At 41.5% G+C, this 72089-nt stretch overlaps 1 protein-coding gene across 4 annotated transcripts; it reads right to left on the bottom strand.

Annotated features, from left to right (window-relative positions):
• Positions 1-27012: 27012 nt before the first annotated feature.
• On the bottom strand, positions 27013-60975 carry AMD1 (adenosylmethionine decarboxylase 1). Of its 4 annotated transcripts, XR_012883193.1 has the most exons (10): positions 60508-60975; positions 46255-46341; positions 43099-43225; positions 40876-40978; positions 38100-38142; positions 33056-33200; positions 31813-31905; positions 31584-31739; positions 30072-30215; positions 29608-29694 (listed from the first exon to the last, which is right to left on the bottom strand). XR_012883193.1 is itself a non-coding variant. In XM_075862275.1 (9 exons), exons 1-9 carry the CDS (start codon positions 60615-60617, stop codon positions 29557-29559), a joined length of 1002 nt encoding a protein of 333 aa, XP_075718390.1. In that variant the 5' UTR covers positions 60618-60974; the 3' UTR covers positions 27013-29556. The 4 variants fall into 4 exon arrangements, 3 of the variants coding, with proteins under 3 accessions (XP_075718390.1, XP_075718391.1, XP_075718392.1); XM_075862275.1 differs by lacking the exon at positions 30072-30215 and having other exon boundaries at positions 27013-29694; positions 60508-60974; XM_075862276.1 differs by lacking the exons at positions 30072-30215; positions 60508-60975 and adding an exon at positions 59546-59649 and having other exon boundaries at positions 27013-29694.
• Positions 60976-72089: the final 11114 nt, after the last annotated feature.

Below are 72089 nucleotides of genomic sequence, written 5' to 3'. Positions count from 1 at the left end.
TCACCTAGTGAGGTGGCAGTGATGCCACCTCTAGGAGCGATCTGATTGGTCGGTCTGTAATGACCGACCAATCAGTGCACCAGGCAGTGTTGTAAACATCGACACTGCTCTGCACGCCGCCATTCCAGTTTGAGGCAGCGTGCAGAGCGGTTGAGAGAGTGTCTGCTGCGGATTTTCTGGTATTTGTAGTGCGTCCTGCACTACTGTGTAAAAAATAAGAAAGCCCTTTTGCTGCTTCTGTCTGATCACCTTTTTTTTTAATTTTTTTGTGATCAGACAGATTTTTTGGCCCTGTCCCTGTCCTTGGGCCTGTCCCTGCCCTTGGGCCTGTCCCTATCCACCCCCTCCCTGTCCCAATCTACCCCACCCCCTCCCTGTCCGAGTCCTGTGCCCACTGAGCGCTGATCAGTGACAACCATCACTGATCAGCATCTGTGCTAAATTTTTGGCGCAGGATTTTTTATTTTTTTTACATTTGCACCATCTCTGTGTGCACCCTGCGGCCACGAAGTGCTGGTTAGTGCTGGTTAGTGACCGCAATCACTGATCAGCATCCGTGGTTCTTTTTTTTCCCGCAGGTTCTTTCTTTGTGCCTTTTTTTCACCCACACCAATTACCTGTGTGGGTCCTGTGACCGCTGAGCGCTGATCAGTGACCGCCATCACTGATCGGCATTTGTGCTCAACTTTTGTTTTTTTTTAGTAATAGATAGCGTCAGTTACTGACGGACGTTCAGTTGTTTTTTTACTGACGTTCGTCCAGTAAATTTTTAGAACCTAGTTTTACTGTAGCACGTTAGATAGACTACAGTTTTTTTTTTTGTAATAGATAGCGTCAGTTACTGACGGACGTTCAGTTGTTTTTTTACTGACGTTCGTCCAGTAAATTTTTAGAACCTAGTTTTACTGTATCACGTTAGATAGACTACAGTTTTTTTTTAGTAATAGATAGCGTCAGTTACTGACGGACATTCAGTTGTTTTTTTACTGACGTTCGTCCAGTAAATTTTTAGAACCTAGTTTTACTGTAGCACGTTAGATAGACTACAGTTTTTTTTTTTGTAATAGATAGCGTCAGTTACTGACGGACGTTCAGTTGTTTTTTTACTGACGTTCGTCCAGTAAATTTTTAGAACCTAGTTTTACTGTATCACGTTAGATAGACTAGTTTTTTTTTAGTAATAGATAGCGTCAGTTACTGACGGACGTTCAGTTGTTTTTTTACTGACGTTCGTCCAGTAAATTTTTAGAATCTACTTTTACTGTAGCACGTTAGATAGACTACAGGTTTCTTTTAGTAATAGATAGCGTCAGTTACTGACGGACGTTCAGTTGCTTTTTTACTGACGTTCGTCCAGTAAATTTTTAGAACCTAGTTTTACTGTAGCACGTTAGTTAGACTACAGTTTTTTTTTAGTAATAGATAGCGTCAGTTACTGACGGACGTTCAGTTGTTTTTTTACTGACGTTCGTCCAGTAAATTTTTAGAGCCTAGTTTTACTGTTAGATACTACAGATACAGTTAGATAGCACGTTAGATAGACTACAGTTTTTTTTTTGTAATAGATAGCGTCAGTTACTGACGGACGTTCAGTTGTTTTTTTCTAACTGACGATCGTACAGTAAATTCTATTCTTTTTTTTTTTCCTTTTCTTCTCTTCTTTCTTATCTTCTAATTTCTGTTCACTATACACGTGTAAAAACACCACACATACACACACACACCCCTGTGTAAAAATAAAAGTTGATTACACGTGTAAAAACACCACACAACCCGCTGTAATAAATCAAAATGTCTCAATCGTCCAGAAGGATGTATTCAGTCGAGGAGGCATACGCCATCATTGCCTCTGACACTGAGTCGGCCAGCGAGGGAGAGGAGGAATATGCCCCACTCCTTTTAGTTTCCTCCTCCAGTGATGAGGAACCCCCCCAAAGGCGACCCAGGAGAGCAGCTGAGCCAACCCCAATGATTGATCCCGTGTGGACTCCACTCCCTGAAAATTATGAGCCTCAAATTCCTGATTTTATAGGCAGCTCAGGAATTCAGTTTGAGACTGAAGGCCTCACAGAAATTGACTTTTTCAAGGTCTTTTTCTCTGAGGAGTTTGTTCATTTAATGGTGCCCCAGACGAATCTGTACGCCCAACAATTTTTAACGCAAAACTCCCCTTCATCATTTGTTAGGTGGACCCCAGTAGATGCAGCGGAGATGATGACATTTTGGGGCCTTGTGCTGCATATGGGACTAGTGAGGCAGCCAGAGGTTAGGCAATACTGGAGTGCGAATATTTTGTACATCACCCCAATTTACCGCATGACCATGACCCGGACTCGCTTTGAAGCCATTTTAAAATTCTTGCATTATAATGATAATGCACAGTTCAGGCCCCAGAACGACCCCACATTTGACCGTGTTTTTAAAATCAGGCCACTCATTGATCATTTCTCCACCAAATTTTCACAAGTGTACATCCCCGATAAATATATTTCCATAGTCCCTTGTTCATTTTAAGGGGAGGCTTAAATTCCGCCAATACCTGCCCAATAAGAGGGCAAGGTATGGAATTAAATTGTACAAAATGTGTGAGAGTACATCTGGGTATACACACAGGTTTAGGGTTTACGAAGGGAAGGACTCTATTATTGAACCCCCAGAATGCCCCCCGTCCTGGGAGTTAGTGGGAAAATAGTGTGGGATTTGATGCACCCATTGCTGGACAAGGGTTATCACCTTTACGTCGATAACTTCTATACCAGCATCCCACTATTTAAGTGCCTTTCTGCCAGAAGTACTGTAGCATGCGGTACTGTGCGCAAAAATCAGAGAGGCCTCCCTAAAACACTGCTTAGCCAAAGCCTCAGAAGGGGTGAGAGCAGGGAACTATGCAGCGAGAACATGCTGTTCGTCAAATATAAGGACAAGAGGGATGTCCTAATATTGACCACAATTTATGGCAGCGGCAGCACCCCTGTCCCTGAACGAGGTACCACCACAGTGACCCAGAAGCCAAATTGCATCCTGGGCTACAATAAGTACATGGGTGGGGTTGATCTCTCTGATCAAGTACTGAAGCCTTATAGTGTCCTACGGAAAACAAAGACATGGTACAAAAAGCTGGCCGTGCACATTGTACAGATGGCAATGTATAATGCTTACGTACTATCCCGATGTGCAGGCCGGACAGGGACATTCCTTAACTTCCAAGAGGTGGTGATCAAGGCACTTCTATTTGGGAACCAGGCAGGGGAGGGCCCAAGCACATCTGCTGGTAGCGATACTCCACGCATTGTACCAGGGCAACATTTCCCCAATGAAGTGCCACAATTTCGAAAAAGAGAAGGACACAAAAAAGGTGCAGAGTGTGTTCCAAAAGGGGAATAAGAAAAGACACTATTTACAACTGTGAAACCTGCCCCGAAAAACAAGGCCTGTGTATCAAGGATTGCTTCAAAGAGTATCATACATCCATAAATTTGTAATTTCATGATTCATTAACCCCTTTATTATGCCAAAAGCAACATTGTGTCCACACACATATACAGCTAAATCCTAGTTCCAAAAGTCAAATGGCGCTTCTGAGCCCTGCAGTGTGTCCAAACAGCCGTTTATGACCACATGTGGGGTATTGTTTTTCTTTGAAAAAATGTAGATTTTCATTTTCACTGCCTACTTCCAGAAATTTCTGCAAAAAAACTGTGGGGTCAAAATGCTCACTATACCCCTAGATAATTTCCTCAAGGGGTGCAGTTTCCAAAATGGGGTCACTTGTGGGGGGTTTCCACTGTTTTGGCCCCTCAGGTTCTTTGCACATGTGACATGGCCTCCCAAAACCATCCCTGTCAAATTTGAGCTCCAAATGGCGCTCTTTCTCTTCTGAGCCCTGCCGTGTGTCCAAACAGCCGTTTATGACCACATGTGGGGTAGTGTTTTACTCTGGAGAAATTGCTTTACAAATGTTGTGGAGCTTTTTCTCCTTTAGTCCTCGTGGAAATGCGAAAAAATTAGCTAAACCTACATTTTCTTTGAAAAAATGTAGATTTTCATTTTCACTGCCTACTTCCAGAAATTTCTGCAAAAAAACTGTGGGGTCAAAATGCTCACTATACCCCTAGATAATTTCCTCAAGGGGTGCAGTTTCCAAAATGGGGTCACTTGTGGAGGGTTTCCACTGTTTTGGCCCCTAAGGTTCTTTGCACATGTGACATGGCCTCCCAAAACCATCCCTGTCAAATTTGAGCTCCAAATGGCGCTCTTTCTCTTCTGAGCCCTGCCGTGTGTCCAAACAGCCGTTTATTACCACATGTGGGGTACTGTTTTACTCTGGAGAAATTGCTTTACAAATATTGTGGAGCTTTTTCTCCTTTAGTCCCTCGTGGAAATGTGAAAAAATTAGCTAAACCTACATTTTCTTTGAAAAAATGTAGATTTTCATTTTCACTGCCTACTTCCAGAAATGTCTGCAAAAAAACTGTGGGGTCAAAATGCTCACTATACCCCTAAATAATTTCCTCAAGGGGTGTCGTTTCCAAACTGGGGTCACTTGTGGGGGGTTTCCACTGTTTTGGCCCCTCAGGGGCTTTGCATATGCGACATGGCCTCTGCTAACTATTCCTGCTAAATTTGAGCTCCAAAAGCCAAATGGTGCTCTTTCCCTTCTGAGCCATGCAGTGTGTCCAAACAGCCGTTTATGACCACATGTGGGGTATTGTTTTACTCGGGAGAAATTGCTTTACAAATGTTGTGGAGCTTTTTCTCCTTTAGTCCTCGTGGAAATGCGAAAAAATTAGCTAAACCTACATTTTCTTTGAAAAAATGTAGATTTTCAGTTTCACTGCCTACTTCCAGAAATTTCTGCAAAAAAACTGTGGGGTCAAAATGCTCACTATACCCCTAGATAATTTCCTCAAGGGGTGCAGTTTCCAAAATGGGGTCACTTGTGGAGGGTTTCCACTGTTTTGGCCCCTAAGGTTCTTTGCACATGTGACATGGCCTCCCAAAACCATCCCTGTCAAATTTGAGCTCCAAATGGCGCTCTTTCTCTTCTGAGCCCTGCCGTGTGTCCAAACAGCCGTTTATTACCACATGTGGGGTACTGTTTTACTCTGGAGAAATTGCTTTACAAATATTGTGGAGCTTTTTCTCCTTTAGTCCCTCGTGGAAATGTGAAAAAATTAGCTAAACCTACATTTTCTTTGAAAAAATGTAGATTTTCATTTTCACTGCCTACTTCCAGAAATGTCTGCAAAAAAACTGTGGGGTCAAAATGCTCACTATACCCCTAAATAATTTCCTCAAGGGGTGTCGTTTCCAAACTGGGGTCACTTGTGGGGGGTTTCCACTGTTTTGGCCCCTCAGGGGCTTTGCATATGCGACATGGCCTCTGCTAACTATTCCTGCTAAATTTGAGCTCCAAAAGCCAAATGGCGCTCTTTCCCTTCTGAGCCATGCAGTGTGTCCAAACAGCCGTTTATGACCACATGTGGGGTATTGTTTTACTCTGGAGAAATTGCTTTACAAATGTTGTGGAGCTTTTTCTCCTTTAGTCCTCGTGGAAATGCGAAAAAATTAGCTAAACCTACATTTTCTTTGAAAAAATGTAGATTTTCATTTTCACTGCCTACTTCCAGAAATGTCTGCAAAAAAACTGTGGGGTCAAAATGCTCACTATACTCCTAGATAATTTCCTCAAGGGGTGTAGTTTCCAAAATGGGGTCACTTGTGGGGGTTTCCACTGTTTTGGCCCCTCAGGGGCTTTGCAAATGCGACATGGCCTCTGCTAACTATTCCTGCTAAATTTGAGCTCCAAAAGGCAAATGGCGCTCTTTCCCTTTTGAGCCCTGCTGTGTGTCCAAACAGCCGTTTATGACCACATGTGGGGTATTGTTTTACTCTGGAGAAATTGCTTTACAAATTTGGTGGAGCTTTTTCTCTTTTAGTCATCGTGGAATTGAGCAAAAATTAGCTAAACCTGCATTTTCTTTGAAAAAATTTAGATTTTCATGGCCTACTTCCAAAAATTTCTGCAAATAACCTGTGGGGTCAAAATGCTCACTATACCCCTAGATAATTTCCTCAAGGGGTGTAGTTTCCAAAATGGGGTCACTTGTGGGGGGTTTCCACTGTTTTGGCCCCTCAGGGGCTTTGCATATGCGACATGGCCTCTGCAAACCATTTTTGCTAAATATGAGCTCCAAAAGCCAAATGGCGCTATTTCCCTTCTGAGGCCTGCCGTGTGTCCAAACAGCCGTTTATGACCACATGTGGGGTACTGTTTTACTCGGGAGAAATTGCTTTACAAATATTGTGGAGCTTTTTCTCTTTTAGTCATCGTGGAATTGAGAAAAAATTAGCTAAACCTACATTTTCTTTGAAAAAAATGTAGATTTTCATTTTCACTGCCTACTTCCAAAAATTTCTGCAAATAACCTGTGGGGTCAAAATACTCACAATACCCCTAGATAAGTTTCCAAAATAGTGCGACTTGTGGGGGGTTTCCACTGTTTTGGCACCGCAAGAGCCCTGCAAACTTGACATGGTGCCTAAAATATATTCTAATAAAAAGGAGGCCCCAAAATCCACTAGGTGCTTCTTTACTTCTGAGGCCTGTGCTTCAGTCCATAAGCACACCAGGGCCACATGTGGGATATTTCCTAAATCTGCAGAACCTGGGCAACAAATATTGAGTTGTGTTTCTCTGGTAAAATCTTCTGTGTTACAAAAAAAAAAGGGATTAAAAATGAATTTCTGCAACAAAAAAAATGAAATTTGTAAATATCACCTCTACTTTGCTTTAATTCCTGCGCAATGTCTAAAGGGTTAAGAAACTTTCTAAATGCTGTTTTGAATACTTTGAGGGGTGCAGTTTTTAAAATGGGGTGACTTATTGTGGGTTTCTAATATCTAAGGACCTCAAAGCCACTTCACAACTGAACTGGCCCCTGTAAAAATAGCATTTTGAAATTTTCTTGAAAATGTGAGAAAATGCTGCTAAAGTTCTAAGCCTTGTAACGTCCTAGAAAAATAAAATGATGTTCAAAAAACGCTGCTAAACTAAAGTAGACATATGGGGGATGTTAATTAGCATCATTTTTGTGTGGTATAACTGCCTGTCTTACAAGCAGATACATTTAAATTGAGAAAAATGCAAATTTTTGCAATTTTTCGCTAAATTTTGGTGTTTTTCACAATTAAATACTGAATGTATCGGGCAAATTTTGCCAGTAACATAAAGTCCAATGTGTCACGAGAAAACAATCTCAGAATCGCTTGGATAGGTAAAAGCATTGCGGAGTTATTACCACATAAAGTGAAATATGTCAGATTTGAAAAATGAGCAGATGTAGATGTAGCTGCAGATGTAGCTGCAATGTAGATTACAGTAACGTTTTTATTTTTAAAAAACGAGCATTTTTGGCCAAGTTATGACCATTTTTGTATTTATGCAAATGAGGCTTGCAAAAGTACAACTGGGCGTGTTGAAAAGTAAAAGTACAACTGGGCGTGTATTATGTGCGTACATCGGGGCGTGTTTACTACTTTTACTAGCTGGGCTTTCTGACGAGAAGTATCATCCACTTCTCTTCAGAACGCCCAGCTTCTGGCAGTGCAGACACAGCCGTGTTCTCGAGAGATCACACTGTGACGTCACTTCCCCAGGTCCTGCATCGTGTCGGACGAGCGAGGACACATCGGCACCAGAGGCTACAGATGATTCTGCAGCAGCATCAGCATTTGCAGGTAAATCGATGTAGCTACTTACCTGCAAATGCTGATGCTGCTGCAGAATCAACTGTAGCCTCTGGTGCCGATGTGGTCGACACGATGCAGGACCTGTGACTGAGGTCACAGATCTGCACTGCCAGAAGCTGGGCGTTCTGAAGAGAAGTGGATGATACTTCTCATCAGAACGCCCAGCTAGTAAAAGTAGTAAACACGCCCCGATGTACGCACATAATACACGCCCAGTTGTACTTTTACTTTTCAACACGCCCAGTTGTACTTTTGCAAGCCTCATTTGCATAAATACAAAAATGGTCATAACTTGGCCAAAAATGCTCGTTTTTTAAAAATAAAAACGTTACTGTAATCTACATTGCAGCGCCTATCTGCTGCAATAGCAGATAGGGTCAAACATATGTCTCATGGGACTATACAGTCTATGGGTTAAGTCGCCAGCAAGTGCGGTTATATTTATTCGACTCCCCAGTAATGATAGAAACTCCAAATATCAAATTAAACACAAGAGAAAGAAAGAGTCAGAAACTATCAATAAATATAAATGCCAGATGGCATAGAAAAATATAAATTTTATTTAGACAATACAAGTAACACGATTAAAAATAGACTACAAATCAAAAAAGACTGTATATCTCCAAAAGTATGGGAGAGGAACATGGGTCAAAAAGGTAAAACAATACAAACAGCAGTTAGTTTATATCTGTAGTTGTTAATTTGTAGCAGTGGTTCTAAACGATTTGCAAACGACAGATACAGAGAAAGCAAAGGTTAATTATAACCATACACAGTAACGATACATATCAGCAAAAAGCGATTGGTCTAGTAACAGGCATGAAAAAGATAAGAAACCTAATAGTTAGGCTTAGAGAAACTCAGTACAACCAAACCTGCTGTCTAAATAGACATAAGTGTTTAGCAGCTAAACCTATCGCAAGTTTAGAATAGTAAATGTATCAATCAATGATCATATATTTAAAGATTGCAAAGGAAGCACCGCTAGTACTGACCCATATCGTTCCAGGAATATGGTGACTCCCAGAAGTGGAGAAACCCCAACGCGCGTTTCGCGTGGATGGCTTTTTCAAGGGGTATGTTCCTAATCATTTAGATTACGCCTCTTATGCTGTAACTCACAAGATCAGCTGAGCTCATCAACCAATAGAGGAGTGACTTCCGCCGTGCGCGTCCAAAGAAGAGGCATCGCGATACTTAAGCTCCGGGCCGTCAAGACACGACCACGCATGCGCGGCTCCGGAAACCGCGCACGCGCAGACGCGTACAATGAGCAATCCAGGCAAGTCCCGGCGATGACAGAACTGACACACACGGATGAAGAACAGAGTAAGGTAGGGAAAAGGGGACTCAATCTGGCACTAAAAAGATAATTAGGCCACTCTAAGTGCCGTTTATCTTATACGCGGACAAGTTTAATGGGACTGTCACACTAACTCAAATATCGGAAAAGATCCATCAAATGAATAGATCGTTCAGACATACGAGAAGCAGATATCATAATTAAGTCAATCCTTGTCACGATAATGTAATCAGTACTAGAGTAAATGAACATTCCTGCAAAAAATTAAATAATAAAATAATACTAAAGAAAAACATGAAAATATGATTAAATATAAAAATAAAAATAAATATAAAAATAATAAATATAAGATAAAAATAATAATAAAATATTACAAATTATAAACTAAACATGTGAAAAGATCTCATAATAAATGAGATAAAAAATATATATATAAAAGTGATTATTAATATAAGTGACAGTTACAGAAAAAAATAAATAAAATATATAATCATGGGTATCAAAACCAAACAAAAATAAGATGCTTGCTAACAGAATTTATTTATAGCAGCAATTAATGAGATACCAAAGTTATATACAAATAAATATAAAGAGTGAATTACAGGGAATATAATAGTAATAATAATAAATAAACAGGAAAAATTTGTTTTTTTTTTTTCTTTTTTTTTTTTTTTTTTTTTTTTTTTTTTTTTTTTTCCCCTTCCTACTTCAGAAAAATAATTCGTACATAATACAATACAGGAGATGTCACATAACACAATATGTTATCAAAAGGCGGATATACATTACTAACATATCAACACCGTATAGATTAAATATAAAATATAAAATATTGGAGAGTCTCTTAAGCCCAAATTCAATCCCTCAGAATCCCGGAAGGCACACTCGCAGATGGTCTAAGGCATACATGATCAGCAACAGAGGAAATGACTAAATAGAACAAAAACATATATTAATAGACATACAGTTAAAAACAATTAAAAATACATATAGGCAGAGAATTCATAGAAATGACACAAAACTTAGTGTCTCATTCAAACCAACAGGGGCCATAGTACCTAAAGTGACTATCCACTTACATTCCCTCTGGGCTAACAGTTTCTTGATGTCTCCGCCTCGAATCCCAGAGAGAACTTTATCAATACCCCATGCCTTAAATGATTTGGGATCACAGGCATGGTGTATTTTAAAATGCTTAGGGATGGTCTTGAGGAGTGTGAGGTCATCCACATCTCTTGCAGCCACAATGTCACGCACGTGTTCACGTATTCTGACACGTAGTTGTCTTGACGTTAGGCCCACGTATACTTTTTGACAGGCACAAGTGGCGTAGTAAATGACATTCATTGTACTACAAGAGATGTAGTGTCTGATTTCAAATTCCCTGTTGTCAATCATTGATACAAATTTAGTTGTACGGACCAGATTCTTACAAGACAGGCAGTCACCACAAGGGTAACAACCATGTCTAGGGGTGCTTGATGTAAATGGGTTGCACTGTCTTGGTACATAGTGACTTCTTACCAGCATATCCTTCAAGTTCATACTTCGTCGAGCTGTCATAAGGGGTTTGTTGGAAAGGTTGCCTGCCAACGCGGGTTCTAAATGCAAAATTGGCCAGTGTTTCTCTAGCACGGATCTCATCATATGCCACTGGTTATTGTATGTAGTGATGTATCGAATTTTGATGTCATCACTTTTCTTTTTTCCCAAGGAATGTAAAATTGAGTTCCGGCTCGTAGATTGCGCCCGTCTATAGCCCTTCTTAATACTTCTATGGCTATACCCCCTGTCCAAAAATCTTTCTTTTAAATCAGTAGCTTGTTTCTCAAAGTTTGCTTCAGATGAGCAAATACGTCGCATTCTCAGGAATTGACCAGTAGGGACGGCAGCAATCGTCGACCGGCTGTGGGCAGAGGAGGCATGGAGTAAGGAATTAACCGACGTCTTTTTCCTAAAGACATCGGTTTGAAGACAGCCTGTAGAGTCAACCTCAATGCTAATGTCCAAAAAATCAACCCTATGTTGATCATATACATAGGTCAATTTTATGTTCATGTCATTAACATTAAGACATTGCATAAAGTGTATAAGCTGCGTCTCTGTACCCTGCCAAACAAATAGAACATCATCAATGTATCTCATCCAGGACAGCACATGGTCGTCGGCGTGGGCGCCGCCATCATGGAAAACCTGTCTCTCCCAAAACCCGAGAAACAGGTTTGCGTATGACGGCGCACACGCCGCCCCCATGGCCGTACCTTGTTTTTGTACATAGAATACATCCTTAAAGACAAAGAAGTTATGTGTCAGGATGTATTCCAGTAATTCCACAACTCAAATCTATTTTTAACTACTAATGGCAGAGATCACAAGGAATCTATTATGAGGTTCAAAGATTTACACAAAAGGAGAACCAAAACTTGGTGGAATAGGGCATTCTTGGAGAGATATCTTTCCAAGGGCCTAATACCACGGGGCCTACGGGTCCAAATCTTTCCCTCCTTTCCGATTGAGGATGAGATTTTCAAAACTAAATGGGAGGGGTTTGCTTCTGATTGCTCTAGAGGCTTTATGCACCTACTGTCCCAGGCAAACCAGGTCACTTTATGTGATCTGGAAAAAGAAATTGAAGAATTGCAAACTAATTTGAAAAATGACCTCTCCAACACAGAACTTGAGAAACTAAATGATGACCTTGATAGGGATTTTTCAAAGTGGGAGCAGGAAATTCTTTCTGTTAAATCCTCTAAATTTCAGAGAGACAACAATGACTCTCAGCAAGGGAAGATGTACAGATGGCGCAATGGGCGATCTAGATCTTTCAGTAGATCGAGGTCTACATCTTTCTCATCTGTGATATCCAGTGATAATCTTGGAAGATTAAAACGCAATGATGAGATAACCACCCCTCAAGAAACCATCTACCCTCGTAGAAACAGGGAGAGACAGGTGGCAAGGCGTAAGGACAACCAGACATACCAACAGGGGAAGAAACCAAGGAATACATTAGAGGTGATTAATTTATCTGAGCATTCCCTCTCGGAGACACAACGTGATGTACTGAGTAAGGGACTGACATTCTCACCCTGTAATTCCTTTAACTTCTTTTCAGCTATAAAGGATCTATATCTATTCTCACGAAAATTAATCCTTAAAAAGTTACATAGTAGATCTGGAATAGATGTGGGACTGAATAGTGCTCTGGAGAAAGAAGCACTTAAGGCCCTTGAGGATCTGTTACAAGAGCAAATTTCTTCTGACCAAGGTAGGTTCCCAAAATCAATTATACCCAGATCATCGAGGTTCCCACCCTTGTCCATATGCCCACAAGTCGAGATTTTTACTAAGATGGTAATAAACGACTTTAAATGCATCTCGTCAAACAGGAAATTTGACAATTTAACTAAAAAACAACGTGATGCTTTAGAAGAACTAAAAGGATACGAGGATGTGGTATTCAAGGCGGCGGACAAGGGTGGGAACATCGTGATCTGGCCTATTGAGAAGTATGAAAAGGAAGCATATAGACAACTTAGAGATAAAAATACCTATCTTAAACTTACTTATAACCCATTGGGAACCTTTTCAGTAGAGTTATGCAAGATTCTCACGATGGCCCATGAGCAGGGAATTATTCCGAAAAACATATTTTCTGGACTAATGACACAATATCCAAAAATTCCAACTCTATATTTCCTGCCCAAGGTTCACAAAGATATGACAGACCCCCCGGGACGTCCCATAGTGTCAGGGATAGGAGGACTGTGCGATCCCATTTGTAGGTTCATTGATCATTATCTAAAACCATTGGTAGAAAGTTTACCATCTCACGTCAAAGACACATCAGATGTCTTAAAAAGAATTGATGGCATCAATTTAGATGCTGATATGATCCTGGTGACAGCGGACATTGAGTCGCTGTACACCAGCATACGACATACTGATGGTTTAAATGCGGTACATTTTTTTCTGGGGACGAGCAGTTGGGACGGCCCCACTTGTCGACTGGTTGTGGAATTACTGGAATACATCCTGACACATAACTTCTTTGTCTTTAAGGATGTATTCTATGTACAAAAACAAGGTACGGCCATGGGGGCGGCGTGTGCGCCGTCATACGCAAACCTGTTTCTCGGGTTTTGGGAGAGACAGGTTTTCCATGATGGCGGCGCCCACGCCGACGACCATGTGCTGTCCTGGATGAGATACATTGATGATGTTCTATTTGTTTGGCAGGGTACAGAGACGCAGCTTATACACTTTATGCAATGTCTTAATGTTAATGACATGAACATAAAATTGACCTATGTATATGATCAACATAGGGTTGATTTTTTGGACATTAGCATTGAGGTTGACTCTACAGGCTGTCTTCAAACCGATGTCTTTAGGAAAAAGACGTCGGTTAATTCCTTACTCCATGCCTCCTCTGCCCACAGCCGGTCGACGATTGCTGCCGTCCCTACTGGTCAATTCCTGAGAATGCGACGTATTTGCTCATCTGAAGCAAACTTTGAGAAACAAGCTACTGATTTAAAAGAAAGATTTTTGGACAGGGGGTATAGCCATAGAAGTATTAAGAAGGGCTATAGACGGGCGCAATCTACGAGCCGGAACTCAATTTTACATTCCTTGGGAAAAAAGAAAAGTGATGACATCAAAATTCGATACATCACTACATACAATAACCAGTGGCATATGATGAGATCCGTGCTAGAGAAACACTGCCCAATTTTGCATTTAGAACCCGCGTTGGCAGGCAACCTTTCCAACAAACCCCTTATGACAGCTCGACGAAGTATGAACTTGAAGGATATGCTGGTAAGAAGTCACTATGTACCAAGACAGTGCAACCCATTTACATCAAGCACCCCTAGACATGGTTGTTACCCTTGTGGTGACTGCCTGTCTTGTAAGAATCTGGTCCGTACAACTAAATTTGTATCAATGATTGACAACAGGGAATTTGAAATCAGACACTACATCTCTTGTAGTACAATGAATGTCATTTACTACGCCACTTGTGCCTGTCAAAAAGTATACGTGGGCCTAACGTCAAGACAACTACGTGTCAGAATACGTGAACACGTGCGTGACATTGTGGCTGCAAGAGATGTGGATGACCTCACACTCCTCAAGACCATCCCTAAGCATTTTAAAATACACCATGCCTGTGATCCCAAATCATTTAAGGCATGGGGTATTGATAAAGTTCTCTCTGGGATTCGAGGCGGAGACATCAAGAAACTGTTAGCCCAGAGGGAATGTAAGTGGATAGTCACTTTAGGTACTATGGCCCCTGTTGGTTTGAATGAGACACTAAGTTTTGTGTCATTTCTATGAATTCTCTGCCTATATGTATTTTTAATTGTTTTTAACTGTATGTCTATTAATATATGTTTTTGTTCTATTTAGTCATTTCCTCTGTTGCTGATCATGTATGCCTTAGACCATCTGCGAGTGTGCCTTCCGGGATTCTGAGGGATTGAATTTGGGCTTAAGAGACTCTCCAATATTTTATATTTTATATTTAATCTATACGGTGTTGATATGTTAGTAATGTATATCCGCCTTTTGATAACATATTGTGTTATGTGACATCTCCTGTATTGTATTATGTACGAATTATTTTTCTGAAGTAGGAAGGGGAAAAAAAAAAAAAAAAAAAAAAAAAAAGAAAAAAAAATTTTTCCTGTTTATTTATTATTATTACTATTATATTCCCTGTAATTCACTCTTTATATTTATTTGTATATAACTTTGGTATCTCATTAATTGCTGCTATAAATAAATTCTGTTAGCAAGCATCTTATTTTTGTTTGGTTTTGATACCCATGATTATATATTTTATTTATTTTTTTCTGTAACTGTCACTTATATTAATAATCACTTTTATATATATATTTTTTATCTCATTTATTATGAGATCTTTTCACATGTTTAGTTTATAATTTGTAATATTTTATTATTATTTTTATCTTATATTTATTATTTTTATATTTATTTTTATTTTTATATTTAATCATATTTTCATGTTTTTCTTTAGTATTATTTTATTATTTAATTTTTTGCAGGAATGTTCATTTACTCTAGTACTGATTACATTATCGTGACAAGGATTGACTTAATTATGATATCTGCTTCTCGTATGTCTGAACGATCTATTCATTTGATGGATCTTTTCCGATATTTGAGTTAGTGTGACAGTCCCATTAAACTTGTCCGCGTATAAGATAAACGGCACTTAGAGTGGCCTAATTATCTTTTTAGTGCCAGATTGAGTCCCCTTTTCCCTACCTTACTCTGTTCTTCATCCGTGTGTGTCAGTTCTGTCATCGCCGGGACTTGCCTGGATTGCTCATTGTACGCGTCTGCGCGTGCGCGGTTTCCGGAGCCGCGCATGCGTGGTCGTGTCTTGACGGCCCGGAGCTTAAGTATCGCGATGCCTCTTCTTTGGACGCGCACGGCGGAAGTCACTCCTCTATTGGTTGATGAGCTCAGCTGATCTTGTGAGTTACAGCATAAGAGGCGTAATCTAAATGATTAGGAACATACCCCTTGAAAAAGCCATCCACGCGAAACGCGCGTTGGGGTTTCTCCACTTCTGGGAGTCACCATATTCCTGGAACGATATGGGTCAGTACTAGCGGTGCTTCCTTTGCAATCTTTAAATATATGATCATTGATTGATACATTTACTATTCTAAACTTGCGATAGGTTTAGCTGCTAAACACTTATGTCTATTTAGACAGCAGGTTTGGTTGTACTGAGTTTCTCTAAGCCTAACTATTAGGTTTCTTATCTTTTTCATGCCTGTTACTAGACCAATCGCTTTTTGCTGATATGTATCGTTACTGTGTATGGTTATAATTAACCTTTGCTTTCTCTGTATCTGTCGTTTGCAAATCGTTTAGAACCACTGCTACAAATTAACAACTACAGATATAAACTAACTGCTGTTTGTATTGTTTTACCTTTTTGACCCATGTTCCTCTCCCATACTTTTGGAGATATACAGTCTTTTTTGATTTGTAGTCTATTTTTAATCGTGTTACTTGTATTGTCTAAATAAAATTTATATTTTTCTATGCCATCTGGCATTTATATTTATTGATAGTTTCTGACTCTTTCTTTCTCTTGTGTTTAATAGCAGATAGGGGTTGCAAAATCTGGTGACAGAGCCTCTTTAAACTGTAATGCCCCCTTATAGTTGGCCATAGACAGGAAGATGTTCGTTAGTTGTCCTGCTATCCGGCATATATTGAACGATATTTGCAAGACAAGTGTTCTTTACCCAGTACATGTATGTCATATAATCCTGTTGCTTACGGAATGCCTGGAGTCATATGGCACGTGACTGGCACCATACTCCTATTCAGTTTGCCCATGGATAAATTCAACAGGACTGATACAAGGGCTATACAATTCTACAGTGCAGATAGAGGGATCAGCTGCACCGGTATGAGAAACATATATGAGCAGAATTATAAATACAGATATTTGGAAATTAAAGGCTTCCTACTCTACAAGTAAAAACCAGAATACCCCTTTAAGAATGGTCTTAGGTTACTGACATAGTTAAAGCGTACTTAACTTTTCAGAATAAGCTGTCATATTTGTGTAAATGAGGAATAACACTATTTCTGGCGATTATATGATTTGTATTTTTATTTTTTTAGCAGTTTCCCCTCTGCAGGCATTCTAATTCAGTTTTCTCTAGGCTAGCAGGTGGAGGCTAACTTCCATCATGTCTGCAATACACTGTACACAGCGAAGAGGATTATCCTACTCCTCTATCACATATATAGAAGCAGCAGCATGGAGATTATACAGCAGTAATGAGCCGTGTAGAGGTAAATATAGCACTGAGGTGTGATATAACACTTAGTAGAATCTGCTGCACAAGCTTCTGTCTCTCTGCTCTCCTCCCAAGAATTTTATAGACAGCTGTAACCTGATCCCTCAGTGAGCGGATAGTCTTCCATCTCAAGTTTAGGACAAAAGCAGTAAATTCAGAGTGAGTGAATAGTTGGGGAGACTGATAAGTGGCGAAAGAGGCATTTTTCTCTAATATATATTACTAATGTTCTTACATTCGCTTGTACTATTAATTCATGCAAAGTTTGTTAAAACGTTAGCGTCCATTATGACCATGACCTGTTCTTGGAACTGGTAAAATTCGATTTTTGTACGCCCCATAACATCCTTTTCTCGTTAAATTAACTTGGGGATACAGCACAATGGGTATAGGCTCTTGCCATTAGGAGGCTGTCATTAGGCTGAAAAAATTGTTGGCTCTGCCCAGGCAGGCCATACCCTTCCCACCAACAGTAGGCTAGTCAGGTTTGTGCAGAAAGCAGGACATAACAGAATGCAACAACAAATCCAGATCCAGTGAGAACTAGGAAAAATATAAGGGCGGGAACTGTCTCCCAATGAATTAAACGAGAAAAGGATTGATTTTTACGGTGAATACAATAATTAAATTTTCTTGTTATTGTCATTGAGAGACACAGAACCATGATACGTTCAGAAGCAGTCTTAGAGGCAGGGCAAAAGAAACTGTCCATTTGACCTGACTAGAAAACAGCGGGCTTAGAGTACCCTGCGACCCAGACGGGTATCAAAAGAAGCCAAGGTAGGTATCTGGTAGAACTTTGCGAATGTATGCACTGAAGCCAAGGTAATAGCCTTGCAGACCAGAGACTGACACGCGGTGCCATACTGCCAAGTATATATCAACAGACCGAGTGGAATGGGCAGTAACCCAAAAGAGCGGAACCTTAACATTGAGCCAATTGGATTCTATGATTGCAAACCAATTCCAGCAAGCAATGGAAGCCTTTGAGGCCACCAAGGCCCTTCAGGGATGAAAAATCGCGATTTCGGCATCTGAAGAAGTCAGTAGCAGCATCAAGGTACTGTAGATGCCTACAGCTCTAACCTTAGATACTGTGGAGGCCAGCTCTCTTGGATGAGAGCACAACGATGTCCTCATTGACATGGAAGGCAGATGGCACTTTAACCCTGTGCATCACGATGAAAGGAGATTTGCAGGAAAGAGCAGCTAATTCACAGACCCTTCCAGGAAAGTAACCTAACCAAGATGTCATGCAGTTGCTCAAAAGGAGAAACTTGAAAGTACGCCCAGATTAACGAAGTACTCCAGCAAAAGGCAAAAAAAAATGTTTTGCGCATATATTGCGAACTCCCCAGCAATATTATAGCAGTGTAATTTGTTTTATCCCATCTCAGCTGCATCTATACATTTTGAACTCTTATTTTGGACAGTGGTGTCATGAGATCTCAGTCTGACCCCCAAAATAGACCACGCTCTCATGTGTAGATAGGTTATTTTCACCTGTGTGGCTGACTTCCTGTGAAGTACAGGATTAATCATCACCCATCAAATCCCTCCTGGCAGCTCTGAGACACCCTTCTGGTTTCCCTATATATCACCCCCATACATACAGTGCTGCTCAGATCATTTTTGCTCTAGGGGAGCAAGAGTGCACTGATTTAATAGACAAAGCCTTACTATGATTAGCTGCGGTTCTAAAACTCCCCTGACGGAGACAGTCTATACTATCTGTGACAGCGGTGTGCAGAGTCCAGTATATTTCTATGAGATGCTGCTTCTCACTGCTACCTGTGTAAAAACTGACCGAGAGAAATCTATCACTAGCAGGAGACAGACCGAGCAGTGTGAAGCTGCAACAAATAGGATGCATTAAGACTCGAGTTAGCCTCTAAAGCCAGAAGCATTGTGGGAAACGTAGGCTGCATAATGCAAACCATATCAAAGGGGGAAGGCGCAAAGATAGCAGATTACCCATTAAAAAGCCCATTAACTAAAACAGGTATACAAATGTCATACACAAGAGCCTCTACAGTATTCTTTAACCCCTTCCCGCCGGATCACGTACAGTAACGTCAAGAAAACTGGTGTCTTACCGCATTTTCACGTTACTGTACGTCATGGAGATGAAGCTGGCTCAGGAGCTGAGCCAGCGACATCACCGCCGGGTGACAGCTGTATGTTACAGCTGGCACCCTGAGGTATCGGCCAGGACCGGAGCTAGCCTCCGATCCGACCGATTAACCCCTCACATGCTGCGTTCAATAGAGGTTCGTGAGGCGTTTATAGCCACCGGCACCCCAGCAACGTGATCGCTGGGTTGCCGGTGGCTGCAAAGGCGATCGGAGGGCTAAGGCCTCATTCACACGGCAGGGTTTCCCGGCCGGGTGCCGGCCGTTCATAAATCGGCCGGCACCCGGCTGCATTAGGAATAATAGACCCCTAATGGGGCTATTCACACGACCGATTTTTTGACGGCCGGGAAATCCGGCCATCAAAAAATAGGACATGCTCTATCTTCGCCCGGGTACCCGGCCCCCATAGAAGTCTATGGGGCCGGGTAATACACGGCCATCACCGGGATGTGTCCCGAGTGATGGCCGGGTTTTCCGGCGCTTGCGCTCTATCTCCTCCTCCTCACAGCGCAGAGTGCATGTGAGGAGGAGTTGATGCCATTCTGACGAATGGCATCGCTGTACACTGTGTTGCAGGGCCGGGGTGTACAGCAGGTGGATGGAGCGCTGCGCTGGCTCCCTTCTCCTGCTTGTTAAAAGCTCCCTGGCCCGGCGACACATTCGATGGCGCCGCTAGCAGCTGCTGTGACTGCTACTACTGCAGCGACACCACTATAGCAGAGCAGGGAGGTATCTCCCCGCTCTGCTATGTGCTAGCCGCACTTTAGCTCCTTGAAGGAGCGGAATCCCCGTGTTTTCGGGGATTCCGCTCCTGGACAGAGCGCTTGATGTCTCTGTCCATATCTGGGCAGTGACATCAGGGGAAACTCCTGAAGCGGAATCCCCGAACACATGGGGATTCCCCTTCAGGAGCTGCCGCAGATGTCACTGTCCGGATCTGCCCGGCCCGGATGAATAACTTTATGCAAACCGGCCGGGCAAAATGGCCGATTTTACCGGCCGGCACTCGGGCTCGGGAACGACCCGGTCGTGTGAATCCCGCCTAATGCTTACCTCCCGATCAGCCTGTAACGGAATCCTCCTATGCCCCGTCGTCGGCGGGGCCCAGGAGGCTTCCGGTACCATCGGCAAGATGGCGCCGCCTCAGCTTCCGGCTTAGAAGCTGAGCCGGCGTCATCAGCAGTGGGTGTCCGCTGTATGTTACAGCGGACACCCCGATCTATCGCCAGGAACCGGAGCTAGCTCCGATTCCTGGCATTAACCCCTTCGATGCAGCGATCCATTGTGATCGCTGCATCCTAGAGGTTTGAAGAAAATCGGCAGCCTTGCCATGCAATGGCAAGGCTGGCGACTGTTACTATGGCAACAGGAGCCCTAACAATGGACTCGTCTGCCATTACGTAAGCTGATTAGGCCCCGCCCAGAGGCGGAGCCTGACCGGCTTGCTGTCAGTGAACAACTGACAGTTCCAATACATTGCACTACATAGGTAGTGCAATGTATTAGAACATCAAACAAACAGTTGGACCTTCAAGTCCCCTAGTGGGACTAAAGAAAAGTGTAAAAAAAAGTGTAAAAAAAGTAAAAATAAAAGTTGTAAAACATACAATAAAAGTTTCAAATAACACAAAACACAATCGCCCTTTTTCACTTATCAAGTCATTTATTATAGAAAAAAATAATAAAGCCATACATATTTGGTATCGCAGCGACCGTAACGACCTGAACTATAAAAATATTATGTTATTTATCCAGCGCAGTGAACGCCGTAAAAAAAAACAACTCAAAAACACTGCCATAATTACTGTTTTTTGGTCAGTCTTCCAAAAATTGAAATAAAAAGTGATCAAAAAGTCGCATGTATCCAAAAATGGTACCTAAAAAATCTATACCTCGTCTCGCAAAAAACAAGCCCTCATACAGCTCCATCGACGAAAAAATGTAAAATTTATGGCTCTCACAACTTGGCGACAGAAAAAAATACATTGTCTTTCCAAAAGTTATAAAAAAGTTCTATAAATTTGGTATCGCCGGAATCGTACTGACCCGCAGAATAAAGGTAACATGTAGTTTATAACGTACGGTGAATGCTGTATATATAAAAAAAAAAAAGTGGCACAAGCTGGGCACGACATATTTGACACTGAATTGGCATATCTAGGGAAAAATTTTAATTTGTACCTTCCGCATCGCAATCATTTATGGAAAAGACACGTGGGGTGAAAATGCTCACTACACCTCTTAATAAATGCCTTGAGGGGTGCAGTTTCCAAAATGGGGTCACTTCTCAGGGGTTTCTTTTATTATTTCACATCAAAGCCTCTGCAATTGTGAACCAATACTTTATATGTCGCCAAATTAGGCCTCAATTTTACACGGTACTCTTTCACTCCTGAGCCCTGTCGAATGTCCAGGCAAAAGATTAGGGCCACATGTAGGGTGATTCTAAAACAGGGAAACACCACGTAATAATTGAGAGCTGTCTTGTTATGGTGGCACAAGCGGGCACCACATATTGGCATATCTAAGGAAAAATTCCCATTTTCATTCTCCCACATCGTGTGCACACGAATTTCTGCAAAACACCTGTGGGGTTAACATGCTCACTACACCCCTAGGTGAATACCTTGAGGGTGTTGTTTCCAAAATGGGGTCACGTCTGGGGGGGAATGCACTGTTTTGGTCCCACAGGGGCTTTGCAAATGCAACATAGCGACCAGAAACCAAATGCAGCAAAAGCTGTACACCAAAAGCAAATGGCGCTCCTTCCCTTCTGAGCCGCCGTGTGCCCAAACAGCATTTTATGACCACGTGTGGGGTATTGCCGTACTCCAGCGAAGTTGCTTTACAAATGTTGGGGTTCTTTTTTTCCTTTATTTGTTGAGAAAATTAAAATTTTGGAGCTAAAGCTACGTCTTATTGAAGAAAAAGGATTTTTTTTTTATTTTCACTGCCCAATTCTAATAAAATCTATGAAACACCTGTGGGGGCAAAATGCTCACTACACCCCTAGATGGATTCCTCAAGGGGTGTAGTTTTCTCAATGGAGTCACTTTTTTGGCGTTTTCACTATTTTGGTCCCTCAGGGGCTTTGCAAATGCGACATGGCCTCCGTAAACCATTCCTGCTAAATTTGAGCTCGAAAAGCCAAATAGCGCTCTTTCCCTTCTAAGCTCCGCCGTGTGTCCAAACATCCGTTTATAACCACATGTGGGGTATTGTTTTACTCGGGAGAAATTGCTTTACAAATGTTGTGGTGCTTTTTCTCCTTTAGTACTCGTGGAAATTAGAAAAAATTTGCTAAACCTACATTATCTTTGAAAGAATGACGATTTTCATTTTCTCAGCCTACTTCCAATAATTTCTGCAAAAAACCTGCAGGGTCAAAATGCTCACTATACCCCTAGATAATTTCCTCAAGGGGTGTAGTTTCCCAAATGGGGTCACTTTTGCTGGATTTCCACTGTTTTGGCACCGAAAGAGCCCTTGAAACCTGACATGGTGCCTAAAATATTTTCTAATAAAAAGGAGGCCCAAAATCCACAAGGTGCTCCTTTGCTTCCGAGGCCGGTGCTTCAGTCCATTACCGCACTAGGGCCACATGTGGGATATTTCTAAAAACTGCAGAATCTGGGCAATAAATATTGAGTTGCGTTTCTCTGGTAAAAACTTGTGTTACAAAAAAAATAGATTAAAAATGAATTTCTGCAAAAAAAAAAAAAAATGAAATTTGAAAATTTCACCTCTACGTTGCTTTAATTCCTGTGAAATGTTTAAAGGGTTAAGAAACTTTCTAAATGCTGTTTTGAATACGTTGAGGGGTGAAGTTTTTAAAATGGGGTGACTTTTTGGGGGTTTCTAATATATAAGGCCCTAAAAGCAGCTTCACAACTGAACTGGCCCCTGTAAAAATAGCCTTTTGAAATTTTCTTGAAAATGTGAGAAATTGCTGCTAAAGTTCTAAGCCTTGTGACATCATAGAAAAATAAAAGGACGTTAAAAAAAAACTATGCCAATCTAAAGTAGACATATGCGGGATGTTAATTAGCAACAATTTTGAGTGGTATAACTGGCTGTCTTACAAGCAGATACATTTATATTTAGAAAAATGCACATTTTTGCAATTCCACAAAATTTTGGTGTTTTTCACTGGTAAATATTGAATTTATCGACCACATTTTTCCACTATCATAAAGTCCAATGGGTCACGAGAAAACAATCTCAGAATCGCTTTGATAAGTAAAAGCATTCCAGAGTTATTACCACAAAGTGAAATATGTCAGATTTGAAAAAATGGGTCTGGTCCTGAAGGGGTTAATAGCCTATGCTGCACTATATAGGTAAAAAAATATATTTTTTGCTAGAGTTCATTTAAGGCTATGTACACCTTTGAATAAGGGAAAAAATAAATAAAGGCTTTAGGTCTTAAATAACTTTTCTATATGGCTTAATTTCTTGTATTACGGTTTACGATACAGCTGCTAAGTATTCTGTACACAGGTTTATCGTTCTCGCAGCAGATTGTCAGTTCAGCTGAACTGATGGCTCGGCTGAGAGCAGGTCCTGCGTGTCTGACACTTAGGCTGGATTCACATGAGCACATTACGTTCGTAATGGACGGAACGTATTTCGGCCGCTAATCCCAGACCGAATACACTGCAGGGAGCCGGGCTCCTAGCATCATAGTTATGTACGATGCTAGGAGTCCCTGCCTCTCCGTGGAACCACTGTCCCGTACTGTAATCATGTTTTCAGTACGGGACAGTAGTTCCACGGAGAGGAAGGGACCTCTAGCATCGTAAATAACTATGATGCTAGGAGCCCGGCTCCCTGCAGTGTGTTCGGTCCGGGATTAGCGGCCGAAATACGTTCCGTCCATTACGGACATGTGTTCGTTTGAATCCAGCCTTAGGATCCAACTTATATCGGTCAGATCCAAGTTATAAACTGAGATGTGATCGATATTAGCAGGGTCCTGTGTGTCCAAAACACACAGGACCTGCTCTCAACCGAGCAGTAAGTTCATCGCCACATATTCATAAAAGCCAATTCCAAATGGGATTTAAAATACATTGATTTAATTTAAAAAAAAATTCCTTTCAAAAAGGTGTACATAGCCTTTAAATGGTAACTAACTTTGCATAACTCAATCGTACAAAATAATAAGAAACTTAATATCTTTAGAAAAATAATGCCTCCCTCTCTACTTAGGAGACTCATTCTGCCCCCTTCTTCCTAAGGGTATGTTCACACGAGGGCGTCCGTAACAGCTGAAATTACAGGGATGTTTCAGCCTGAAAACATCCCCGTATTATCAGCCGTAACGGCATGTGCAGGCGCTTGAACGCCGCGTCAATTACGGGCGTAATTGGCGCTGCTATTCATTGGAGTCATAACGGCTCCAATTACGGCCAAAGAAGTGACAGGTCACTTCTTTGACGCGGGCGTCTATTTACGCGCCGTCTTGACAGCGGCGCGTAAATTACGCCTCGTGTGAACAGACAAACGTCTGCCCATTGCTTTCAATGGGCAGATGTTTGTCAACGCTATTGAGGCGCTATTTTCAAACGTAATTCGGGGCAAAAACGCCCAAATTACATCCGTAAATAGGCCGTGTGAACATACACTAACTGTTCACGCACTCTGAATTTACAGCTTTTTTTTTTTCATCTCAAGAGATGGGCCAGCATCATTATTGATGTATTGGGTTACAGCTGCCCATTGAAGTCTATAAAGAGGGGGAGGAGTAGCACAAGGTGAGGCAGAGACAATGCCGCTGCAGCAGCTTCCTAGAATGTTCGATCTCAATCCAGTGCTGGATTCCTACAATGCTTGTTTCTATACATCTGATAGACTGGATTCTTCTTTTCGGAGTATAGAAGCCATAGCAAGTAGGCTCCACCCACAAGCTGAGAATACTGAGCATTAAAGCTAAAGCCTATATAGGCAAAAATTGGTAAAAAAAAAAATGCAGAATACAAGTCATAATAGCCAAACAAGTGTTTCTCATATACACACGTTAGAGTATTCTAAAGTCACCTTAACCCCTTAATTACCAGCCTATTTTAGACCTTAATGACCAGGCTATTTTTTACGTTTTTCCATCGTCGCATTCCAAGAGCTATAACGTTTATTTTTGCGTCGACATAGCTGTAGAAGGTCTTGTTTTTTGCGGGACAAGTTGTATTTTTTAATAGCACCATTTTGAGGTACATATTTATTGATTAACTTTTATGAACTTTTTTTGGGGGGGGAATAGAGAAAAAATCAGAAATTTCGCCACTCTTTTTTACGTCCTAAATCTACGCAGTTTACCGTGTGGTATAAAGAAAACAATAACTTTATTCAGCGGGTTGTTACGATTGCAACGATACCAAATTTGTATCGTTTTTGTATGTTTTACTACTTTTACACAGTAAAAACGCTTTTTTTTCAAAATTTTGTTTTTATGTCTCCATATTTGAAGAGCCGTAACGTTTTTTTTTTCGCCAACGCAGTTGTATGAGGGCTTTTTTTTGCAGGACGACTTGTAGTTTTTATTGGTACCATTTTGGAGTTGATGCGACTTTTTGATCACTTTTTAATCACATTTTTTTAAAGTCAGGACTCACAGAAAACAGCAATTTTTCGGTCGTTTTTTATGGCGTTCACCGTGCGGGTTAAGTAATGTAATAGCTTTATAGTCAAGGTTGTTACGGACGCGGCGATACCAAATGTGTAACTTTAACTTTATTTTGTTTTTTTAATAGTAAAGCAGTTTGTAAGGGGAAAAAGTTTTTTTTTTTTTTTTTAACGGAATTTTTTTTTTACTTTACAAGTCCCACTAGGGGACTTCACTATGCGATCCTCCGATCGCTATTATAATACACCAATATTTCTGTATTGCAGTGTATTACTTCCTGTCCGTTTAAAACGGACAGGCATCTGCTAGGTCATGCCTGCGGCATGATCTAGCAGGCATTCATTACAGGCAGACCTGGGGGCCTTTATTAGGCCCCCGGCTGCCATGGGAGACAGACACTCGGCGATCTTATTGCCGGGTGTGATGAGAGGGAGCTCCCTCCCTCTCTCCAAAACCACTCAGATGCGGTGCTCGCTATTGAGCACCGCATCTGAGGGGTTAAACGGGTGAGATCTATACAAATATCGATCTCACCCGGCAGAGCAGGGACGCCCCCAGCTACCTCTGGCAGCTGAGAGCAGGGAGATTTGACAGCTCCCTGCTGTTTACTTATTCCGATGCCGCAACGTAAAAACTCTATGGCATCGGAATAAGGCCTGTTAGTGACCGACGTAAAAACACTATGGGCCGGTCACTAACAGGTTAAAGATTAGGTACACTTTAAGATTCCAGGGCGTTGCGAGATGGCATAAAGGATGGGTGCAATGGGCTACACCCTGCAGTAAGCCAGAGTTGGTAGCTGAAATAGAAAATCAGGAGAGCAGAGACCTGACCCTTTATGGAAGCCTGGCCAAGTCACTACCAAAACAAATTGGAGGAGGCATGGCATCTGTTACGGGTATACCAGTTTCCAAGAAGAGCATGGTCTAGTTCTTTGCACAGGGATTACAGCCCTGGGGAAGCTTCTGATGCCATTGTCCATATATGGCAGCATATTCACCATGAAGATGAAAAATTAGAACGTACAAAAATGCTGCTCCTTCCATTAGGTTAGGCTGCTCACAGTGGATCAGACACTGTAAATCAGTAAATTAAATAAATTTAATGTTGGATTAACAAATCTGAGTGTTTCCTAGTTATCTACGAAGTAGATTAAATAGGCTGACATCCAATTTGGCTGGGAATGTCAATTGGCGCTGTGTTTGCAGACTCTTAAACGGCATACATGACCAGAGGAACGCCAAGAGTCCATCGCAATGACTGATACAGATGAGTTTTCCTATTGTAGGAGGTAATGTGCTATTTAAGCGGCATCCTTGGATAACAGACAAAAGACCACATGATTTAAGCATTTTTATTGAAGCATTTAGGTCTGAGGTACAGATATTTTCAGTACAGTTCAATTAACCAAAGCCTAATAATGTAGAGAAATGTTATTTATTATTTTCCTCATCTCATTGAACTAGAGAACCTAAAAATGCAATTAACTCTCCCATCATTTCCAAGCAGGTCATCTGTATATATTACTATACTTATTGTAAGGTATTTTATAGGCATGATTTAGACATAAGAGGTAGTCTACAATTGACCAACATAACCTGTTCCTCCCACTCATCAAGAATGGCCCCTGGGTAAAAAAGAGTGGCAAGTACCCAATACAGCTCAGCCTCATTTAAAAACTTAAGCCTTGACAGAGGCTTTCAAGGATCAGGTTATATTAAAACAATAGTGGACAGCCACGATTTTAAAGATTGGTCCAACAAAAAAAAATAATTAAAAAAATACAAAAAAAAAGCACCAATTGTACTACAGGTGCTCAAACGCTAATCAAGTGAGGAAAGGTTATCTTCTTGAAAGAAGCTTCACGTTTACAAATGCATAAAAGCACAAGTTCACTTTTGTTGAGATTTTCTGCCTGCCGTTTAATCTTCTGATAGTAGCTCCTAAGCATCTGGTGGCACTTATTTTCACAGAATGTGTTCTTAAACCTTACTGAGAAAAAACAAATCCACTCTTCTGTAATCAATCAAGATAACTTGCAAACCGCTGCTGTGCAGTTTCCACTCAGAACCCCCTATTATTCTAAATGTTCTGATAACTCCTTGTCCAAAACAGAATTCCTGGTGACCACGCAGTCTATACAAATGATACAATGGAGCAGATTTATGTATTTATGGCAGATTTCTGTTAATACAGTGAAAAATATGGCATTTGGGCTGTACACCATATTTAGAAGGCCCATGCACCAGTTTTTTGTTGTTTTTTTTAAACACGTATGTATTAATAAGTAGGCGCGGCATAGGAGTTGCAACGAACTTGCCTCGTTCTTGAAAGTTCTCAAACACGTTCTAAACAGGAAAGTATTAGAAAACCCCTAAGAGTGTTGTTTAGGAATCGGTCGTACAGTCTGCAGCGAACCGGTCGTATGGTGCACCAGTATGAGTTTCTCTCACTTAATTTCTGTGGTCATCTGTAGAAGATGTAGTATTCCCTATGTGTTATGACCAGCACAGGCTTCAGATGCAGTCTAAAAATAAAACAAAAAAAAAAAAAAAGAGGCCACAAGAGGAATACCAGAACAGTGCCATTTGCCAAAAACCGAATTTACAGTTTGTCATCAGTGCGGAGGATCAACAATCAGAATTTTAAAATGGTATTTGCCGATTCTCTGCAGAAGTTATGCTTTAATAGGACATAAAATGTCCCAGGGCATCGATTTTAAACCAAGCATAATTTAACACTATAAAAAGTGTTTTATATAAATATGTAAGGTATTATGAAGCAACATATCCAGAAAGGATACAAATAGACAAGGATAATAGCAACAATAGGTATTTCAGAGTTCCAAATGATAACTCAAATTTCCAGAAGCCTGTACTATACATCATGATTGAACATTAGTAGGACAAGTACAGTCACAGCTTCTCACCAGCTCTCCAGTTTATGATATAACCTACATATGGTAAAAAAAGAACTACCACACAATTACACAAGGGAGAGCAGATGAGGTCACAGCACTGTCAAATACAGAATAGTAGTCATGCACAATGTCACAGGGATTACAAGATGAAAAGGGAATTTTGTTTGAGGGGAGACCTGGCATGTTTACAGCATATTGCTCACACACACAATCAGAACTGGCAGTTACCCACAGAAAGATCCAGGATAATGGCACAACACGTCAGTGCACTCAGACAGCATTGGCTCCAAGTCACCTGCAACCAATTCTAATGCACAGTAAACAAATCAGCATCTAAATAGGGAAACTTAACAGAGAACGCATTATCAAAAGTCTGAAACAAAGCAGAGAATAAAAAATAAAAATAAAAGGTCAATCATCAACATAATCCAAAATTAGACAGGCTTTTCTAATCTATGTGCAATATAAATTTTATTTGTGAAAAAGAAATTCCATATAGCCAGAAAATATGGTCCAGTGATGGAACGGCACACATGTAATCCTGTAGTTCACAAAGCATTGTAATGACCGTACGACATGAGCTAGTGTGGACGAAAACCTTGTCTGTGTGGAATTTTTGGTGAAACCTGTAGAAAAACTATGCTGTGGGTTGACCTAGGTGCATTGTTACAATTATTATAGAATCTAGTACTGTATGTGTTTACCTTTTCTACATGCACTTCAATTTCACAGCAAGAGTGGCATTGAATATCTACACACAGGAGAGAGCATTCATGCAATTTATCTAACTCCTTGATATAATAATGGATACAATTCAAACTCCTACTAGGATTATATTCAGGGCTTCCTGTAACTAGAATGTGATGGTAGTGGAAAACATGGGCCCTGACGACATTAGCTAGCAAGCACCCACCACCACTTTCATTCAATTTCTTTTTGCGTTTTTTCCTCATTTTTCCTAATCAACTCTGCTGCAGCTGAATCTTTGCAAAACTGGTAAAAACAAAATTATAATTGTTGAACTGAGCGAACTGGCGATCAAGTTGCTTGAAGCCTTCAATCTTCTGAGCACAAGTGAATGCTGTGCGACATTTGGAACTCTAAAAACAAAGAATTGAGAGTTTGTAAGAAAAGGTCACGTAAGCACAAACTATATATAGTGGTCCCACAGGTTACAATATTTTCAAAAATAAGTATTTTGTGGGCCAAAATTTTAAACCACACCCAACGCTGCAGACCGTGCCAATATGTGGTGAATGCTATTGGCTAGAAAACCCACCCAATCAGCCAGGGCATTTAACTGGTAAAACACCTGTGAATCAGATCACATTGGGGCAAGTAAAGCCAATTAGTGGGCACTATATTACTTATGTAAATACACTGATTGGCTGTCTACTTGTGCCAGGATGGCTAGATCTTATTTTCACTGTACACAGACCCCTGAAGAAGCCTCTTCTCCGCAACACAGAAGACTCACCAGCAGACTTGCTTGATCTGCATTTACTTGCTTATATTTCATTCTTTATTATTGTGTTGCTTTTTTTAGGGCTTTGGAACCAATTACAAGTTCTTCATGGATTTATTGTATCAAGTTACAATATTTCAGGTTACAATGGTTATCCTGGAATAAATTAAATATTGTAACTTAAAGTAGTGCTGTATACTACTAAAATGCAGCTACAAGCCATTCAGTTATACATATAAATGACAGCACTATTGTCTTAAATCCTTAACGACGAAGGACGGATATATCCGTCCTATGCAGGAGCTAGTTCCCGCATAAGGACAGATATATCCGTCCTCTGAAGCACGCTCCGATTCCGGCAGTTTAACACATAAGTTGCCGCTGTCAATCGCGACAGCGGCATCTAATGTGTTTGACAGAGGGAGGGAGCTCCCTCTGTCACCCCCGCAATGAAATTGCAGGGCGCCGTCGGATTTCCATGGCAGCCGGGGGCCTAACAAAGGCCCCCAGGTCTGCCTTCAGCAACTGCTTATTAGGCCATGTTTTAAACGGACAGGCAATAATGTTTTGGTATACCAAGTATAGCAAAGCATTGTATCTGTGATCTAAAGATCGCATAGTAAAGTGCCCTAGAGGGACCAAAAAAAACCCAAAAAAAAAAACTTTCCCCAAAAAGCGGTTTTATTTAGTAAAAGTGTCAAAACATATGGTATCGCCGCGATCGTAATGACAAGAATAAAATTTACACATTAAACCACCAGATTACAGCATCCAAAAAAACAGCTAAATTCATTCCCATTCCCCCCATAAAAAATAGAAAAGTTAATCAATGAGTCCCATGAACCCCATAATAGTACTAATGAAAACTACACCTTGCCCCGTAAAAATTAAGCCCACATTGACTGAAAAATAAAAGTTACGGCTCTGAAATGCGGCGATGCATAAACAAGTAAATTATTTTCTAAAAGGGTTTTTTTTATTGTGCAAACGTGGGAAAACTTATAAAACCTTTACATATTTGGTATCCCCGTGACCGTGCCGACTCATAGAATAAAAGGTAACATGTTAATTACGCTGCATAGTAAACGGCGTAGATTTATGTGTAAATCAAGGCTGGAATAGCTGCTTATATTCCAGTCTCTCCTAAAATAAAGTTAATAAAAGTTAGTTATATTATATGCCTCCAAAAATGGTGCAATTGCAAAATACAACTTGTCCCACAAAAAAAAACAACCCTTATACAGCTATGTCAACGGAATAAAATAAAAAAGTTACGACTGTTGGAATGCAACCGTGAGAAAACAAAATAATCCTTGGTCATGAACGTGCAAAATGGCCTGGTCATTAAGGGGTTAAAGTGAAATCCACCTCTAAACAGATCTGTTATTACGTGCTGCCCCCTTACTTAGCAAGTATTATACCAACTAAAACGCATTGGGGGAACATAGTGAGAAAATTCGCAATTGTATCCAATGATCATAACCAAGATTAAATATTCACAAAAAAGAAGCTAAACAACATTACCTGATTAACAAAAAGGGTGGTCACAAATTTCCTTGGCTTGAAAATATCCACAACTTTACTAATGAGGTCCTCATAAGTAGTTTGCGATACATTCGTTTCAAAGCTAACATAAGAAAATTCTGGCTCTGGAGTGATGTGAATGGTCCAGTAAGTTCCCTTAGAAGAAAAACAACACCATAAACTACAAGTCGGAAATAAAACCAAATACTGCACTATGAAAAATACTTACATCTGATTTCATCCCATTCATTGAATAACCACAAGGACTGAACATTGTAGCATCAATGACAGAACCTGGTATCAGGTCACGAATTCCACTCATCTAAAAGAAAACCCGTTAATCAAATTAGCTTAAATACATGATAAATTGGAATATGGTTAATAATACCGTACATTGTACTATGGTACATTACAAACAGTTGCGGCCGGACAGTAAGATTACTACTTCCGGTCGCGGCTTCCGGACTTGTGCACATGGAACAGCGGCAGCAGACGGAGCGGATGGACCGGCGGCGACTGGAGCAGGTAAGGGATTTCTATGTATGTTTGTGTTTCAGTGTGTTTTACTAGTGTATGTAAACCTTCTACACTGTGTGTTAGCTCAAAAAATGGCAACACACAGTGTAGGTTAGACAGTTCAAACCCCTCGTTTCTCCCGGCACTAGCCAGGATAAAGGAGGGGGGGATGCTGAGAGCTCACTAGAGCGAGGGCTTTTTACCAAATTTTGCAGCATAAAGCAATGTGGTTGCTTTATCACATGCAATGCTGCAATTTTGGGAATGACTCCATCTAGTGACCAGCAATGGGAAATATTATAAATTAGAATCCAATTGAATCCAATTTATAATATTTCCTGACTCGTGAAAAAAAAAAAAAAATTTGAACAATGTTTAATCACCTATACACTAATTGTTTAACTAAAAAAAAAAATACATGTTTTGCTGGCAACACATTCCCTTTAAAGGAACAGTGTAACCACAAAAAAAAATTTCATGTCAGTTTAATGTTAGTGTTTTATTAAAAACGTTTATTTATTTGTGTGTTACTTTTTTCTATTTTTTCAATTTTTCTTCCCTATGGGGGCTGCCATTTTTTTTCTCCATTTCTGTATGTGTCGATTAACGACACATACAGACATGGAATACGACAGCCACAGTCCCATAGGGACTGCGAACGGGTCCCGTCCCATCCACTTCTGTGTACGCCGTCTGTGTGGGAACTGCGCACTACAAGTCGTATAAATAGTATTATTCCTCATGTACACAAATATGACAACTTATTCTGAAAATCCACCTGAAAAGTTAGGAATGCATTAACTATATTGCAAAAAGAAAAAATTACCAGGTCCCCAAATAAATTAATTTTATTAAAATTTTAAAAACAGTAAAAAGCATAAATTGCACACTTAATCTTAAAGCAAGTTTACTGGCAGCAAATGTTTAAAAAAACTTATTTTTACATATTAACTTACACGAGTGACATCATTTGCAGTAACACCATCTTTCATGTAGAACTGGTCCATGATCTCTGGGTCAAGCTCACTCATTAAAATTTCCAGTGTCTGATCTGGCTGGTTGATGACAAACCCATCTGGAACATCCAGAGTATACAAATACCTACAAATAGAAACAGAAATATTGCAAAGTGGTGATTATAAAAAGCTGCCACCAAGCTCGTACTTAAACTAACCAATATTAACCCTTTCTGGACTAAGCAATTTGTTTTTTCCATTTTCACTCCCAGCCTTCCAAGAGCCATAACTTATTTTTCTGTCAATGGAGTGGTGTGAAGGCTTTTTTGTGTGAGGAGTTGCAGTTTCTATTGGAGCTATTTAAACTTCAATATAATGTACTGGGAAACAAAATTTGTGGACTAGAATTAAGAAAAAAATTGCAATTCCTACACTAGTTTTTGGGTTGTTTTTACAGCTTTCACCATGCAGTAAAAATTACAACTTTATTCTGCGCTCAATGCGGTTACAGGGATACCAAATTTATAGTTATTTTTTAATATTTTACTACTTTTACAAAGAAAAAACTATGTTAAACAATATGGCACCGCATTCTGAGAGTCAAAATGTTTTAATTTTTTTGTCCATTGAGTGGTGTGAGGGCTTATTTTTTGCAGGACAAGCTGTAGTTTTTATTTGTACCCTTGCTGGTATTTACAACTTTGATACCTTACTTTTTTTTTTTTGCGCTAAGGTGACCAAAAATCAGCAATTCTGGTTTTATTTTTTGGTGCTCAAATATTGTATTGGAATTTGGACTTTCATAGGTGCGGTGATGCCAATTTTGTTTATTTTTTTACATTACTTTAGAAGAATGGGAAAAGGGGGATTTTTGAACAAAGAGAACCTTTCACATCCCCAAACATATGCAGCATGTTATAGGAAAGGCTTCAACAACCGTTTCACGTAAAATTATTTTTCTAACTCCCTCGGTTATTTACATATCGGTGCTGTTATATTTGGCACCCGATATGTAAAGAAGCCCATGAACAGTCAATGTTTCTAACCAACTAAAAGGCAAGGGGGCGTGAGGTCTTCACTCTGACACTGTCCAATCAGCTGCGGACAGTGTCAGGGCAGGTAGCGCTGTGTTCCCTCCCACGAGAACACACACAGACTTGGTGTTTGTGCGAAGCAGAGACCAGGGGGAGAAGCAGAGACCAGGGGGAGAAGCAGAGACCAGGGGGAGAAGCAGAGACCAGGGGGAGAAGCAGAGACCAGGGGGAGAAGCAGAGACCAGGGGGAGAAGCAGAGACCAGGGGGAGAAGCAGAGACCAGGGGGAGAAGCAGAGACCAGGGGGAGAAGCAGAGACCAGGGGGAGAAGCAGAGACCAGGGGGAGAAGCAGAGACCAGGGGGAGAAGCAGAGACCAGGGGGAGAAGCAGAGACCAGGGGGAGAAGCAGAGACCAGGGGGAGATCTACTTACATCCGTCGATGTGCGCGTGAACGGCCGTACATGCACGCGTTCATGCCCACGCTATCTGCAGCACAACCACCAAGTCTGTGTGTGTTCTCGCGGGAGAGAAAAGCGCTAGCCGCCCTGACACTGTCCACAGCTGATTAGACAGTGTCAGAGCGGAGACTTCACGCACCCTTGCCTTTTAGTTAGTTAGAAACACTCCGGTGACTGTTCAGGGGCTTATTTACATATCGGGCGCCAAATATAACGGCACCGATATGTAAACAACGGAGGGAGTTAGAATAATAATTTTACTTGAGACCGGGTTTGTGAAGCCTTTCCTAGAACATGCTGCACATGTTTGGGGAGGTGAAAGGTTCTCTAAGTTTACAGTAGTGTACAAAAAATAAAAAAATTATTTTATTAGCTCCCCTAGGGGATTTGAACCAGTGATCACTAGATCGCTGGTACAATACACTGCAATACCAATGTGTCGCAATGCATTGTAATATTTATAGGCTCCTGCCAGAGGCAGGGCTTAACAGAGGCAGAAAGAATGCAGACCTGGCCGTTAGTGGCAGTTATAATACAAAGCCGACACCCGCAGCATATGAAGCGGGCTGAGCGCATGAGCGAGCCCGCCTCATATTCATCCCCCGCACTAGGACGTGCAGTTACATCCTGGTGTGTAAAGGGGTTAAGAAAAAATAAATGACACCCTCTTTCATGTGTCAGACAGACATATGGAGTTCTAAAGCAGTTCACCAGTATGCAGGCTCTGTGCTTGGCAGTTTCTCACTGCCATAAACTTTGTATTGATTGGCAGGGCATACAGCATGTCGGCGGAAAAATAAAAACGTTATACTTTTAGAATATGGCAACAAAAACAAACTTCTTATTGTGCAACAGTATATCAATTTTATATTGCTGTAATCATAACGACCCACAGGATAAAGTTACCGTATTTTTCAGGCTATAAGACAGTCGGCAGTCAAGGTACCTGGCAGCGCCGGGCTGCCTGATCGCTCCTTACTCAACCCCTTCCCTACCCATGATGTGCCAACACATCATGGCGCAGAGAGGGAATGATTTATGAAGCGGGCGCACGCACTGAGCCAGCTCCTGTCCGCTTCTGACACGCTGCTTTAAAGAGGCTCTGTCACCAGATTCTCAAATCCCCATCTCCTATTGCATGTGATCGGCGCTGCAATGTAGATAACAGCAAACTTTTTTTGTTTTTAAAACGTTCATTTTCGGCCAAGTTATGAGCTATTTTATATATATATGCAAATGAGGTTTGAAATAGACAATTGGGCATTTTTTTTTCCGTTATGTCCAACTGGGTGTGTATTGTGTTTTTAACTGGGCGTGTTTACGTGTATGACGCTGACCAATCAGTGACCAGTCATCGTCATACACTCATCTCCATTCATTTACACAGCAGCGATGTGCAGCCACATACACAGAGATTAACGTTAATCAAGTGTCCTGATAATGAATACACATGAAATCCAGCCTGGACGTCATGTGTAATCAGAATCCTGACTCTTCCTTGAGATTTCCAGCAAGGGAAACAAAATCTCGTTTACCTCCGTAATCTCGCGAGATTACGCGTGGCTTGCTGGACTCTCTCAGAAAAGAGTCAGAAGTGTCAGGATTCTGAATACACATGACGTCCAGGCTGGAGGTCATGTGTATTCATTATCAGGACACTTGATTAACGTTAATCTGTTTATGTGGCGGCACATCGCTGCTGTGTAAATGAATGTAGAGGATCCCTGACTGGTCACTGATTGGTCAGCGTCATACACGTAAACACGCCCAGTTAAAAACACAATACACGCCCAGTTGGACATAAAGAAAAAAAACGCCAAATTGTCCATTTCAAAGCTCATTTGCATATATATATATATATATATATATATATATATATATATATATATAAAATAGCTCATAACTTGGCCAAAAATGAACGTTTTTTTAAAAAAAACAACAACTTTACTGTTATCTACATTGCAGCGCCAATCACATGCAATAGGAGTTAGGGATTTGAGAATCTGGTGACAGCCTCTTTAACTGCCAGGAACTGTTACTGGCCGTTTAACTAGTTAAATGCCGCAGTCAATAGTGACTGCGGCATTTATAGTGGTTATCCCATGAAGGACATTTATGACATATGCACAGGGACCCGCATCTATCTCTAGAACGGGTCCCCCTAAACCCTGTTCTATCTTACCCGGCTGCTCTGTCTTCCGGCCACTTCACTTCCTGGTCGAGTTACGCAAACAGCGTAACTCGCTGAGCTACTCCGTTTCCGTAACACATATACAACAGAATAGTAGTTATGGAAATAGCAAGTTATGCTATTTCCATATCTCATCCATGTATTGTACCAGCGATCTAATGATTGCTGGTTCAAGTCCCCTAGGGGAACTACTATAATTTTTAAAAAAAAAGTTCTCAGGAGTGTAATTGTTTTTTTAAAAGTTATAAAAATAAAAAATGTTTACCATTTCTCCAAGCACAATGTACAAATAAAAAAAAATTATATCGCTGCGGCCATAAAAGTCTGAAACTATTACAATATAGCATTTTTTGACTCTGAACGGCGTAAAAAAAAAAATTTTAGGCCCCATGCACACGAACGTGTTTTTGCGTCCGCAATTCCCCCGCAAATCCACGGGAGAATTGCGGACCCATTCATTTCTATGGGCCCATACACACTATCCGTGTTTTCACGGGTCTCTGCATGTCCGCAAATCCGTGCCGCAGAAACTCAGGACATGCCTTATTACGGCCCGCAAATTCGATGCAGACATGCCCATAGAAGCCAATGGGCCCGTGGAAAATGCGGGTACACCTCCGTGTGTCAACCGCAGTTGGCGGAAGTGTTGCTAGGCGACGACCGGGAATGAGTTCTGTCGTCATCCTGTTTTACCTAGGCTTTTTTTTTTTTATCCGCATTTTGCGGATTACATACGGATGAACTGCGGAGGACATTTCACGGAACACGGTCCTGGAATTTGCGGACCAGAAAAACATCTTTGTTTTTTGGTCACCAGAGCACTAAAAAGACTGAAATAGTGATAAAAAAAAACCACAAACTTATGTACCAAAAAAATGGTGCTAATAAATCTAATAAAAACTACAGCTCGTCCCGCAAAAAATAAGCCCTCACACCGCTCAAAAAAATATAAGTTACGGTTCTCAGAATGTGGTGAAACTGAAGAATTTTTTTAACCAATAGTTTTTTCTTTGTAAAAGTAGTAAAATATGAATTTTTTCCCTATTTTCTGTGGAATAAAACCTGGGTGCCTCTTAGTCCAAAAAATACGGTATGTTATTTATACCACCCTGTAAACAGCAAATTTAGGATGCAAAAAAATAAATTGGCGTTTTTTCCCCTCAAAAAAAGTAAATTAAAATGTTAAATAAAAAAAAATAAGTGTTTATGAAATGCGACAATAGTGAAAAATAAAAATAAAAAAATAAAACAAAAAACAAACATCTCTTAATTAAGGCCCAAAATAAAATGGGTAAAGAAATGATTGTACTGAGACATTTCAAAACATAAAACAAATTTTTCTATTGGGGTGCATACTCACCAGCAATCAGAATTCATGCGCCCCATGCAATAAGCTGCACCATCTGAAAAGAGGAAACAAAATATTTAATACACGGACCTTCCCTCTAGTGGCTTATTAACAAGCTACCAATTAAATGAATCAACCATAGAAATGAATAAGAGGGAAAAAAAATAAAAATAGCTATCAGCCTGCTTGCTCATCAAACAATGTCTGGCAGAAATTCAGCAAAGGACCTCCTGAATGTATCAGAAAAGACTTGGGCTACCTTTGCAGTCACAGCAGCAGGGGGTTAAGTCTGTTGCAGCAAGTTGCTAACCAGTACTTAAAGAGGCTCTGTCACCAGATTTTGCAACCCCTATCTCCTATTGCAGCAGATCGGCGCTGCAATGTAGATTACAGTAACGTTTTTATTTAAAGAAAAACGAGCATTTTTGGCCAAGTTATGACCATTTTTGTAGTTATGCAAATGAGGCTTGCAAAAGTCCAAGTGGGTGTGTTTAAAAGTAAAAGTCCAAGTGGGCGTGTATTATGTGCGTACATCGGGGCGTTTTTAATACTTTCACTAGCTGGGCGCTCTGAAGAGAAGTATCATCCTCTTCTCTTCAGAACGCCCAGCTTCTGACAGTGCAGATCTGTGACGTCACTCACAGGTCCTGCATCGTGTCAGACGAGCGAGGACACATCGGCACCAGAGGCTACAGTTGATTCTGCAGCAGCATTTGCAGGTAAGATCGACTTACCTGCAAACGCTGATGCTGCTGCAGAATCAACTGTAGCCTCTGGTGCCGATGTGGCCGTCACGATGCAGGACCTGTGAGTGACGTCACAGATCTGCACTGTCAGAAGCTGGGCGTTCTGAAGAGAAGAGGATGATACTTCTCTTCAGAGCGCCCAGCTAGTAAAAGTATTAAAAACGCCCCGATGTACGCACATAATACACGCCCACTTGGACTTTTACTTTTAAACACACCCACTTGGACTTTTGCAAGCCTCATTTGCATAACTACAAAAATGGTCATAACTTGACCAAAAATACTCGTTTTTTAAAAATAAAACCCTTACTGTAATCTACATTGCAGCGCCTATCTGCTGCAATAGCAGATAGGGGTTGCAAAATCTGGTGACAGAGCCTCTTTAACACCAAACTTTGGGTCAGTTCACACGTTGCATAAATACTGAAGAATTTCCACAACAGAATTCATTGCAGAAAATCTGCAGTAAATACAGTAGCAGCAAAAGGATGAGATAAAACAAATCTCATGCGCACGCTGTGTAAACACTGAGCGGAAAAAATGCTCCGAAATTGACCTACGGTGCGAAATTGTATTCCGCAGCATGTCAATTATATTTGCCTAAAAGCTGCTTATGTGTTGCGCTTTTCCCCATTGAATTCAATGGGGAAGTAAAAACCACAATAGCAGCTGTTGCATTTTTTTGCGGCGGGTTAGCAGCGATTCCGCCGCAAAAACGCCACTGCGAAAAAAAAAATCAAAAAATCTTGTACTTGCCCAGGAGTCTGTTTCTTCCTCCAGGCTGGCCCCCTGGGATGACATTTCATCCCATGTGACACCTACAGCCAATCGCAAGTTGTAGCGGCGGTCACATGGGATGAAACGTCATACCAAGAGGCCGGCCTTTATGAAGTCAGAGCACCAGCCTCCTGTGATGAAGCTTCATCCCAGGAGGCCGGAATAGTGGCAAACCAGACTAGTATCAGGCCGGCTGGTGCTGCAGTTTTCAGCAGCAGACATTCCAGGCAAAAAACTGCACCACAGTTTGGTGCGGTTTTTCGCCCGGAATTCCCTGCGGCCACAGGGCGGATATGCTGCGTGCTTTTGCGCAGCGTATCCGCCCCGAGTGAACTCAGGCTTATTGTGCACATTGAGTAATCACGATTTATATTTCTTCTCCTTAGGTAGCAATACAAGGGAACAGGATCAAGGAAGTGGAGGGGATCACTGTCTGATGCTTGTATGCTTTATGGTTGTCATTTTGAAGTGGAACATTCTTTAAAGGTCATCGATCAGCAGTTCTGAATCCTAAAAACTACTGACAGAGATATAGGGGAGGGGGAACAGTACTTTAAACATACCTTTTGTCTCGGTCATGCAAAAACAATGTTTAATTCCAACGGGGACACGATCGAAAGTGACATTAAGGCAGACACTTGTTCTGCAAGTGCTAATTAACCGCTAGAGCTGTCACTCAGAGCAAAGTGGCACTTGCAACCGCCATGCCGGGGGAATCGAACATTGATTTCTTAGTCAGGTGACTTGCATTGCTGAGACAAAAGGTATGTTTAGATTGGCCTTACCCTCTCCTATACTGACCCGTCAGCATTTCTTAGACCTCAATATAACACGAACATGCCATGGTCTCCTCACTCCCAGCTGTAAATTTGTGAAAGTTATTAAAGGGATTCTCCCACAAAAACCATGGATCAGGGAAACGTGTGATCGATGGGGGGTCTGACTGCTAGGGACGCCAGCGATGAGGAGAACAGGGACAGAAAGTCCCCTGAAGTGCTCCACTATGGACATGCCGGAGACAGCGTTCAGGGAAGTCCCATAGAAAAGAATGGAACGCTGGCCGAGCATGCACACCAGCACTATCTGCTTCTATGGTTAGATTTCGGTTAAAACCTCATACTTAAAAGTAATTTATGAATTTAAATTAAATCAAATGCTTGCTAAGCAATGCAACATTTAATTCTAAGGTAAAATGTGCCAGAATTGGTACATATTAAAAAGCTGTGGGGAGACAAAAATGATTAATTGTAGAATAATCCACATACTTGGAAAAATTTCATTTAGGAATTCAACTTCTTCCTGGAAATTTCTATGTGGGTATTCCTGATGGTCTGGTTTCATAAAATTTTTTCGTGAATAAAAGAAGTTCTGCAAAAGTAAAAAAAGAAAAGAAAAAGTCTGATAAGTAAAGACAATGTGTCCACATTAAAAGTGCAAGTGCAGCTCTCAGGAGACCAGTACAAATTGCCTTTGCAGCTCCCAGGCTCATCTAGTCTCGATAAGTGCCTGTTCACATTACGTTTGCCCTTTGTCTGTTCCGTATGAGGAACAGATGGACAAAACGGAAAGTATAGTTTCCGTTTGCCATACCATGGATTTCAATATTTTTTTTCTTCTTTCAGTTTGCATCTGTTTCCCAGGCTCCAGTGTTGACAAGCAATAGCGTAGTGTGCTGTGCTATTGTTTCCATCAAAAAAACGGTAAACCTAGCGGAACAGACGCAAACTAAACCCAACTTAAAGAAAAAAATATATAAATGGTATTGCAAACAGAAATACTTTCAGATAGTCTCTGTTCATGTTTCTGACTATTGACACATGCAGGATAGATTAAAGGGGTTGTCCAGTCCCTAGAAATTAATGGCCTATCCTCAGGATAGGCCATCATTATCTGTTCGGTTGGGGTACAACACCTGGGACCCCCGCCAATCAGCTGTTTTGAAGGGACCACAGCGCATGGTCATGAGAAATTTATACAGAAAGTACACTGGAAAACTATATAAGGCTCTGTCAATCTGCGTTGCAGGTTAAATTCGCAGCCCCCATCGCCAGATTCCGTCACATTTGACTGATAAATAGCGCAACAAGCAGCAATACTCATTTCGGCAAAATAATGGACATCATCACGAAACCAAACTGACCCCTATTATATATCAATGGGGTATGTCGGGCACATTTACTGTCTGTCATGCAAAATTGATGACCGCAGATGTGAACAGCGCTAGAGTATAAAAAGCTAGAATGGGGTAGGTGGCTCCGTTCTAAAGATAGGTGCGGGTCTCAGAGGTAGGACCGGCATCTGACATTTATGACATATCCTGTGGATGTGATGAATGTCCTTCATGGAAAAACCCCTATAAATGCCGTGGTCGCTATGGACCGCGGCATTTAACTAAACGGCCAGGAACGGCACGATTGCTGTTACTGGCCATTAGCGTGTCAGCTGTAAAAGACAGCTGACATCTGCAGTGTATCTAGCGGGGTTAGCGCCTGAGCCCGCTCCAACCAATACGCCCCCGCTCCATGAAGTGCCGCCACGTCATGGGTCGGGAAAGGGTTAAGGAAGCGGTCAGAGGGGTCTGGCGCTGCCAGGTCCCTTGACTGCCGACTAAGACGCAGGGACTTTTTAGCAAGATCTATTCTTGCTAAAAACTACGTCTTAGTCCGAAAAATCCGATACATACAACTTATTGATACCTTTTTATTTGTTCAGACTTCTACGGATGTGGCGATGCCACTTATGGTTTACATTTTATTTAAAAATGGGAAAAGTTTATTTTAATATTCTTTTGTATATTTAAAACTTCATTAAATTTATTTTACTTTTGAAAATTCCACTAGGAGACTCCAACATGCTCCTTGCAGTGCTTACTAGGGGGACTAACATGGCAGAGGTGGGGGCCTTCATTAGTCCCCTGGCTGCCGTGACAACCCATTGATATCGACCCAGAGAGAACACACACAGGTAAACAGTATCCGTGTATAAAGAGGAGAGCAGCAGGAGAATCTCACACAAGCAACTTCAGTATGCACAGTAGAGTTGTGGTGAAAGCAGCAGCATCCTGGACACACATCTAGCATGTATTACTGGGAGGGAGACTCCCACATTTAAAAAAAAAAAAAAAAGTGAAACAAGGAACAGGTTGCAAACTGTATTTTAGGTGGTGTGAAAATAAATGAAGGAATGGAGATTGCCGGCTGAAACGAAGTGCAAATTTTTTTTTCGTTTTTAATTTAACTCCAGGTATATATAGTTTCACTATATAACTATACTTTCAGACTGCAGCTCTTGCAAGCTGTGTTAGCTTTTTTTTTATACTTCTGTTCTTAACAACCTGTTGCAGTGCATATGGTGTACTGGAAACCCTAACCTTTCACCTGTCAAATCCTTGGGATTATGCAAAGAATATTGATTCCTATATCCTAAAAATGTACATGAACTGAGCAGTCTGTGCTTCATCTGACTTTCTTAATTAATCTTAAACTTACCTGAATGTCATCAAACCCACAGTACTCCCTAGCGAGCTCCAACAGGGGAACCAGTGCTTGCAGTAAGAGGGTGGTACCACATGTCTTCAAAATGAAACGTCTCTTGGAGACAAACATGCTACTCTCACTGCAAAATGAAACAAAAACATTAATACATTTAGAATATTGGGAGAAGCAGATAATATTAGACTACTTAAACTTCTGCACAATACATATAGGAAGGTGATTAATTAAGTGTCATTTAGAATCCTGGGCTCAATAGTTAGATGCACAAGCTATGTATGAACTGGCTTCACTTGCTTAATGGGGGATGAACAGGATTAGAAAAACATGGCTGATTTCTTCCAGAAACCGCACCATACTAGCCCCTGGGTTGTGTCTGGTATTGCATCTCAGCCTTATACTAGTGAATGGGGACAAGCTGTGGACAGGTTTGACACTGCTTTTGCTAAAAAGCAGCCATGTATTTCTAATACTGGCCAACCACTAAAGCAGACCTGCCATCATGATGCCACCCTGTTTAAGTGCAGCATAGTATGGAGATAATCCCGCTTCACTATTAGCCCAAATGGCACAAATGTTGTGCTGTTTGGCTAGCAAAAAATACAGCGGACTACATTACGAGTGCTATATTCATGAAAGGAGCGCACGTCTGCTCCCTCAGAAGTAATTGATGGCTGCCGTGTATACAGCCTGTCAGTCACACGTTCTATTGTCAGTCACACGGTCTATTATAAGTGCCCTATCTTGTACATATTGTGATCAGCGCTATAATGTAGATTACAGCAGTGTTTTTTATTTAGAAAACCGATCTATTTTGACCAAGTTATGAGCCATTTTAGCTTTATGCTAATGACTTTCTTAAAGGACAACTGATCGTGTTTTTACTTTTTGACCGAGTGGGCGTTGTAAAGAGAAGTGTATGGCGCTGACCAATCAGCGTCATGCACTTCTCTCCATTCATTTAGGGTATGTGCACACGATAACGACCATTACATCTGAAATTACGGAGCTGTTTTCAGGAGAAAACAGCACAGTCATTTCAGACGTAATTGCTCGTACTCGCATTTTGAGAGGCGTCTTTGACGGCCGTAATTTGGAGCTGTTCTTCATTGGATTCAATGAAAAACGGCTCCAATTACGTCCAAAGAAGTGTTCTGCACTTTGACGAGGCAGTAATTTTACGCATCGTCTTTTGACAGCGACGCGTAAAATGATAGGTCGTCGGTACAGTACGTCGGCAAACCCATTCAAATGAATGGGCAGATGAATGCCGACGTATTGGAGCCGTATTTTCAGGCGTAAATCGAGGCATAATACGCCTCGTTTACGCCTGAAAATAGGTTGTGTGAACCCAGCCTTACTCTGCACATAGTGAACAACGCAGGATCACTATGTGCAGTCACATACACACACACACATTAACGTTACTGAAATGTCTTGACAGTAAATAGACATCACGCCCAACCAGGAGGTAACATTTGTGTGGGACTTACAGCACCGCATGCGTAATCTCACGAGATCTCGCTGTAAATGACAGCTTACAGCGAGATTACGCTTGCTGTGCTGTAAATCACACACAAACGTTACCGTAGTGTCGGGATTGTGAATAGACATCCCGTCCTGGTTGGACACGATTTCTATTTACTGTCAAGACAATTCAGTAGCGTATATGTGTGTGTATGTGGCTGCACATAGTGAACAACGCAGGATCACTATGTGCCCAGTTGTCTTAAGTCATTAGCATAAAGCTAAAATAGGTCATAATTTAGGGGAAATAGATCGTTTTTCGAAATAAATAAAAACCACTGCCGTAATCTACATTACAGAACAGATCACATTATGTACAAGATAAGGCACTTATGTGGTGACAGTCTCTTTAATCTACATGCTTTTGTTTATAAGGCAATTTCACAGACTCTTTTTGGTTCGCTTTTTAGGTTGTCTTTAAAAAGTGTACCTGAAGAAAAAGCAATTAGAGCACAGAACATTGCAAAATAATCAGTTTTCTTACATTCAACAGCACTATCTCCCATTCCAAAGTAGGGTGCCTAGGAGGCAGAGCAGAAAGCTGTACGAACCGAGGGTGTTCCTTGCTGGCATTAGAAGCAGAATTGGCTTACATATTCCTGCACTAATAGTTTATATAACTGAAATATATATTTAAAAGGAAAACTTGTCAGGTCCTAGCAAACCCAAACCAGTAGTTCCTATCCGAACTGTGGCTGATACAACATATGGCTGAAAAACAGAACACCATACATAGTATAATTATGCAGATATAATGGCCCTCTAAGTTCTTGTAGACAGATAGCTGTGCCAAAACTGTTGAACATTTAATCTTGCACATTCTTACCATTCCTCTAAAGGCACCATGAAGCATGTCAAATGAAGCCTTGCAGTGCTGATGAAAGCCATGAGTGATCCCACAACATTCTCTAAGTGTTAGTTATACTGTAAGGGTCTTCTTACAAGGCTCGACACGGGCCGTGTAGACGAGCGCCGATCAACGAGAGCTCGTTAATTGACGATTATTTTCTCCTTTCACAAGTAGCAGTGCATGGGGATGAGTGATCGTTAATACAATCGCTTGTCCCATACATGTCCATCATGTCGGCAGCACAATTGTTTACACACGGAGGTATGCTGCTGACTAAAAGAAACGATACGACGAACGAGTATTTGCTTGTTCATCAGCTGATCGTTGCCCTGTTTAGCAACGAGCGGGAGCGAGCATTCATATGAACGCGTTTGACCAATTATTGGCCCGTGTAAAAGGACCTCAACACGTGAAATGGGTTGTCTGCTTTAGATAACCACCATCTGTATGTCCCATTACAGTATAGGGCTATAAGAGGTCCTCTACTCTGCGAGAACTGTAGAGAGCTGCTGCATTAAAGCCTATTGATTTCAGTGGGCGCTGTATAATGCATCATTTTCCCTTGCACAGGACAAAAGTAGGCTAGTTACTCGCCTCCCCTGGCAACAGTTGACCTAAGTGAAAGCGTGCAGCGGAACCATGTATTACCTTATTGCCGATGGACCTTTAGAATAAAGACCGCCATATAATTTGTGTATAATGGGAGTCAGGGTGCCAGGTCCTGATCAGAAAAATGTTGAACAGGTTATTTCAGACAGAAATGGCATTTAAATTACCTGAGTACATAAGCTTCCTGCTTGTCAGTTTTTGTCACACTTATGATCAAACAATGAACATTCTCCAAAAGTTTGTCCCACTCAAACCTGAAACAAGGTAAGGTTGAAAATTATCCAAATGCTTTAAACGTCTACTACAGAAAAACAGGAGAGCACAACTGCACAGACAGAAAATGGAGTAAGTATAGAAAGAAACCTTAAATAGATATAATATAGGAAATAGTCATCAGGGGACTGGACAGTCATTCTAACTTAAACAGGTTTTTTTTATAATAAAACTTAATAGCCAGGATAGTGCACTCCTACACGAGATAGAATGTGAGAACTGAATATAGCTATTCAGCCCTGACAGGTTTTTTTTTTTTTTTTTTAAAGGGAATTCTGTCACAAGAACAGACATCTAATGTGGGAAATCTAAGGATTTATTTACATATGACGGTCATATTGCAACAAAGAACACAATTTAACCACTATGTCTGAGTACACCCTTACTTATCTCAACTCATATTGAAACATGGAAGTTTGGCCAATAGCCATCTCCGCTTTATGTATACATACACAACTATGCATAAATACAAAGTCTTTGCATTCAGCTTTGTCATTTAAAAAAATTTAACTGACAAAGCTAAGGCACATAATATTTATTGACCAATATGAAACCCAATTTTTTTTTGTATACATTACATCAATAAGATGTGATATAATACAGGATATGGGAGGGGCTCCAATAAATAGCACCCCAGCATAGGGCTGGGCAAATATGACCCAAATCAAAAATCACAATTAATTGAACATGTAACCTCTATTAACCACTTCTGGACCACCCATTGACTATAAACATCCAGGCAGTCCTTAACCCCTTCCCGCCGGATCACGTATATATACGTCATTAAAATCGGTGGCTTACCGCCTTTTCACGTAAATATACGTCATGGAGATGAAGCTGGCTCAGGAGCTGAGCCAGCGACATCACCACCGGGTGACAGCTGTATGTTACAGCTGGCACCCTAAGGTATCGGCCAGGACCGGAGCTAGCCTCCGATCCGACCGATTAACCCCTCACATGCTGCGTTCAATAGAGATCGCAGCATGTGAGGAGTTTATAGCCACCGGCACCCCAGCAACGTGATCGCTGGATTGCCTGTGGCTGCAAAGGCGATCGGAGGGCTAATGCTTACCTCCCGATCAGCCTGTAACGGAATCCTCCTATGCCCCGTCGTCGGCGGGGCCCAGGAGGCTTCCGGTAACATCGGCAAGATGGCGCCGGCTCAGCTTCCGGCTCAGAAGCTGAGCCGGCGTCATCAGCAGTGGGTGTCCGCTGTATGTTACAGCGGACACCCCGATCTATCGCCAGGAACCGGAGCTAGCTCCGATTCCTGGCATTAACCCCTTCGATGCAGCGATCCATTGTGATCGCTGCATCCTAGAGGTTTGTAGAAAATCGGCAGCCTTGCCATGCGATGGCAAGGCTGGCGACTGCTACCATGGCAACAGGAGCCCTAACAATGGACTCCTGTCTGCCATTACGTAAGCTGATTAGGCCCCGCCCAGAGGCGGAGCCTAATCGGCTTGCTGTCAGTGAACAACTGACAGTTCCAATACATTGCACTACATAGGTAGTGCAATGTATTAGAACATCAAACAAATAGTTGGACATTCAAGTCCCCTAGTGGGACTAAAGAAAAGTGTAAAAAAAAGTGTAAAAAAAGTAAAAATAAAAGTTGTAAAACATACAATAAAAGTTTCAAATAATAACACAAAACACAATCGCCCTTTTTCCCTTATAAGTCATTTATTATTGAAAAAAATAATAAAGCCATACATATTTGGTATCGCAGCGATCGTAACGACCTGAACTATAAAAATATTATGTTATTTATTCCGCACAGTGAACGCCGTAAAAAAAAAACTCAAAAACACTGCCATAATTACTGTTTTTTTGGTCACTGTCTTCCAAAAATTGAAATAAAAAGTGATCAAAAAGTCGCATGTATCCAAAAATGGTACCGATAAAATCTATACCTTGTCTCGCAAAAAAAACAAACCCTCATACAGCTCCATCGACGAAAAAATGTAAAAGTTATGGCTCTCACAACTTGGCGACAGAAAAAATACATTCTCTTTCCAAAAGTAATTTTATTGTGCAAAAAGTTATAAAAAAGTTCTATAAATTTGGTATCGCCGGAATCGTACTGACCCGCAGAATAAAGGTAACATGTAGTTTATAACGTACGGTGAACGGTGTATATAAAAAAAAAAGTGGCACAAGCTGGGCATGACATTTGACACTGAATTGGCATATCTAGGGAAACTATTTAATTTGTACCTTCTGCAGCGCAATCATTTATGGAAAAGACACGTGGGGTGAAAATGCTCACTACACCTCTTAATAAATGCCTTGAGGGGTGCAGTTTCCAAAATGGGGTCACTTCTCAGGGGTTTCTTTTATTATTTCACATCAAAGCCTCTGCAATTGTGAACCAATACTTTATAAGTCGCCAAATTAGGCCTCAATTTTACATGGTACTCTTTCACTCCTGAGCCCTGTCGAATGTCCAGGCAAAAGATTAGGGCCACATGTAGGGTGATTCTAAAACAGGGAAACACCGCATAATAATTGAGAGCTGTCTTGTTATGGTGGCACAAGCCGGGCACCACATATTGGCGTATCTAAGGAAAAATTCCCATTTTCATTCTCCCACATCGTGTGCACACGAATTTCTGCAAAACACCTGTGGGGTTAACATGCTCACTACACCCCTAGGTGAATACCTTGAGGGTGTTGTTTCCAAAATGGCGTCACTTCTGGGGGGGATCCACTGTTTTGGTCCCACATGGACTTTGCAAATGCAACATAGCGACCAGAAACCAAATGCAGCAAAATCTGTACACCAAAAGCAAATGGCGCTCCTTCCCTTCTGAGCCCTGCCGTGTGCCCAAACAGCATTTTACGACCACGTGTGGGGTATTGCCGTACTCCAGAGAAGTTGCTTTACAAGCGTTGGGGTTCTTTTTTTCCTTTATTTGTTGAGAAAATTAAAAATTTGGAGCTAAAGCTACGTCTTATTGAAGAAAAAGGATTTTTTTTATTTTCACTGCCCAATTCTAATAAAATCTATGAAACACCTGTGGGGGCAAAATGCTCACTACACCCCTAGATGGATTCCTCAAGGGGTGTAGTTTTCTCAATGGAGTCACTTTTTTGGCGTTTTCACTGTTTTGGTACCTCAGGGGCTTTGCAAATGCGACATGGCCTCCGCAAACCATTCCTGCTAAATTTGAGCTCCAAAAGCCAAATGGCGCTCTTTCCCTTCTAAGCTCCGCCGTGTGTCCAAACATCCGTTTATAACCACATGTGGGGTATTGTTTTACTCGGGAGAAATTGCTTTACAAATGTTGTGGTGCTTTTTCTCCTTTAGTCCTCGTGGAAATTAGAAAAAATTAGCTAAACCTACATAATCTTTGAAAGAATGACGATTTTTATTTTCACGGCCTACTTCCAATAATTTCTGCAAAAAACCTGCGGGGTCAAAATGCTCACTATACCCCTAGATAATTTCCTCAAGGGGTGTAGTTTCCAAAATGGGGTCACTTTTGGTGGATTTCCACTGTTTTGGCACCGAAAGAGCCCTTGAAACCTGACATGGAGCCTAAAATATTTTCTAATAAAAAGGAGGCCCAAAATCCACAAGGTGCTCCTTTGCTTCGGAGGCCGGTGCTTCAGTCCATTACCACACTAGGGCCACATGTGGGATATTTCTAAAAACTGCAGAATCTGGGCAATAAATATTGAGTTGCATTTCTCTGGTAAAAACTTCTGTGTTACAAAAAAAATAGAATAAAAATGAATTTCTGCAAAAAAAAAATGAAATTTGAAAATTTCACCTCTACGTTGCTTTAATTCCTGTGAAACGTTTAAAGGGTTAAGAAACTTTCTAAATGCTGTTTTGAATACTTTGAGGGGTGAAGATTTTAAAATGGGGTGACTTTTTGGCGGTTTCTAATATATAAGGCCCTAAAAGCCGCTTCACAACTGAACTGGCCCCTGTAAAAATAGCCTTTTGAAATTTTCTTGAAAATGTGAGAAATTGCTGCTAAAGTTCTAAGCCTTGTGACGTCATAGAAAAATAAAAGGATGTTCAAAAAACGATGCCAATCTAAAGTAGACATATGGGGGATGTTAATTAGCAACAATTTTGTGTGGTATAACTGCCTGTCTTACAAGCAGATACATTTACATTTAGAAAAATGCACATTTTTGCAATTTTTCACCAAATTTTGGTGTTTTTCACTGGTAAATATTGAATTTATCGACCACATTTTTCCACTATCATAAAGTCCAATGTGTCACGAGAAAACAATCTCAGAATCACTTTGATAGGTAAAAGCGTTCCGGAGTTATTACCACATAAAGTGAAATATGTCAGATTTGAAAAAATGGGTCTGGTCCTGAAGGCCAAAATGAGCTTGGTCCTGAAGGGGTTAATTAACTCTGCAGGGCCGTTCCAGAATGTCCTGCAGAGATCGCCTGTTTGATACAGCCCTCTAGACAGCCGAGATCACGGAGCTCTGGGGCATGTGATCATTGTGACAACTGTCACAATGATCACTATACTTTCCCCCATCGACGCAGCACCCCCCCCCCCCCCATGGTGTTTCCCCGTCCACCCCTCTAACTTCTTCCTCTCCTGGCAGGCTGTCATGAGAGGGAGAACAGTGTATAATAAAAAAATAAATATATTTCTTTCTAACTATCTAGGTCATATCCATCGCTCTCATATCCATCGGGCAGAGATAGAGGGATGACAGATACACAAACACACTAATATCTATCAGATACATACACACAGATCGAGAGATATGTCAGATAGATATGACATTGATACACAGCCAGATAGATGAGAGAGAGATCTAAATTGTGATTTATTTTTTGTGTTATACGAATAAAGATTACTATTATTTCTATCTACCCATCTCTTTATCTTTCATATCATATGTATAGATGTATTGTACATCTTTAGGCTGGGGCTACACGGTGACTTTGGCTGCAATACTGGTCGCATACGCAAAGATCGCTATGGAACCAGCTTTGGAAAATTTGCACTCCAAAAGCCAGTTTGCGCACCATTCATTGTAAGCTCCGCCTTGCGTCCAGCGTGTAAGACACACATTTGGTATCATTAAAGAGAAGGTGTCATGAATTATTTTTTATCATATTGCTTTTTTTTTTTTAAATATGATATTAACATACATTTTATTTGTGTTCTCGTGTTCTACTTTTTACTTTGTACTTACTTTTACTTCTCTATGGGGGCTGCCATTTTTTTTCATCTCTATGTGTCTATTAACAACACATACAGAGATGGAATACGGCACATACATCCCCATAGAGAATGCGAACGGGAGCCGTTCCATTCTCTGCAGCGTACGCCGTCTGTGTGGGAACGACGCACGCGCCGCTCCCACACAGACCAAAACGAAACTCATTTGCACTGCGAAATCAGACGCCATTTTCTTGTGGACCGGAAGCCGCTGCCGGACAGTAAGATGACGACTTCCGGCCATATGTTCAAGGAAGCGAAGGCGCAAGGCATAGGTGCGGTGGCAGCAGGAGCAGGTAATTTGTTAGTGTATGATGTGTGTATTATGTTCGTGTTATACTGTCTGCTGAGCACTGTATCTAATCCTCCTACACTGTGCAGTCGCTCAGAGAAAAGCAGCACATAGTGTAGGAGGTTTGAAGATTCAACCCCCTCCTCCTGGCACTAGCCAGAATAAGGGAGGGTGGATTGTATGAGAACACGAGTGTGTCTACCCCAAATTTGCAGCATAAAGCAATGAGGTTGCTTTACCACATTGACCATGCTGCAATTTTGGGAACTGCTCCCTCTAGTGGCCAGCACATGGAAATGTTATAAATTAGAATCTAATTTATATTTCCTGACTTGTGAAAAAATTCAAAAAATTAAAACAATGTGTAAACACTTAAATATTAATGGTTTAACGTCTTAACGCCGAAGGACGGATATATCCGTCCTCAGCAGCTGCTAGTTCGCGCAGGACGGATATATCCGTCCTGTGATGGCGCGGGTACTGCCATTGTACCCATGCGATCAGCGGCAGGAGCACGGCTGTTATACACAGCCTGGCTCCTGCTGCAACTGCCGGAATCGAAGCGCGCTCCGATTCCGGCAGTTTAACCCATTAAATGCCGATGTCAATAGCGACAGCGGCATCTAATGTGTTTGACAGAGGGAGGGAGCTCCCTCTGTCACCCCATCGGCACCCCCGCAAACAAATCGCAGGTCGCCGTCGGGTTTCCATGACAGCCGGGGGTCTAACAAAAAACCCCAGGTCTGCCTTCAGCATCTGCCTGTTAGGCGATGTCGGAGGCATGACCTAACCGGTTGCCTGTCAGTTTTACACTGACAGTATACCAAAGCATTATTGCCTAAGTATACCGAAGCATTATATATGCGATCTGCAGATCGCATAGTGAAGTCCCCTGGTGGGAATGTCAATCAGTTAAATAAAGATGGTGAAAAAAAAATTATTATTACAGTGAAAATCAAATAAAACTACTTTTTTTGCCCAAAAAGTGGATTTAGTAAAAGTGTCAAAACAAATCACACATACACATATATGGTATCCCCGCGATCGTAACAACTTGAACAATAAAATGAACACATTAATTAAACTGCCGGATGAACGGCGTCCAAAAAAAAACGCAAAAAATGGCAAAATTCGCTCTTTTCTCCCATTCCCCCCATAAAAAATTAATCTATAAGTCCTATGTACCCCAAAATAGTACTAATGAAAACTACACATTGTCCCGCAAAAATCAAGCCCACGTACGGCCACATTGACGGAAAAATAAAAACGTTACGGCTCTTGGAATGCGGCAATGCAAAAACAAGTAATTTTTTTCTAAAAGGCTTTTTATTGTGCAAACGTAGGAAATCATATAAAACCCTTACATATTTGGTATCCCCGTAATTGTGCTGACCCATAGAATAAAGGTAACCAGTTATTTACGCTGCATAGTAAACGGCGTAAATTTATAACGTGAAAATCAATGCTGGAATAGCTGCTTATTTTCAATACTCTCCTAAAATAAAGTTAATAAAAGTTAATCAATATATTATAAGCATCTAAAAATGGTACAATTACAAAATACAACTCGTCCCGCAAAAAACAAGCCCTTATACGGCTAGGTCGACTGAATAAAAAAAAAAGTTACGACACTTGGAATGCAACCATGAAAAACCAAAAAATAATCCTTGGTCATTAACGTGCCAAATGGCCCGGTCATTAAGGGGTTAACTAAAAAAATTAAATAAAAAATTCTAGCGACACATTCCCTTTAAAGACGGCAGAAGATGCCAAATATGTATTTAGGTGTGTTTACCCAGTGGCATGCACCAGATGTAAAAACACATCACCTAATAATACATATACAATTTTTTTTTATTTAAATTTGCTTTTAAATTGCTTTTAAATTGGCACATGGCTAAAACGTGAAAAGGGGCCTGGTCAGGAAAGGGGGGGGGGGGTAGAGCCTCTGCTCAGGAAGTGGTTAAGATGATTGAAGGATTATTTAGGTCACTCCCCTTTTTATATACTACTCGCCCTATTTGAATGCTACGCCATTGAATTAATATGTATCCTCTGAGCCTGCTGTATACTACTGTAAATACACCCAACACTTTCCCTATACTGTATAATTCCCCATAGTGCTCCCCACACAGTATAATGCCCCATAGCCGCCCCCACACAGTATAATGCCCCTATAGCTCCCCTCACACAGTATAATGCCCCCATAGCTGCACCCCACAGTATAAATACCCACATAGCTGCTCCCATGCTGTACAATGCCCCCATGCTGTACAATGCCCCCACAGCTGCCTGATAAAAATATGCATACTCCCCTAACCCTCTGGTCTGAGCGGCTCGGCACAGACGCAATGACGTCATTGCCTCGCATCCGGCGATACATAGTGAATGGACCGTATGGTCCCTGCTCTACCATTGTATTCAATAGTATCTTCGTCCTAAAGATGCATATCGTTTTTAAAGAGGCTGTCACCAGATTTTGCAACCCCTATCTGCCTATGCAGCAGATCGGCGCTGCAATGTAGATTACAGTAACGTTTTTATTTTTTAAAAACGAGCATTTTTGGCCAAGTTATGGCCATTTTTGTATTTATGCAAATGAGGCTTGCAAAAGTACAACTGGCGTGTTGAAAAGTAAAAGTCCAAGTGGGCGTGTATTATGTGCGTACATCGGGGCGTGTTTACTACTTTTACTAGCTGGGCGTTCTGACGAGAAGTATCATCCACTTCTCTACACAACGCCCAGCTTCTGGCAGTGCAGATCTGTGACGTCACTCACAGGTCCTGCATCGTGTCGGCCACATCGGCACCAGAGGCTACAGTTGATTCTGCAGCAGCATCAGCGTTTGCAGGTAAGTAGCTACATCGATTTACCTGCAAACGCCGATGCTGCTGCAGAATCATCTGTAGCCTCTGGTGCCGATGTGTCCTCGCTCGTCCGACACGATGCAGGACCTGGGGAAGTGACGTCACAGCGTGATATCTCGAACACGGCTGTGTCTACACTGCCAGAAGCTGGGCGTTCTGAAGAGAAGTGGATGATACTTCTATACACAACGCCCAGCTAGTAAAAGTAGTAAACACGCCCCGATGTACGCACATAATACACGCCCACTTGGACTTTTACTTTTAAACACGCCCAGTTGTACTTTTGCAAGCCTCATTTGCATAAATACAAAAATGGTCATAACTTGGCCAAAAATGCTCGTTTTTTAAAAATAAAAACGTTACTGTAATCTACATTGCAGCGCCTATCTGCTGCAATAGGAGATAGGGGTTGCAAAATCTGGTGACAGAGCCTCTTTAAAACCAAAATTCTCAAGATGACTGATTAAATGCGCTGAATTTCAATTAATTGCCCAGCCCTACCCCAGCAGATTGTTTAAATGGAAGTGCAAAATATCTCACCTTTGGGCCAAGTCCCTTCAGCTCTAGAGGACCACACTTCACACATCAATGGGAAAACGCATTGCAGCGCTTTTAAAAACGCATTGCGTAAAAAACACTGTGTCAGGTCAATTTTTGGTGCGTAAAACACGCCTAATTCCCATAGTCAATGGGAATCCCAATTACCTGCCCAAAAAATGCGCTAACAACGCCTGTACTTTAAAAAGAGATTTGCAAAAACGCTAGTTTTTTTTTTTTTTTTTACACGTCAGGTTTTTTTTTAAACTTTATGTGAACAAGGCCTAAGGGTATATTCTCAATGTGCAGTCACTGCGATTTATTGCTGCAAAATGCAGCGGCTTTGAAAAAAAGGCAGTGTTTTGCAGTAGTCCGCAACGGGTGAATATACCCTAAATCTAGCCCTGTTGCCCTCAGCAACCAATCACAATGCAGCTTTTTATTGTCACAGCAGATTAAGAAATTGACCAATCAGCGTCATACACTTCTTTCCATTCATTTACACTGCAGATAGCGATATAGCTATATCGCTATGTGCAACCACATAAACACACTAACGTTACTGAAGTGTCCCGCCAATGAATATACATTACCTCCAGCCAGGACGTGATGTCTATTCAGAACCCTGACACTTCGCTAATGTTTGTGAGAGATTTACAGCAAGGCAAGCGTAATCCTGCGAGATTACACTGTAAACCCATCTTTAAAGAGATTACACTTGCCTTGCTGTAAATCTCACAAACGTTACAGAGGTGCCAGGATTCTGAATAGACATCACGTCCTGGCTGGAAGTGATGTCTATTCACTGTCAGGACACTTCAGTAACGTTAGTGTGTGTATGTGGCTGCACATAGCGATCTAATAAGAACACTATGTGCTGTGTAAATAAATGGGGAGAAGTGTATGACGCTGATTGGTCAGCGTCATACACTTCTCTCCAACGCCCACCTGGTCAAAAAGTAAAACACGCCCAGTTGTCCATTAAGAAACTCATTAGCATAAAGCTAATATAGATCATAACTCAGTCAAAAATTATAGTTTTTCTAAATAAAAAACACTGCTGTAATCTACATTACAGCGCTGATCACATTGTGTACAAGATAGGCCACTAATAATGTGGTGACAGAGCCTCTAACAGAAAGTTTCTACAGGTCACAAATGTAGGCTTCTTATCTGTTCATAAGTATGCTTATGGGAACGATTTGATCAACAAAGATAGGGCTACCTCGGTTTTATACAAATGAATATGTTATGACCTGGCTAATATGTGAATGACACAGGCAAAGACAATAGAGGATTGGCCGGAAAACAAAATACTATAGCTGATCAACAATATCCCACTGAATCTCCAACTCTATGTGCCTTGGTATAGTGACCTATTTTCAGCATGATTCTATATGAAAACCAGTTTCTCAACCACAGAAAGAATGTGGGGACTTTATGAACCGCTTTATGCCAGTTATGCAGCGTTAAAAATAAAATCTCACGTTACAGAGTGACATTTGGAACTTTACCATTTTACGCTGCTCTCTTCTTGTTAAGTAGTGGGTGTGGCTTATTTGTAGGGGCAGGGTCAGCAGCCCAACAAATTACCATAATTGGCACCAGAAAATGGCATGAATTATAGCAGAAATTGGTGGTACAGAGCAAAAGATGCAAATTTATTCAATAAATTGATTTCATCCTATTTCTGCAGGTTTAAGACTAAGGAGCCTCACACACGAGCATGTTTTTTCCGTGAAATACAGTCCGTACGTCTGCCGCATTTCCCGGACCGAACACACTGCAGGGTGCTGGTCTCCTAGCTTCATAGTTATGTATGATGCTATATGTCACTGCCTCACTACTGTCCCGTACTGAAAACATTACAGTACGAGGCAGTTGTCCCGCAGCGAGGCAGTGACACCTAGCATCAGATAACTATGATGCTCGGAGCCTGGCTCTCTGCAGTGTGTTCGGTCTGGGAAATGCAGCCGGTGTACGGACCGTATATCACGGACCAAAGACGCTCGTGTCTGGGAGGCCTAAGACTGGCGTACGAAGACCCAATCTTGGTAAATCATATACTTACCCTAAAAAAATTTTACATGGTCATAAGCCACTAATACACAACCATTGTAAAATAAAGGGTTAGAGACTAATGCACATTGGACAGCTGCAACAGTGTAAACAGTCATTCCAAAAAAGCTAACTCGGGGAGGGCTCACATCCGTGTCGGGCTTTCGTTCATCTGCTCCGTTTGACCTATCCGTCAGAGGTACCGATGAACGAATAGCCAAACTGAAACCATAGCTTCCGTTTGCATCACCATTGATTTTAACTACGCTATTGTTTCCGGAAAAACAAAAAAACACATTATGGAACAGAAACCAACTGAAACGGAAGTTATGGTTTCCGTACATTGGTTCCTCCGACGGAAAGGTCAAACAGAACTGATGAACGGAAGCCTGACACTGATGTTAACAGGCTTAGGCTGGGTTCACACCGGTGTTTAGTTTTTCATTTCTGCTGTCAGAAGAGAAGTGAAAAACTGGAAGATACTGTTCCGTTGCACCACGGACACCACCAGTGTTCGATGGAACCCATTGACTTTAATAAGTTCTGTCGGGGTGCTTGGTTTTACTGGAAATAGCGGAAGCATGTTGCACTATTGATTCCGGTATTCAGCCAGATTTGCGACGGAGGCCCCTAACCAAACCGCCAACGAAGATGTGAATGAGGCCTTAAAGTTAAGTGACAATGTGGGGCATATACATTAATTATGTGCATGCCTGAGATTATGTTCTCAGTGCGGTTTCTCAGGCAACATCTCTTCTACTTCCTGTATTAACTGTCAAATTTATAGTGACTGCTAAGGTTAGCGTGACAATGTAAAATCTCAAGATAAGCGTAACAGGATCTTAATGATTTTCTACGGAAAAAAAAAGAAGATGCATGCAAGTGAGCTTGCAAGCATTGTGGAAAACCCAACAGTCGGATTATTTGCTATAAATCACATGTTCGCCTCTGAATGTCGTCCCCCCCCCCCACCACAGAGATACATTGTGGTTGAATCACAATTACGAGATTTAACCTCAACTCATGTGCCACCCCCGTGTAGCCATGGCATAAATCTCCTGCCGTCATGTGTACTAGTCACTACCCAGAATGTATTCTCTCCCGTGTGGTCTCATGACATCAGAGGCCAGATACCAGCAGCAGTCCAGACTAAAGGAAGGAGGTACCATCTCTGCAGCTTGTCTTCAGTGCCCGATCATGTGTCACCACTCTAATCACTGGTACAGGGGGCATAGCTGCAAACAAAAACATTTTGTTTTTGTTTAAATAAAATTTCTCAGGGTCACCGACTAGTGCGTCTGTGTGGTTGCCGGAGGTTAGCTTTAACCATTTAATTCATGGTATGGGTTGATGTTTAATAAAAGGTGGGGGGGGGGGGCTGGAGGGTGTTAGCTTGTGGTAAGAGCAACAGTATCTGCTACAGCACATTCCATAGCTTATCAAGCCACCCACCTCATTGGCTGCAAGTGGCTTTACCATGGTAAAGGGGTGGGCTAGCCCATAGTAACTCACGTGTAGCCGCAGCAGACTTGCCGTTGCAGTGAGTCATGCTAAACAGGCTTCATCACATGCAGCAATGAGCTTTTCTTCCCAATAAATCCAAATATTGATCTATTACTAAAACAGTATTTACAATTCTTAGCAATATTTAGTATTCTAAATCACCTAGTCGCTACAGAAAAGCTCTTGTGAAAACAGCCATGGCATTTTCCCAAAGCTAACAATCTCATACTTCTCTTATCAAACACTACATTATTTTTACAGCAAGACACTAAACTGCGACCAGCTTTTGGGCATGTCAAGCGGCACTTAAAGCCAATGCGCAGTCAGCGCAGGAGTCTATGGCGACTAAAGGATAGGCTTTGAATAGAAGTCGGTTTCATTAATGTTCCTCCATCACAATTACTCCTCCTAAAAGGACAAGGCTTAGCAACTGGCTGATTCTGGGAAACTAATTTTTTGGGGTTTTTTTTGTTTTGTTTTTACACACAAGTGGACACCGCCCATTTGAGCGTAAGCCAAAACCTGTAAGGCCACCTGAAGTAGTAGATTTCTATATCCCAATACAATTAGTGGAGGTGAACACAGACAGTTTAGTCAAACACATAGAAATGTCCTGTCCTTCTCAAAAGAGGAATCACCAGTAATGGTGCACGGAAAATCAATTGAAGCGTGTTCCAGGGACTGCAGAGGTAATATATCTCTCCATGCCTACCGCCAGGAGCACTGCGACACAAGCCACACGTCCATTCCACGCAGTCCATGAACATGAAGAATGACTTCATTACGCAGGTGTCAGATCTATAGGCACATCCATAGGACCTAGTCCTGCTGATTGTAAAGGGATTAGACATGTCAGTAATACTGTATCATTTCCTGGGACACAAGGCATCACCTTTTTATATGGCCTCCCCTTATAAGGGCAATGTGAGGGAAGCCATTTGGCAACGTGTGCAAATTATGCACATGCTCGGAGCCCCACCCTCCTCAGACACCGAGGGGCGACCTCCATACACTCCTATCGCAGACAATTTACCTCAGACCGTAGTATTATACCCCCCCCCCCCCAATATGATATTCATGAGGGCCATGAGCATGCGTGATGCCAATATTAACCATGTAGTAACAGACAGACTGGTCACAAGAAGAAACAGGTGCCCGGAGAGAGCCATTCCATATGTTACCAGCATTCTATATAAAACACAAGCGGAGCAATAACTGCGCCACAAATGAATGAATGTACGGCAGCCGCCCACTAGAAGTCCTAATGGCCTCCTCTGACAGAGAAACGCTGCGTTTGACGACATGGCTTATACTAGCGTTATACATAACGGCTGCCTTGAAGGCGACGGTCACTCTATACGCAGCTCCGGACCCTGAGATAAGGGCAAGCCAGAAACAAAATGGCAGGTCGTTTTGCTTCCCTCATACTCCCCGCCAGGAGGCATGTCAGCATCCCCTCCCCCATAACGCAGGCGACATAGCACATGGGTAGCCCGTCTCCTGCAGCCTTCCACCCGACTCACGGCGGGAAGGGCGAGTATAATCGTAAAGAGATCACAGCATACACGTTTAAGCCATGCCAGTGTCACCTCCACCACGTAGAAATAATCAATGGGCCTGAGCGGTGACAGCCAGACTATGAAATCGCCCACATATAACCGGCGGTATGCTCACCTTGGGATGTCCCGAAGGTCTCCGGATCCTTTGCTCTCATCCTGCTGGCTAAACCAGACCTCCAGCAGCTTCTCCGTACCCTCAAAGAAGTGCGCGCCGCTTTCCTCCATCTCGCCCCGGCAGCCGGAGACCCCACTAACAACGCAGAAAATAACGAGAAACGGAAAATAGATATCTGCTTATTTAACTTTCCTCCCACGTCCGACTAGGTTTTCTTCGATTTAGAATTAAATTATTCTAGAATATTCTTTACTTAAGTGTTTAGATTATTCCTTGGCGTTCGGAAGGTTCTAAAAGGTGTTAAGCTTTTTATAGTAGATGTTGGGTATTTCTGTACGTGATGGAAATAGTAAGTTTCTCCGGTACAGTCTCTTATTTCCCGTTATAGCGATTCCCCTGTTACAGAGAACACGGTTGAGCGAGCGCTAGCTAATATCGCCGGCCATACTGTGTAAAGCGACGAGAAGAGCGCAAGCGACGGTTTTTATACCTGGGGCGGAAACGAGGATGATGTATCCGGCTCGGGCGACTGATTAGCCAGTCATCTGCAAAACGACTGGTCGCTGAGAACGTCAGTCGTGTAAGCCCCGCCCAGGATCTCCCTCGCCTTCGTTGGTATCCAGTTACTCATTCTGGGCAGATCGGATTTACGCCTGTAAGGGGTGGGCGGAGCGTAGTCATGCTGGTAGCCGTCACTGCAGATATAGTGTCAGAGGTCTGCGGTGAGGACGTGATAGAACGTTCTGTGTATACATAACTAGGAAGACTTACTGGCCATTCTAAATTGCGTGAGGGAATGTCCAAATTTGCCACTATAAGCTTTTACTGAAAAGCTGACTGTTGAAGATATGTTATGTTCTGCTACCAATGGCGGTAGCTCGCAGTAAGATCCTATACACGCTATCGTAATATGACACCTATGGGCGACTATGCGGCTATAGTGTACCTATAAAAAAACGTGGCATGCACCATCGAATGCCGTTTTATGGAGGTATTCTCTAGAAGCATTGCTATTATCCGTAATACAGCGCAGTATGGAAGAACCATGTAGCAGAACACTGAGTGCATAGGACAGAACCGCAGGGAGTCCATGTGCCGCCTCGTAGACTGTACACATGGGTCTGCCATGCATATAGATGAATGAAACTATATATGAAAGACACTAGACTAGCAGCTAGGATTGAAGTTTAGGTTCTCTATGTGTAAACCTGCACAGAGAATTTCTTAAAGTGGAAACACCATAAGGGTATGTTCACACGGCCTATTTTCAGACGTAATTAGGGGGTTTTACGCCTCGATTAAGCCTGAAAAAACTCCCCTAATACGCCTACAAACATCTGCCCATTACTTTCAATGGCAATTACGATGTTCTGTTCCCACGAGCCTTTATTTTACGCGTCGCTGTCAAAATATGTCATGTAAAATGACGGCTTGTCAAAATAAGTGCAGGACACTTCTAGAAACGTTTTTGGAGGCGTTTTTCATTGACTCCATTGAAAAACAGCTTAAAAAACACTGCGAAAAACACGAGTTGCTAAAAAAACATCTGAAAATCGGGAGCTGTTTTCGCCTGATAACAGCTCCAGACGTTTTTACTCACTGCGTGTGAACATACCCTAAGCCCTCTTTCACACGGCAATATTTTGGTCAGTATCCAGTATTTGGAAGCCAAAACCAGTAGTAAGTGAACTGAAGTGGTCCACATCTTTCATGGAAAGAGACCTTACTGTCATAACTTCATAGGTCTAAAAAGTGCTATATCAATGAATATTGCAGTTTAGGCTTCGTTCCCATCTGCATCATGAATAGCGTAGTCGACTACGGTATTGCTTCCGTCAAAACAATGGAACCCTTGCACAACGGAGACAAACGGAAACCATTTGCACCGGATCCGTCACCATTGAAATCAATGGTGAGGCAAACGGAAACCTATGACGGAAAGCTCAGACAGAACGCCAGAACAGAGCCCTGATGCAGATGGGAACGAAGCCTTATAGGACATGGTGTTATTTATTTTACAACTTCAGCTTGCACTGTTTGTGGGGTTTTTGGAAACACATGTAACAAAATACACACGTCACAATATTCCATAAAATTAGATTAACTACAACTTTTTTATGAAGAAAAAAAAGTATATTTAAAGAGAATAGAAATGACAGATCCAGCTTACCTATGGTTTTGTAGTTCCACAGAGACACAGAGGAACTGTATAGTCCTGAATAGTAAAAAAGGAACAAAATATCTCCAGCTTCCAAACAGGAAAATAAAATATCTAGGCTTTTAGTTTTCCATAAAATTCAATACAGACATTCCAACTTTCACTGCTTATGCGTTTCAGGCCTGTACAGCCCTTAATCATAGAACAATGCTATGACTAATGGCTGTACATGCCTGAAAAGCGTAAGCAGTGATTGTCCTATAAAAATATGATCTATTCAGCTCATGGTTAGGGCAACGGAATTACCCAAAGAAGCTCAGCAGTTTAGAAGACTCGCTCTTTCTTTAGGTCCAAAATCAGGACATGTTGCATAGAAGATTTCCGTTATCGATCAAAATGGCATATGATCCAAACACTGTATCCAGGGGTGGGATCCGGCCGGTTCGCCCCGGTTCTCTTGAAACAGTTGCTAAAGTTACAACCAGTTTGGAGAATAAGGGAGGAGTGGGAACCCGGAACCGGTCCCCTGTACTCAATTGTATCCAAGGGACGTGGGTACAATTGATTTGTCTAGTGCTGCCTGGCGAGGCAAAGGATGTCTCGCCATTCAGCGGTTTCACAATGATGCAGGCGGCGCAATGACGTCATCGAGCCACTGCATCGTTCTGCTAGATGAGACCTGGCGTCGCTGGAGGACGGCACGGGACCTGGGACCGGTGACCATGTACTGTTTTTTTTTTTCTTTTACAGTGGGCAGTGTTGGGGTCCCTATCTACAGGGGGCACTATACAAGGGACTCTATGGGGGGCACTATAGGGGACTACAGGTGACTCTATGGGGGGGCCTTATCTACAGGGAGCCCTAGCTACAGGACACTACAAGGGGCACTATCTACAGTGGGCACTATTTGCAGGGGACTCTATAGGGGTCCCTATCTACAGGGGGCACTATATACAGCCTGTAGACTACAGGAGGCACTATCTACATGGTAGTCTATGGGGGCATTATCTACAGGGGGCCCTATCTACAGAAGGCTCTATGGGGTGCACTATCTACAAGAGACGCTATGGGGAGTACTATCTACAGAGGGCTCTATGAGGGGCACTATCTACAGAAGGCTCTATAGGGGGCATTGTGAGTGGCACCAGCTACAGGGGGCTCTGTGTGTATGGTGCTTTACGTTACAGTGTTTGACACAATTTTATTCATGGGCACAGTGTATGGTACTATTATATTCAGGGGCACACTGTGTTGTACTATTATATTCAGGAGCACAGTGTGTAGCACTATTATATTCAGGGTCACAGTGTATGATACTAGTATATTCAGGGGCATAGTGTGTGGCACCATGGGAATTTTATCTTTGTTTATAGGTGCGGAAATGTTGGAAAAGTGAGCAGTTGAAAGACATCTGAGTGGCAAACTCTGCAGAAATGAGTCGTGGCCAGGAGGCGTCATCGTAGAGGTCTGGACCACATGGAAAAGAAAAGAGAAATACAACTTCTCCAATCTGAGAAGACGTCACCTATGAGTCAATAAATGTTTATTCTCCCTGTGACTGTTTAGTACCATAATCACTGTATGATCCACAGTGAGATGATGAGTGTATCGGTGAAACAGCAACTCCCAGCATATACTTACCATTATTTAGGCCATACTGGGAGCTGTCGTTTTATGTCCTACAAACTTGGCAGGGGTTCGACTTAATTTGCAAATGATCTCTGTACTGTGCTGTGTTGGTGCTTGTGCTGTCTACATCTACTGAGCTTGGTTCTGGTTCTGTATTTATGTACTGAGCTTGGTTCTGGTGCTGTATTTATGTACTGAGCTTGTTTCTGGTGCTGTATATATGTACTGAGCTTGGTACTGGTGCTATATTTATGTACTGAGCCTGGTTCTGTTGCTGTATTTGCTTACTGAGCTTGGTTCTAGTTCTGTATATATGTACTGAGTTTTTTTCTGGCAGTGTATATATATATACTGGGCTTGGTTCTGGCACCGTATCTGTGCATTAGTCAGGAGATATGTTGCGGCTTACTGTGCACACTGCACTGTTCTCCACTCTTCTCACTGTGCACAGCCTAACTAAATGGGCTGTGCACACTGAGGATATTGAATGCGCGCATATAGTTCTATACGTAATGGGTGAGTTTCAAATAATGTGTGGGTAGGTAGGTATGTACGATTATATATATATAGTGTGGCAATCCAGTTAAACACTGGACAGGGAATTTCTTTATTTAGAGTCCACTTTAATATGGGGTGTATCTGGAATATTGCAATTGTTTTATTTGATTATTAGAATCATTTTCCATGGCGCGATACATCGCAAAACAGAACGCCTCCAAACATCTGCCCATTTATTTAAATGGAAAATACTATTATGCCAAAAATGAAGAAATTTGTCAATCCCCTTGATGGGAAGTCTTATGAGATTAGACAGTTCATTAATTGCCAGAGTATGGGAGTTGTATGTATTGCACAATGCCCATGTCTTAAAATTTATGTAGGCAAAACCACCCAACAGTTTAGAAGAAGAAATTCTAAATATTTAAGTTCTATGAAGCGACAGGAGGATATCCTATTATCTAGGCACATGAGATGTGTGCATGAGAATGATACTAGATCGAACCAATTTTGGGGTGTCATCCTGTTTAAACCTGGTCCCAGAGGAGGTAATTTAGACCGTAGGTTGTTACAGGAAGAAGCACGGTGGATTTACCGCCTAAACAGCCTTAGTCCTGGTGGACTTAATGAGGGTTTTACTTTTGTGGCCTTCCTGAGAAAAATAATGTAAATATAACCATGGATCTTGAATTTCCTATGAGCCCTGCAGACAACTTTTGTATTTTCAAATAATTCTTGTCTTTCTAAATATTGTTAACACTGATTAACCTTATAAACACTTTTCATTTTGTCGCTTTCGCATATGAAAACTCTACTGATATCTTGTCGTGAAATATATATATACATCGCTGGTGTTTTAATTCTCTTGAGATTATTCCCAGATACTCAAAAAAAAATTATACATATACCTTTATATGAAGTTCCCCTCTTTTCATCTACATATCTTAATCTATTGTGGATGATGTTATTATTATTGTGCAAAATTTTGGGCAATTGATATATATAATGGTCTCTTCTTTTACTCTTCACAGTCTTTCCATCAAGTTGAGTTCTACTTGTACATTGACTTATATTTTTTATATCTCCTTACTAAGGATTGTTAGATATTCTACCATTGATATGGATATTGATATGAATTTATTGACAGTGGATTATTGTTATCTCTTATTACAATCTATTTTCCTAATAAACTTAAATCTGTATTCTCCATTGTCTTTTGTCATTCAAGTCCACCGATACTTACAGTGACTTTCTTTCTCTCTCTCTCTACTTGGTGTTCCTGTGAGAGATATCTTTGCTACATTCATAAGGCTTCATGCCCACTTCAGTCTTTTCCTTCAGGGTGCTAGCCGTTTTTCTGACGGCTAGCACCCTGACCCATTCATTTCAATGGGGCCATGCATACTTCAGTTTTTTTGACGGTCCAGTTGCTCCGTTCCGACAAAAGTAGAGCATGTCTTACTTTGGTCCGAGATTCCGTGACCATGAGGCCCATGCAAGTCAATGGGGCCGTCAAAAAACTGTAGGCACATGGAAGGCATCCGTGTGTGACGGAGCCATTGCCTAACAACGGCTGGGCGGGCAGAAGTACATTAAAGATATTACACTAATCGGCAGCCACTTCTCTCTATCCAGGCACTGATAGAGAGAAGAGGCTGCTCATAAAAATAAAATAAAAAGCAGTTCATATGTACCCCGGTCGTTGTCTTGGTGACGAGTCCCTCTTCTTCCTCCAGTCCGACCTTCCTGTATGACGCAGCAGTCCATGTGGCCTCTGTAGCCTGTGATTGGCTGCAGAGGCGGTCACATGGGATGAAGCGTCATCCCAGGAGGGCGGCCTTCTGACGCCATCCAGTCCGGCCTTCTGTTATGACTTTTATCCCATGTGACCGCCACTACAGCCTGTGATTGGCTGCAGCGGTGACATGGGATGAAGCGTCATCCCAGGAGGCCGGACAGGAGGAAAAAACAGGAAGTTCTGGGTAAGTATGAACTTATTTTTTTATTTCATTAGAATTGTTATTTTGCGAGCGCCGAGCATGGTCATTCTTCAGCGCTAGTCACTGTCCAGGGTGCTGAAAGAGTTACCGCCGATCAGTGTAGCCCATTAACTCTTTCTGCACCCTGTACAGTGACTAGCGCTGAACAACCCTGCTCTTTTAGCAACCTGGACAGTACCATGCTTGGCGCTCGGAAACACGGAGTGCACACGGGAGGGTACGCGGAAACCACACGGATAACAAAACGGCACACGGATCCGTCAAAAACGGCCGATGAAAAGGTGAAGGAAGTGTGCATGAGGCCCAATACGATCGTGCCTCAAGTTTTAAGTTCACTGACATGTGCAGTGAACTGTCTTTCATATTTATCTATCTGGCGTAATCTCTTTCCATTGTGCAGGCGCAAAAGCGTGTTCCTAATTGGCCGGGCAGTAGCACTGCGGGATTGGAGCATTTTGCTGTCAATCATTTTCACCACAGTGAGTCCCCCATTGGATGGGTGTTAGCTGTATTTGATTGGAGCATATTTTTCCGTTAAGGGGCCGTTCTTCTGAGGATCATCGTGATTGGTAGCATCAGTTTAGATGACGTCGGAAGTGAGGTCATAAATAGGAGACTTAGCCGCGTTCGCCGCCATTAGCCCCATTTTCCCCTGAGGACGCCACTTCGGTGGTGAAACATGTCAGGGGGGCTTTTTACATTTTAAAATCAATGTGTTCTTACAATTCTAAGTCCCTTCTCAAGCTGACTGCAGCCGTGAATCTTAGTTGCTTTGTATAGGTAGTGCGGCCATCATAGATGGTGGTTTGACTCTGCACTAAGACGGTACTGACTACAGAATATCATTAGTATCATTGTATGGAGACATTTCAGTTCACATTGCGTTTTTAATCTTCATTTGTATGCTTATAGTTATCCATAATAAAGCTATACGTAACAATACTAGTAAGCATTCAATAGGTGTCTGGGAAACAAGGGCTAATCTTTTTGCCTTTGGCGATATTGATGTGTTTTTGTGTGTACCTCAGCCAACCAGATACCTTGGTCTTCTCTTTGTTTTTTTGTCCCCCTTCTTTGTAGACTCTCTCTCACACTGTGTGAAGCAGCATCATGCTGATAGGACAGGTCAGAGGCTGTGAGGTAGCTCCAGCTCAGGAGAATCGCTGCTGTTACTTCCCACTTGTCTAATGAAGTTGTTAGTTACATATTTAGAAAAAAGCTCAAAGCTTTTAATATAATAAACGTTTTGGTAGACAATTTTACCCAACAATATCGGTGTGACAGCGCCTATCAGATTAGCTAGGAGATAGGGCCTTACTAAACTAGTGAAAGAGGTTCTGTCACCAGATTATAATTTCCTATCTCCTACATAATGTGATCGGCGCTGTAATGTAGATAACAGCAGTGTTTTTTTATTTCGAAAAACAATCAATTTTGACCAAGTTATGACCTATTTTAGATTTATGCTAATGAGTTTCTTAATAGACAACTGGGCGTGTTTTTACCTTTTGACCAAGTGGTCGTTGTAAAGAGAAGTGTATGACGCTGACCAATCAGCTGAAAAAAAGGAGATGATCACAGCACCGGAGGAAAGTTTGATATAGTATAATGGGTGCAAGCCTTACAGGAACCTGATCCAAGGTTCCACGAATGGAGACAGCAAAATTCAAGAGACAAGGCAGCACATCCAAAAATAACAGGAATTTATTTACCCACAAATGTAACGTTTCAGTCCAGCAGGACCTGTCTCAAGCATGAGAAGCTTGCTTGAGACAGATCCTGCTGGACTGAAACATTGCATTTGTGGGTACATAAATTCCTGTTATTTTTGGATGTGCTGCCTTGTTTCTTGAATTTTGCTGATCAATCAGTGTCATACACTTCTCTGCATTTATGTACTCAGCACATCGTGATCTTGCGAGATCACGATGTGTTGTCACTTACTCACACATTAACTTTACTGAAGTGTCTTGAGAGTGAATAGACATCGCTTACAGCCAGGACTCGATGTCTTTTCACAATCCCGACACTTCGGTAACGTTTGTGTGGGACTTAAAGTGGCTCTGTCACCAGCTTATAAGTGCCCTATGTCCTACATAATCTGATCGGCGCTCTAATGTAGATAACAGCAGTGGTTGTTATTTTGAAAAACAATCATTTTTGAGCAAGTTATGAGCAATTTTAGATTTATGCTAATTAGCTTCTTAATGCCCAACTGGGCGTGTTTTTACTTTTGAGCAAGTGGGCGTTGTACGGTGTTATTGTGGGGTGAAAGAAGCTGGGCTGCAACAATGGGAAGTGTATGACGCTGATTGGTCCCTGATTGGTCAGCGTCATACACTCCTCTGTACAACGCCCACTTGGTCAAAAGTAAAAACACGCCCAGTTGGTCATTAAGAAACAAATTAGCATAAATCTAAAATTGCTCATAACTTGCTAAAAAATGATCGTTTTTCAAAATTAAAACCTCTGTTGTTATCTAAATTACAGCACCAATCACATTATATAGGAGATAGGGCACTTATAATGTGGTGACAGAGCCTCTTTAATGACAGAATGCGTTATCTCGCGAGATCACGCTGTGAATGACAGCACAGTGTGATCTCGATGTGCTGTGTGAGTAAGTCCCACACAAACGTTACCGAAGTAAAAACATGCCCAGTTGTCTAACTTTGTCAAAATTGATCGTTTTTCTAAATAAAAACCACTGCTGTTATCTACATCACAGCGCTGATCACATTATGTAGGAGATAGGGCACTTATAATCTGGTGACAGAGCCTCTTTAAAGAGGCTCTGTCACCAGATTTTGCAACCCCTATCTCCTATTGCAGCAGATCGGCGCTGCAATGTAGATAAGAGTAACGTTTTGTTTTTTAAAAAAACGAGCATTTTTGGCCAAGTTATGACCATTTTTACATTTATGCAAATGAGGCTTTCTAAAGTACAACTGGGCGTGTTTAAAGTTATGTACAAGTGGGCGTGTATTGTGTATGTACATCTGGGCGTTTTTACTTGTTTTACTAGCTGGGCGTTGTGAATAGAAGTGTAAGATGCTGATGAATCAGCATCATCCAGTTCTCTTCGTTAACACCCAGCTTGCTGCTGCAGAATCAAATGTAGCCTCTGGTGCCGATGTGCCCTTGCTCGTCCGACACGATGCAGGACCTGGGGCAGGAAGTGAGTGACGTCACAGCGTGATCTCTCGAGAACACGATGTGTGTCTGTGCACTGCCAGAAGCTGGGTGTTAATGAAGAGAACTGGATGATGCTGATTCGTCAGCATCATACACTTCTATTCACAACACCCAGCTAGTAAAAGAAGTAAAAACGCCCAGATGTACATACACAATACACGCCCACTTGTACATAACTTTAAACACGCCCAGTTGTACTTTAGAAAGCCTCATTTGCATAAATATAAAAATGGTCATAACTTGGCCAAAAATGCTCGTTTTTTAAAAAAAAAAACGTTACTCTTATCTACATTGCAGCGCCGATCTGCTGCAATAGGAGATAGGGGTTGCAAAATCTGGTGACAGAGCCTCTTTAAGTCACGTCGTGCTTCAGTGACCGTCCATGATTCATGTTCTACATGAACAGCTGAAAGTGAGATTATATATAGAAATGGCTACCAGGCATGTCCCAGCTTCAGTTAATTACTCTAGATTTTACCACTGTGCACTGTATCATTATCAGTCCTGGGAAGGGTGTAGACAGAGGATACAAACATATTGTAATTCACAAAGCATGTAAACTAATATGCAGAATAATCACTTTTTTTGTTTTCTCTAGAAAAACATTTCTCTCTCCCATTATGCGTCATCATAAAATATGCTGTATTGTCATGAGTGCCAGTTTACATTTCAAAGTTGATGTTACACTGGCAATTAAGAAAAGTTAGTTTGGTCTCAATATGTACCAAATATGAACCATATTAAAGTGTAACTAAACGTTCAACAAACTTCTGACATGTCATAGCAGTCAGCCGCTTATTTTCCGCTCGGCCTTTTCCGAAAATCGATGTATGGAAGTACGGGCTCAACAGAAAGTCTATGAGCCCGTACACCGCTACATCGGCTTTTCGGAAAAAGCCGAACAGAAACAAATCGGCTGAGCGCTTACACGAGCGCTTCTGCCGATTAATTTTAGCGAACGATGGGGGTCTCTGTGCTCGGAACCCCACCAATCAAAACGTCTGACATATCTGAAGTTTGTCGAACGTTTAGTTGCCTTTTAAGTCAATTCTATTTATCTACCTACAAGCCATTCTTGTAAAAAAATAAATATTTTGAAGAAAGTTTTATTTGATTATCTTCTTGATTGCTAAATTTACATCAGAACAAATAAACTGTTTATTAAGTTATGGCTCATTTCAGAATGTAATAAGGGAATGTGTACTGACATTTCACTAAATGTGTCATTTAGAGCACTAGGGGGCTACAGATGGTCATTGCAACATTTGACAGTTCACCGCTGTCGTTTTCTGATTCCTACTGATATAAGTGTTTAACCAGAGACTCAGACTGTATGTTTGTTTGCTCTTAAACTGGACAGACCGGATGACCAGTTTATGAGCGGTTAGGTTTAGTTTTCTGTAACTGCAAATTAGCATTTTCTAGTAATAGTACACAGAACTATTAACCCACAACAAAATATGCTGGTTCCAGAACTAAATTGACATGTGTATTTTAAAATCAGCAGCATGTAAATTTACCATGTGTTTCTGCCTGCGAATTGTATCTGATAGGTTTGTTTAAAAAAACGTGCCAAAATCCACAGCATAAAACCGCGCCTATTTCCACTCAAATATGTAAAAAAACGCAGCTACAAAAAGCATAAAATAATGAACTCTTAGGGTTTGTCCACACGTAACGGAATTGCTGCAGAAACTAGCAGGATTTCTGCTGCGAAAAAATGCAGAAAATGGTGCGTATTTTGCGGCGTTTCTCTCAATGTTGGGAGATGGTGACATCTCTTTTGAAAAACGCAGCTATTCAGTCCACTATCTGCAGCAGGAATTGACATGCTGAGGTATGAAAAATACGCACCGCAGGTACATTTCTGGTAGGAATTTTTACACAGCGTATGGATGAGATTTGTTAAATCTCACCCACTTTGCAAATACTGTATTCTGCTGCGTATGTTCCGTCCACAATTCCGGATGGAAAATACGCATCAATTCTGCTACGTGTGGACAAGCCCTTAGGTGCGAATTTTACATGCTGAATTACTTGAGGTTTTGAAACACCAAATTACCCAACGTGTGCATGGTACGTTGGAACAGGGTGCCTATGCT

Source organism: Rhinoderma darwinii, chromosome 4 (assembly GCF_050947455.1).
Source record: "Rhinoderma darwinii isolate aRhiDar2 chromosome 4, aRhiDar2.hap1, whole genome shotgun sequence".
Lineage (NCBI taxonomy): Eukaryota > Metazoa > Chordata > Amphibia > Anura > Rhinodermatidae > Rhinoderma > Rhinoderma darwinii.
The sequence above is the reverse complement of the archived record's forward strand: the minus strand, read 5'-3'. Positions and strand labels throughout refer to the sequence as shown.

What these genes read in the sequence shown, in the direction of transcription:
- AMD1 (XM_075862275.1), bottom strand. Translation starts at nt 60,617, where the DNA reads ATGGAGGAAAGCGGCGCGCACTTCTTTGAGGGTACGGAGAAGCTGCTG. An exon ending in GACCTTCGGGACATCCCAAG is followed by an intron (nt 46,342 to 60,507) that starts GTGAGCATACCG and finishes ACCTTGTTTCAG; the next exon opens with GTTTGAGTGGGACAAACTTT. An exon ending in TGAATGGGATGAAATCAGAT is followed by an intron (nt 31,740 to 31,812) that starts GTAAGTATTTTT and finishes TTTTCTTCTAAG; the next exon opens with GGAACTTACTGGACCATTCA.